This window comes from Megascapheus bottae, chromosome 9, assembly GCF_031878675.1.
Source record: "Megascapheus bottae isolate mThoBot1 chromosome 9, mThoBot2.hap1, whole genome shotgun sequence".
NCBI classification, from domain to species: Eukaryota; Metazoa; Chordata; class Mammalia; order Rodentia; family Geomyidae; genus Megascapheus; species Megascapheus bottae.
In genome coordinates, this window is record NC_143517.1 from 5,125,035 (window position 1) to 5,197,123 (window position 72,089).

The 72,089-nt window shown below is 41.3% G+C and overlaps 1 protein-coding gene across 1 annotated transcript; it reads right to left on the bottom strand.

Annotated features, from left to right (window-relative positions):
- Window positions 1-4,640: 4,640 nt before the first annotated feature.
- On the bottom strand, window positions 4,641-29,831 carry Alkal1 (ALK and LTK ligand 1). The gene is made up of 5 exons (XM_090338628.1): window positions 29,645-29,831; window positions 13,284-13,337; window positions 10,362-10,442; window positions 8,019-8,098; window positions 4,641-4,765 (listed from the first exon to the last, which is right to left on the bottom strand). The coding sequence occupies exons 1-4, from the start codon at window positions 29,829-29,831 to the stop codon at window positions 8,034-8,036; spliced, it is 387 nt and encodes a 128-aa protein (XP_090194754.1). The 3' UTR covers window positions 4,641-4,765; window positions 8,019-8,033.
- Window positions 29,832-72,089: the final 42,258 nt, after the last annotated feature.

Below are 72,089 nucleotides of genomic sequence, written 5' to 3' on the forward strand. Positions count from 1 at the left end.
TTGAAAGTGAGAGGTTGGAATAAAGTTTATCAAGCTAACGGTCCCCATAAACAGGCTGGAGTTGCCATCCTCATATCAGATAAAATAGACTTCAAACTAAAATTAGTGCGAAAAGACCAAGAAGGTTATTACATACTATTAAAAGGATCTCTACTCCAGGAGGACATAACCATCCTAAATATCTACACACCTAGTCCTGGAGCACCGAACTTCATCAATCAAACTTTACTTTCACTAAAATCACACGTAGATCGAAACACCGTGATTGTTGGTGACTTTAACACACCACTCTCACCTATGGACAGATCAATAAGGCATAAACTCAACAGAGAAACTTTAGAACTGAACAACTGTATAGACCGATTAGATCTAACAGATATTTGCAGATTATTTCACCCAGCAACATTGCAATATACTTTTTTTTCAGCAGCACGTGGAACATTTTCCAAAACAGACCACATTTTAGGGCATAAAGCAAACCTGTGCAGATTCAGAAATACTGAAATTATTCCCTGCATTCTCTCAGACCACAAGGGCATCAAATTGGAACTGAACACCAATCTCCACCAACGAAAACCCTGTAACTCATGGAGATTGAAAAACACGTTGTTGAATCACCAATGGATCATTGAGGAGATCAGAACAGAAATTTAACAGTTTATGACATTAAACAAGAAGGAGCACACAAAATACCAGCTCCTTTGGGACACAGGAAAGGCAGTACTCAGAGGAAAATTTATATCTCTGAGTGTCTACATTAACAAATTGGAAAAATTGCAAATGAACAATTTAATGTTGCACCTTAAGCACTTGGAAAAAGAGCAACAAACCAACCCTAATCCCAGTACAAGGAAGCAAATGATTAAAATCAATGCAGAATTTAAATGAATTGGAGTCCAAAAAACTATAGAAAGAATCAACAAAACAAGAAGTTGGTTCTTTGAAAAAATTAACAAAATTGACAGACCCTTAGCAAATCTTACCAAAAAAAGAAGGGGAGCATACCGATATAACAAAATCACAGACGAAAATGGTAATATCATGACATAAATTACCAAGGTCCAGAGCATCATGAGGGAATACTTTTCAAACCTTTATGCCAATAAGTTTGAGAATCTAGAAAAAATGGATGAATTTCTAGCCAATATTAACATATCCACATTGAACCAAGAAGACCTAATCCAACTAAACAGACCCATTTCAAGCACTGAAATAGAAATGGCAATAAGAGCCAAGAAAAGCTCAGGGCCAGATGGATTCACAGCTGAATTCTATATGGTCTTCAAAGCAGAGCTCACACCAGTGTTCCTCAAGCTCTTCAATGAAAGTGAAAACAAAGGCGCTTTGCCAAACCCCTTCTATGAAGCCACTATAACCCTCATCCCAAAACCAGACAGAGATTCATCAAAGAAAGAGAACTATAGGGCCGGGAGTTTGGCCTAGTGGTTAAAGTGCTTGCCTAGCATGCATGAAGACCCAGGTTCGATTCCTTGGTACCACATACATAGAAAAAAGCCGGAAGTGGTGCTGAGGCTCAAGTGGTGGAGCTCTAGCCTTGAGAAAGTCCAAGGACAGAGCTCAGGCCCTGAGCTCAAGCCCCAGGACTGGCAAAAAAAAAAAAAAAAAAAGAAAGAAAGAGAATGATAGACCCATTTCTTTGATGAATATTGCTGCAAAATTTCTCAACAAAATACTGGCCAACCGTCTGCAACAACTTATCAAAAAATTATACACTATGATCAAACAGGATTTATCACAGGAATGCAAAGCTGGTTCAACCATATGCAAATCAATTAATATAATTCAACACATCAACAGGAGCAAAGACAAAAATCACATGATTGTCTCAATAGATGCAGAAAAGGCATTTGACAAGATCCAACACCCCTTTATGTTAAAAGCTCTGGAGAAACTAGGATTCCATGGAATATTCCTCAGTATAATAAAGGCTGTGTATGACAAACTCACAGCTAGCATTGTACTTAATGGTGAAAAGCTAAAGCCATTCCCTCTAAAATCAGGAACGAGACAAGGATGCCCACTCTCTCCACTCCTCATTAACATAGTATTAGAATTACTAGCCAGAGCAATAAGGAAAGAAGTAAGCATAAAGGGGATCGAAACAGGGAAAGAGGAAGTGAAACTTACCCTCTTTGCAGATGAAATGATTCTGCATTTAAAGAACCCTATAGACTCCACTCCCACATTACTTGAGCTGATTCAAAACTTTGGAAGGGTAGCAGGATATAAATTTTACTCTCAAAAATCAACCACCTTCCTATATGCCAACAATGTGAGGAACGAGGCAACAATCAGGAAAGCAACTCCTTTTGCAATAGCCTCAACGAAAATAAAGCACCTAGGAATTAACTTAACTAAGAATGTAAAGGACCTTTTGGATGAAAACTTTAAAACCTTGAAAAAGGAAATTAAAGCAGAACTGAGGAAATGGAAAAACCTCCCATGCTCCTGGATTGGAAGAATTAGCATCGTGAAAATAGCAATCTTGCCAAGGGCTATCTACAAATTAAACTCAGTACCCATGAATATCCCAATGTCATTCTTTAAAGAAATAGAAGAGGCAATCCAAAATTTCATATGGAATAATAAAAGACCCCATATAGCAAAAACACTTCTTAGCAGGAAGAACAGCACAGCAGGAATTTCAATAGCAAATTTTAGACTCTATTATAGAGCTATAGTGACCATAACATCTTGGTACTGGTATAAGAACAGGCCTGAAGACCAATGGAATAGAACTGAGGACCCAGATATTAACCTACAGACCTATGGCCACCTAATCTTTGATAAGGGAGCCAAAAAAAAAATAGAATGGAAGAAAGATAGCCTCTTCAACAAGTGGTGCTGGCAGAACTGGTTAAGCACCTGCAAAAAACTAAAGTTGGATCCTTCTTTGTCACCCTGCACCAGGATTAACTGCAAATGGATCAAAGACATCAAGGTAAAAGCACATACACTGAAAACTTTACAAGAAAGAATAGGAGGTACACTAGGTTTACTTGGCAGAGGTTGAAACTTTCTTAATAAGGACCAAGAAACACAACAAATGAGAGAAAGTCTGGATAAGTGGACTGCGTTAAACTGCAGAGCTTCTGTATGGCAAAGGACATAGCTAGCAAATTAAATAGAAAGCCTACAGAGTGGGAGAAGATCTTCACTAACCATACAGCAGACAAAGACCTCATATCTAAAATATATCAACAGCTAAATAAAATGACTCACTCCAAAACTAATCTCCAAAGAAACAATCATCCCATTAAAAGATGGGCCAAAGACTTAAAGAGAGATTTCTCTGAAGAAGAAATAAGAATGGCTATAGACACATGAAGATATGCTCGACATCTCTGGTCATAAAAGAAATGCAAATCAAAACAACTCTGAGATTCTACCTCAGTCCATGATCAGAAATCCAACAATAGATGCTGGCAGGGATATGGCCAGGAGGGATCACTACTACACTGTTGGTGGGTGTGTAAACTCGTTCAACCACTATGGAAAGCAGTATGGCGGTTCCTCAGAAGACTAAACATAGAGCTCCCCTATGACCCAGCAATTCCACTACTTGGCATTTACCCAATCGTCCAGAAACAAGGACATTCTAAATCCACTAGCACCGTAGATATGGAACCAACCCAGATGCCTGTCAGTTGATGTGGTATATATACACAATGGAATTCTATGCTGCTGTCAGAAAGAATGACATCACCCCATTTGTAACGAAATGGAAAGACTTGGGAAAAATCATATTAAGTGAAGTAGCCCAGACTCAAAGGAATATAGGCTCAATGGTTTCCCTCACTTGTCATAATCAGTAGAAACCTTGGGCTCTCCTAACACAGGATTACAATAGAACAAATCCTAGGTACATAAGGCCATATAGCATGGGACTATGTGATAGGACCTCCAGAATATAGAAACAAAAGCCATATAATGAGGGATTATTGTTCTTAATGTACTATGTTATTTCTGATCTTTTTTGTTGTCCCTTGGTTATTCTCGTATTGTTACAGTATCTTACCTTGTTATCTGGTATATTGCATATTTGTTTATTTGTTTATTTGAAGTAGGATAAGGAAGGGGGGAAACAAGATGAGAGGAGGAGGTGGGGGAGGGAAATGGGGACAAAAACATGAGAAGGGGTATCAATGTTTGTGAAGTAATGCACCTTCTATCTGGTGAATATAATGTAACCCTTCTATTAATTATGATAAAAAATTTGAAAAAAAAGAAAAAACACATGTATCTCATATTTCACTTTTAATAAAATTCATATTTAAAATTAATGTAAGTAAAACCAAGTTCTTAATAAATGCATTTAAATATTATTAAATAAGACAAAAGTGGATACTGCACATGAATATTTACAAAATATTTTAGTAAAACACATACAAAAATTATTTTTTACTGGTCCTTAGACATAATTTACATTATTAAATATTTAGTATGGAATGTTAATTATAGAAGATAAATAATGTTCCTATTAAATATGAACTAGAATATCATAATTTTGAATATTCTATTTGCAATATGCAATTTAAAGTCTGTATTAAATCTATAAATTACTATATACACAAAGACAAACCAAGAAAGATGCATCCTAGGACACAGCTTCTCTGCTACTTCTGAAAAGTCTCTTAGTTTATTCACACTCACACTCAGAACTACAAAAGTCACCTTGCTTTACATCTAGTATAACTGCAGGCACTTGGGTTCTTCAAATTATATTCATATCCTTATGAAATATCTGTGGGAGAAATAAAAAGCAAAATATACTGAAAGCCTGGTTTTTATTTTATTTTAATTTATTTATTTTTATTTTTCATCAGTCGTGGGGCTTGAACTCTGGGCCTGAGCATTGTCTTTGAACTCTTTAGCTCAAGGCTAGCACTCTAGCACTTGAGCCACGACCGACTCTACTTCTGGTTTTCTAGTGGTTAATAGGAAATAAGAGTCTCATGGTCTTAGTGCCTGGGCAGGATTTGAACCGAGATCCTCAACTCTCAACCTCCTAGGTAGCTAGGATTACAGGCATGAGCCACTGCACCCAGCTAACCTGGTTTTTACTATGTAGAAAAATAACAATGTCGACAGGTGCAGGTTCAAAGCCAGGCCAGGTACTAAAGACCATGAGACTCTTATCTCCAATCAACCACCAGAAAACCAGAAGTGGCACTGTGGCTCCAGGGGTAGGGTGGAAGCCCTGTAGAGCTCAGGGACAGCGCCCAGGCCCAGAGTTCAAGTCCCACGATTGACTAAAAAAAAAATCCTAAAATGTATTACTTAATTTAGAATGAGGTGATTACAACATCTGGTTACCTAAATAATCAGAAGTAGATAATATCATAGAAAACTAAAAAAAAAAGTCAAATCTCTAAAGTCTACAATTTTATGATTCTATGCCAAGAGAATGCAAATTTTTGTACCAAATTTTATTGTTATTTATCTTTTTGGTGGTGTTGGGAATTGAATGCAGAGCCATATACATAGTAAATGTATGCTCTACACACTTAGCCTCACCCTATTTCCACACTTAAGATACAATTTGTGGATGAGTGTTTCTAGTTTCATGTAGATTGAAGTATTTTGTATAAATCTATTCATTTACATAAGATGTATTTCTCTAAAGAAAGGGATACATATGGCTTGATCTAGGTCATGTCAATCACCAAATGAGTATTCCTCATTCAATCATGCTTTACATTACACAGAATCTTTGCAACTGGAAATAATTGACTCAAGCATTTTGCCACAGAATATTGACACAATCTAGCTCATTTTCTTAATCTAACCCAAGGGAAAATTCAAATTTAGTTGCTGTAACTATTCATAATTAACTACCATTTGTTACAAATTTATAATGCTAGCCTTCACAATAAAAATAGCAAAAACCACAAAATCAGAGCCAACTAAATTACCATTTCATGATCATAATGTGGACATTTTAAATGGTAGCACTAAAGTATTATGTTTAGAATTACTATTTAACTTCATTAACTTAGGCATTCAGAAGAATGAATTCAATGAAGTCAGAACTCTCTCAGTAATCACAACAAACCTGTCAAGTGTGCTAAGGAAAACTATGCAATAGTCTGAGGTGACTGTATTACACTGGCTATCACTTGATGTTCATGGATCTTTCTGGAACAGAGGACTACATGGTTCTCCTCCCATCTTCACAACCTCAGGAGCCAGTTCCCTTAAAGAGACTTGTCCATGGTACTGAAATTCTAGAAAATTATTGACTTTGTACCAATCTGGAAAAGAACTGCTAATTTTGACAGATATTTATAAGAAATTAACATCTCCCTGTGTTTTATGTAGATTCTGTGTTTGTAAGAGCATTGTGGCCAGACACAATGGCTCACACCTGAAATCCTAGCTACTTAGGAGGCTGAGATCTGAAGATCGGAGCTCAAAGCAAGGCTGGAACTAAAGACCATGAGACTCTTATCTCCAATTAACTTCTAGAAAACTGGAAGTAGTTCTGTGGCTCAAGGAGTAGGGTGGTAGCCTTGAGCTGAAATGCTCAGGGCCAACACCCAGGCCCAGAGTTCAAGTCCCATGACCAAGAAAAAAAAGATCATTGTAGAGTTTTGTGCCTTTTGTTTATTAATTTTGGCTTTTTTTGTTTGTTTGGTTTTTAGTCTGGTTCTGTGGCTTGAACTCAGAATATAGGAACTATCCAAAGCTGTTTTGCTCAAAACCAGAACTCCATCAGAGCCACAGGTCCACTTTAGGCTTTTGGGTGATTAACTGGAGATAAGTGTCTCAACATACTTTCTCCCTGTGCTGGCTTTGAATCCTAGCCTCATGAGTAGCTAGGATTACAGGTGTGAGTCACTGGTGACTGATTGCTTTTTACTAATTTTTTACAATTAGGTAAGTATTTTATCCCCTCAGGCTTCTAGAATAATTGAGACAGTATAAAAAATCTATATTTGGGGCCCGGAGCTTGGCCTAGTGGTAGAGTGCTTGCCTAGCATGCACGAAGTCCCAGGTTCTATTCCTCGGTACCATGCACAGAAAAAAAGCTGGAAGTGGTAGAGCTCTAGCCTTGAGAAAGTGCAAGCAGTGTTCAGGCCCTGAGCTCAAGCCCAGGACTGGCAAAAAAAATTGTATTTTTTCTACATTTCTGGTATCTTCCATCTCTTTCTTATACTATGTAAGTCAAAATCTAGTTTTATTTTATTTTGTCATTTAACTCATTAAAGAAACATAGACCTGTAATTATATGCTTCGTTTTCATCTACTTTCTGTCTGCATAAATAAGACCAAAACTTGTTAAACATCTTTTTAAAATCATTTAGGGTTAGTAAGGCTACCCCCAAAGCTATTTTCTTTTTGCAGTCCTGGTAGAAGACATTTGAAATTAATTCAGTAAAGCAGTCAGTATATTCAGACTTGGTAGACTAAGCATAAAGTTGAAAATTCCATAAACTGAGTTCAATAGGCATTGCTGCTTCCTTAAGACATACTCTTGGGGCTGGGAGTTCGGCCTAATGGTAAGAGTGCTTGCCTAACATGCATAAAGACCTGGGATCAACTCCTTGGTGCCACCTACATAGAAGGAAACAAAAGCTGGAAGTGGTGCTGTGGCTTGAGTGGTAGAGTGCTAGCATTGAGAAAGCTCAGCAACAGCACTCAGGCCCTGACTTCAAGCTCCAGGACTGCCCCCCCCCCAAAAAAAAGACAGAGTCTTAGGTCTGGAGGTCAGTGGTGCAGCTCAGCACTTCCTCAGTTTATGGAGGCCCTGAGTCCCATCTCTAACACCAGCAAAATAGATAAAGAGGAGGAGGAGAAGGAGAATGAGGAGGAAGAGGAGGAGGAGGGGGGAGGAGTAGGAAGAGGAAGAAGGGAGAAAGGGGAGGAGGAGGAAGAGGAGGGGGAGGAGGAGAAAGAGGAGGGAGAGAAGGAGGAGAAAGAGGAGGAGGAGAAAGAGGAGGAGGAGGAAGACAAGCTATTAAACAGAATAACAAAAATAAATGATGTATACTCACAGGGTAGGTTTTCTTTTAGGTCTGTGAGCACAGTGGACTCAATGCTAACCTTGTTAGCAATCTAGCGCATCTCTTGTAATCTAGGAAAAACATTTAAATGTAAATTTCATAGTTATTATAAATGTGGAGGCAATAATGTTAATTACTGTCACTAATTCATATAATAATACCTATAAGTTAATAAGCACTTAACATATCCATTCCTTACTATGGGCTTTCTCCATAATTCCCCTTATAACATTGTCAAATGTGACTCTGTTGTCCTCACTTTAAGGATAAGAAAATAGCTTCAAAACGTTGCTTATTTCTAGTAAAGAATTTGGTCTTAACGACTGCATGCCTAAAATACAATATGCTTTATGTTCCCTAGCTGTTAAGTGCAAATTACTCTGTGTGTAGTAACAAGAATTGGAGAATGGGCTGGGAATGTGGCTTAGTGGTAGAGCGCTTGCCTAGCATGCATGAAACCTTAGGTTAAATTCCTTGGTACCACATAAATAGAAAAAGCCAGAAGTGGCACTGTGGTTCAAGCGATAGAGTGTTATCTTTGAGCAAAAGAAGGTCAGGGGCAGTGTTTCAACCCTAGGACTGACAAAAAGAAAAGAAAGAAGAAAAAGAATCAGGGTATTTTAAGTGATAATTCTTCAGTATTATACTGGGAATTCTTATTAACTTCAAAAACTTAAGGACCTAAAAATATGTATTATACTAATATGTGTATGTATATATCACCATTATTGAGGAATATCCTGTATTTATTTATTTATTTATTTATTTATTTATTTATTTATTTATTTATTGCCAGTCCTGGGCTTGAGCTCAGGGCCTGAGCACTGTCCTTGGACTTTCTCAAGGCCAGAGTTCTACCACTTGAGCCTCAGCACCACTTCCGGCTTTTTTCTATGTATGTGGTACCGAGGAATCGAACCCGGGTCTTCATGCATGCTAGGCAAGCACTTTAACCACTAGGCCAAACTCCCGGCCCCTATCCTGTATTTATTGTGAAAATAATATGATATACAAAATACTTACTTTAAAATATCTTAGGAGCCACGTGCTGTGGCTCTCGCCTGCAATCACAGCTACTCAGGAGGATAGAGGTTCAAAGCCAGCTTGGGCACTACAAAGTTGTGAGATTCTTATCTCTAATTAGCCACTAGAAAAGGCGAAGTGGAGCTGTGGCTTAAGTGTAGGGTGGTAGCCTTGAGCTGAAGAGCTCAGGGACAGCACCCAGGCCCAGAGTTCAGGCCCCATAACCGCCCCAAAAAAAATCATAGGAAGGTGAGGTGATTGCAATTATAGCAATCAATATAAATTTTATAATCTAGGAAAGCTGAGGGAGAGAGGTTTGGTTTGAAGGATGGGGGAGAATGTTGAAATGGGTGTCATTGTTTAATATATTTATAGTTAATGTTTAATGCTTTATGCATTGTACATATAACCTAATTTGTTGAATGACAGCTTTTTTGTACAACTAGCCACAGATAATAAAAATATAATTCAAAATGAAATAACTTAGCCAACTGCTGGAAGCTCACACCTCTAACCCTAGTTGCTCAGGAAGCTAAGTTCTGAGGATTGGGGTTTGAAGCCAAGCTGGACAGACAAATCTGTACTCTTATCTCCAATTAACCACCAAAAATCCAGAACTGAAGCTGTGAGTTCAAGTTTTAGAGAACTACCCTTGAGTAAAATAATAATAATAACAAAATACTTCAGGGGGCCAGGAGTTTGGCTAGCATGCACAAAGACCTGGATTTGATTCCTCGGTACCATACATAAAAGAAGCCAGAAATATTGCTGTGGTTCAAGTGATGAAGCTCTAGCCTTGAGAAACCCAAGGACAGTGCGACAGTGCTCAGGTCCTGAGTTCAAGCCCCAGGACTGGTGGAAAAAGAAACAAACACCTCAGAGGCAGGAACTAGGTCCTAAATTCAAGTCCTAAGATTGGCACACAAAAAATAAAAAATTAAACAAAATAATTTAAATGAAACAATTTGGGAGGAAACATTGACTTATATCCCATAGTCACCTTATTTTTTCCCACTTCTGTGAGAGTGCGTGTGCTCTATTTATGCCAAGGAATTTGAGTAATGATAAAAGGTTTCAATCCTGACAAACATTTTGATCTTTGAGGAAATCCAGCTATTTTAGGATTTGGAAATATTCCCATCCAAAGAATCTCATTCCTTATGACTTCAACAGTGCACACAGACCTTAAGTACTTGTCAGTGTTGTAAATAACATCTAATGAAGTGTTTAGTCTATTACATCTCACCCCAAGACAGTTGCAGTTTTATTGCTGGGTAAGGATTTTTTCTAAAAGCTGCCCAGCTGACTTACAGGCAGGTGTTGAGCAGTCCCTGGTGTTGTGGTAGAGACGATGGAAGTGTTTGCTACATTCAGCTGAAAATGTGACTGGCCCTAGGGAAAGGGAAAAAATGCTTATTATAAACATAGGCATGTTTTCCAAACAAATTACCAGCACTTTATGGATGGAGATAATATAACTGTAGTTTACATTCTTCTTGCCCTTAAAAGAACTTGCCTGTGACTTCTTCCCTCACCCTGACTCTGTGGGAGGTTCTGAGCTATGAAAAACAACCTAAATGCACTCCACATTCTCAACCTCTCACATCATGGAACCTTCATTTCCAGTAGAACTCTTTAGACTAACTGGCAGGGGCGTGTTCCAAAGGGGAGGGGAAAAAGACATAAAGAATAAAAAATAAAGATCACTGGGTTGTACTTTCTGTTCCTGGTTTTTAGTTAATGCTTATATACAAAGTAATGCTTCTATGCAAAACCATTCATTTCATTTTTAAAAATTAGAGTGATGTGTGATTCAAAGGTGTCAAGGATTCTGAGAAGGGGGCAAAACTTTTCTCCTTTGTCTAGAGTCCACTATATTTATTTTTGCCAGTCTTGGGGCTTTAACTCTGGGCCTGCAGCCTGCCTTAAGCTTTTGTGCTCATGGCTAATGCTCTACCACTTAAGCCACAGCTCCACTTCCAATTGTTCTGTGGTTTTGGGGGGGAGGTAAGAGTCTCATAGATTTTCCTCCCTGGGCTGGCTTTGACAATTGATCTTCAGATCCAAGCATCCTGAGTAGCTAGGATTGCAGGCATGAACCACCAGTACCTGCCTTGGATTATATTTTTATTTATTTATTTTTCTGCCCGTCCTGGGGCTTGAACTCAGGGCCTGGGCACTACCTTTGAACATTTTTTGCTCAAGGCTAGCATTCTGCCACTTGAGCCACAACACCATGTCTGGCTTTTTCTGAGTAATGGTACCAAGGAATCAAACTCAGGGCTTTGTACATGCTAAGTGAGCACTCTACCATTAGGCTATGCTCCCAGTCCCTGGAATATACTTTTTAAGGACATGGAATAGATAGGAAAGTCTTCAATCTGGCCACTAATGCCTAGCATTCATTCTCTTCCTTCTCTGTGCTGTAGATCTCAGTTAACAAACGTGGCCTCAGACTTGATTCATTAAAAAAAAATGAGAAACCACATCTTTCCCACAGTGTAGATCTGAAATGTGAAACAATAAAAGATAGTCGAGCCTAGAACTGGTGTTCATGCCTAGAATCCTAACTACCCAGGATGTTGCCATCTGAGGACTGTTGTCCAAAGCCAGCTAGGGCAGGAAAGTCCTGTGACTCTTAACTCCAAATTAACCACCAAAAAGGCAAAAGCAGAGTGGTAGCTCAAGTGGTAGAGCTCTAGCTTTGCACACAAAAGCTCAGGAACAGTGTCCAGGCACTAAGTTTTGTGCCCTAAGATCAGCACACACAAACATGCACACACACACACACACACACACACACACACACACACACAGAGCAGGCAAGGCAAGATTACTATGAACAGAGATATGAATAGGAGAGATAGAATGTTTGTAATGGTTTGGTAATTTGCTAGGAACTGAGGCACAAGATGACTTAAGTTGATCCACACCAGAAGCTGGTGGCTTGTGTCTCTAATCCTAGCTACTCAGGAGACTGAGTTCCTAGGATCAAGATTCAAAGCCAGCCCCGGTGAACAAATTTGAGAGACCCTTATCTCCAATTAACCAGTTAGGAAAATGAAGGGGAGATGTGGCTCAAATAGAAGAGTGCCAGCCTTGAGCAAAAAAAGCTTAGGAAGAAAGTGAGGCTCTGAATTCAAGTCCCAGTACTGACATTTTTAAAAAATTAAACGTTTTTATTTTATTTTATTGTTGGTTTTCATCAGGTAGTGGGTACATTTGTCAGGTAGTAGGTGCGTTACTTTTTGCACATTGATACCCTTCTCATGTTTTTGTCCCCATCTCCTTCCCCCCAAACATTTTATAAAGTGAACTAATTCAAGTTGATAAGAAGAGCAGTACCATGAGAGAGCATTTCATCAGTATGTTAGGCGTGGTCTAGGAACAAGATATCTCGTCCGTGTGTAGACAATTTCAGAGCCCCTCACTAGCTGGGAACACATTCTAAATTTCTCAGCATGCCAATTAAGACTATTCACAAATGATTGCCAACCTGCCTTTCTAGCCATTTATTTATTTATTTATTTATTTATTTATTCATTCATTCATTCATTCATTCATTTATTTGTCAATCCTGTGGCTTGAACTCTGGGCCTGGGTGCTGTTCCTAAGCTCTTCAGCTCAAGGCTACTGCCCTACTCCTTGTGCTACAGTGCCACTTCTGATTTTCTGGTGCTTAATTAGAGATAAAAGTCTTAGTGCCTTGGCTGGCTTTGAACCTTGATCCTCAGATCTCAGCCTCCTGGGTAGCTAGGATTACAGGCGTGAGCCACCATGGCCTGCTTCTTGCCTTTTCCTTTTATTTGCTCCATGGCCAAACATATCTCTCTCAAAACTCACAACTCATATACACCATCTATCTTTCCTCACACCATACCATGAGTCTTCATGCCTTGCTTGCTGGATTCTTCCTAACCAAAATGCCCTTCTCATCCAGAGAAACCTTATTCACACTTCAAGGTGAAATTGAATATCATATCAACTGCAGTTCTCTGGTAGTTCTTTACCGAATCACTCACTTTCTGTCTATCCCTAAACTTTTACTTACTCTTCTATTACTTATCAAGTTCTGGCGTATATTATGATTCATACAACTTAATGGCATTTGTCTAATTCCCCAGCTTGATAGTGAGCGTCACCTATATATTTATCCTCCCCTCCCCAATGTCTCCCTTCTTATTCTAAATTATTGTCTTCTTATTTAACTGCCTTGATATATCATATGCTTACCTGTGAAATGCTTTATGAACTTGTCTTTTAAGTTCATATCTCTTGGTAATATTTCTGAAAAGAAAATTTAAAAAAGATATTACATTTTTAAAAAAAATTTTGGCCAGTTTTGGGGCTTGAACTCAGGGCCTGAACGCTACCACTTGAGCCACAACACACCACTTTTGGCATTTTTTTCTATTTATATGGTACCAAGGAATTGGACCCAGGGTCTTCGTGCATGCTAGGCAAGCACTCTACGACTAGGCCAAACTCCCAGCCCAGATATTACATTTTTAGGATACATTTTCACTACTGAAATCTACCCTTCATATGTTATAATTAGAAGTATTAACCTAATGGCCCCATGGCAGTTTAGGTAGCTAGGTCAAATACCCGTCTCCAGCCGTGCTTATTCCTGGGATCCCTGAGCACCAAGAGAGTGCACTGCTTGCTCTACGTTTCTACGAGAGCATCTACAACTTGTCAGCAATGTACAACCACAAGTGAGTGTCTGGCCGAATGGCTTCCCCAGACCTCTCCTTGTTGCCCACCCATTATAAATAGCACCATAAATAGCCATAGTCACTCCGGCCCCTTCATTTAGGTCCCCAATCTTTTCCCAGCATTCTCTCCAACCTAGGGGTTCCCTTTGTATTATTTCATTTCCAAACATTTATCTCAGATCCTTGTACTATGTCACCTTCCACTAACCCAAGTTAGTTCAAGCCCTCATACTTCTGTGACTGTACTTTGGCAAGCCGCTCCTTACCAGTCTTCTCTGCCTTTTAATCCTTTTTCCTCAGCAGCAGCCAGAGCAAGTAAATTGAAATGTACTTCAGGTCACTAGACTCTCCCACTTAAAAGGCTTGGAGCTTAAAATAAAATAAAATTTAAAAAATCAAGCTCCCTTTTGGACTTTAACTGGTATTCTCTAAAAATATGCCATCCAAAAAAAAAGCAATCTATAAAATGTAATCAAGAGCAGATGCAACTCCTGTAGAAGAGAAAACTTAACCTTTAATAAAATACTTGACCTCCATTTACACCTATGAAGTTTGTTTTTTTAACTACAATTGACTCCTGTGGGAGTCAATATAAGCATACCAGGAAAGTGAACATTTATCATATTTCCATAAATGAGTTTGAGCCTCTGAATAGACAGAAATGAGTTTGTGGAGATCAAGTAGTAATGATTGGGCTCTGGCAGTTGAGGATGCATGTTTGGGTCCTCTCCTTGGAGAGGTAGCTCTCAGCTACTGGCAGCTGCAACTGAGCTCAGAACAGGACACTTACACACTGGATAATAAGATATGACACATGGGCAATAAAGAACATAGTGGATAATAAGATAACCCTTACTGAAAGTTCCCTATCTTCCAAATGTTTGCTACTTGAACTTTGCTCTACTGATCAACAGTTATCAGAGATTTTTAGGAACTTCTTAGATTTGAGACCCAGACCCAGGCCATGGGGGGTGGGCGGTGCACACGCACTCCCTCACACTTGGCTTTTTGGTGATTAATTGGAGATAAGACAGACTTTCTTCGTGATTACTTTTTAGCTACAGAGGCAGAGTGGAGTAGTTATAATCACTTGCTTGAACTTTATGTGTAAAATAAGCACAGATGTGTTTTATCTTAAGAAATGACAATATATAGTCAGCTCTCCATAGTTGGTTTCTGAACCTTGGAATTCAACCATCTGCTGATGGAATGCATTGTCTTTAAACATGTACAGACTTGTTTGTAGTCATCATTCCCTAAACAATATAACTATTTACATAGCACATACAAGGTAGTCGGTTTTTATAAATAATTCAGAGGATATTTAAAGTATATAGAAGGTTGTATGTAAGTTATATGCACACACTATGCAAGTTTACATGGAGGACTTGAGTGTCTGTTCATTTTAGTGTTTGTAGAGGGTTCTAGAATCAATCCCCCATGGATACCAAGGAAACATTGTTATGTTTCTCTCCTTGGGCTGCCATGACAAAATTCCACCAACAGGATGCCTTATATTAACAGAAAGGCATTGTCTCATCATTCTGGAGGCTGAAACATTCTGGACAGGGGGAAGTGAGCAGGGCATGTTGTGCGCGCAGCTCCCGGGAGGCGGTCCTCCTCTGTCATCTCAGCCTCTTTGGCATCATTCTAGGCTTAGCTTCTGCATCCTGTAGCAGTCTCCTGTACCTCTGATGTTCAAATGGCCGTCTTCTTCTAAGGATTCCATTCATATCCAACTGAGAGCCCTCACTATTACACTCTGCCCTCATTTTAGCCAATGGCATTCATCTGCAATAGCACTTCCTATTTCCTAATAAGGTCATTTCTAAGACGCTGAGGGTGGAACTTGAATATATCTTTATTAAATGAACACAACTCAGCTCACATATAAATCAATCTTCTAAAATTAATTGAATATTTTTATTTTGCCATATAAAAGTTATCACACTAATTTGTTCTGTTATTTTTTATTTTAACCAAGGTAATGGAAAATGACTCATTTGCAAATGTTTCTGAGTGGGAAATTTTTCCATAGATAAATATATTTTGTAATGTGAGGTTCTATCACAAGCTCTTGGGAGAGAAACCAGATAGTCAAGTTGACCAATATGGAGTCCACATTGACGAATATCGGATTCCCATTGGACAAAGAGCATCCCAATTGAAAAACTTACCAAAACAGAAGATATGTTAAAGCACCACTCACTCCAATCACTTCCATTGGGCCAAACTGTTTCAGTTAGAAGTGTTTCAGTTATTGTTTTTCTAGATAGGATTAGGAGGATTGTGATTCTGGGCCAAGTGGATCAGAAATGTTTGTGAGATTCCATTTCAGGGAAAAAAAATGAATTACCACTTAATTCTTTTTTCCTCACAAGTGGCTTTAAAACATAGATCTGCAAATACCACTATTGAAAAAAGAATGTTTTAACTGTCTCAATAGCATTTAAGGATGACACATTTGTAGGATTGAGGTCCTGGTTCAAGAGGTAGAGGCTATGCCTAGCTGCCCTGCAAGAATCCTCAGGAGAGAGAGGGACAGACAGACAGAGAGACAGAGAGACAGACAGAGAGAGACAGCGAGATGTATCACTATCCAATTTGTCTTACTATTAGTATTAGTATTACTTATCCTAAGGCTCCTTAGACTTCTTCTAGGTCTATAAGTTTTTTCAACTTTCCTCAATTTGATGGCCAAGTACTTGGTAGAATGCCTCTCATTTGAGATTTATCGAATATGTCGCACATGATTAGACCAAGGTTCTGAGCTTGTCAGATAAAGACCACTCAGGTAAAATGCCATTTTTATTACATCTTACAAGGATGCATACTGTCACATGATTTGACTGATGTCATTGACCCTGGCTGCCTACTTGACTTAGTGCTTGTCAGGCATCTGCATTGCTGAGATTCTTTCTGCCTCTCTTACTGGAATTTTCAAAGAGATCGCTGTGTTCTGCTGACCTTTGGAGAGTCTGTTCTTCCTTTCCTGGATGATATCAAACTACGTGATTTACAAGTCTTATGTGTGGAAGGCATGTCCGCCCTCCCTCAGATATTTACTTATTCAGTTATCTACTGTACTAATGTGGACTCCTGGCTGTTTGTTTTATACATTGTGTCATGATTCAACATTATTATTATTATTATCAGCATCATCATCATTTTGCTTAAGTAATTCAAGTTCTGCCTATCAGGAACTCTTTTAGCTGGTTCCTGTCTCCCTGTAATACTTTGTAGAGGTTCTATTATTGCTGTTTTGTATGTCTATTTCTTCTTTACTCTTTACTTTATATCACATACCCCAAGTCTACGGTATTATTTTCAGTCCTGGCAATAATGTCAAGGATTTCTCCAAGCGTCCCTGCTTTTTTACTTTTTAAAATTGAGAATAGGTGTGTTTCTTCCTACTGAAGTGTGGCTGCTTCTAGTCTCCCTCAGCTCACAGAGTGATGTGATGAAGCCTATGGCATTAGTGAAAGACTTAATACATAGTCAGTCCTGGGGCTTGAACTCTGAACCTGGGCGCTGTCCCTGAGCTCTTCAGCTCAAGGCAAGCACTCTACCACTTGAGCCACAGCACTACTTCTGGTTTTATGGTGGTTAATTGAAGATGAGTCTCACAGATGTTCATGTCCAGGGCTGGCTTTGAATTGAGATCATCAGATCTCAGCCTCCTGAGCAGCTAGGATTACAGGTGTGAGCCACAGGTGCCTGGCTTGTTTGTGTTCTTTTTAAATCTTCTCTGCGGTTGTAAAAATGTGTATGTGATCTACATACATATATATACATATATCACATATGCACATAATTTATTTGTTGGTAAAGGGGTTTAAACACAGGCTATCTGCTTCCTATGAAGTGTTATTTGAACTTTGCCTCAACCGGTTTTGCCTTCAGTTTCTTTTCAGATAGGCTTCACTTTTTACCAGTCTGGCCTCTTATAATCTTCGTACCTCCACCTCACAGAGTAGCTGTGATTACAGGATTTGATCCCACATTTGGCCTGGGCTGTAGAATATGTTTTCACAATGGACAGTATCTACAACATGTCAGGTATTAGAAAGACCACATTATTATTTTTTTTTTGCCAGTCCTGGGCTTGAGCTTAGGGCCTGAGCACTGTCCTTGGGCTTTTTCAAGGCTAGAGCTCTACCACTTGAGCCTCAGCACCACTTCTGGCTTTTTTCCTATATGTGGTACCGAGGAATCGAACCCGGGTTTTCATGCATGCTAGGCAAGAACTTTAACCACTAGGCCAAACTCCTGGCCCCAAGACCACATTATTTTTAAATGACCCAAGTTCAAATGCACAGACCTATTGATGCACCACTATACCTACCAGTGACACTTTTACCTAGGTGGGTAGTGTTCTGTGCTAAGAACTAACAGTTAAATTTGTTTTTTATTCTATCTGAATAAAATTCTCTATCCAGCCAAGCCAAACAACTTCAATGATTTGCCTTGAGTTCCTCCTAGAAACTGATGTAGACAGGAGCCAGGAACATGGCCTAATAGTAGAGTGTTTGCCTAGCATGCACAAAGCCCTGGGTTCAATTCCTCAGTACCACCTACACAGAAAAAGCCTGAAGTGGCTCAAGTGGCAGAGTGCTAGCCTTGAACAAAAAGTGTCCAAAGACAGTGCCCAGGCCCTGAGTTCAAGCCCCAGGACAGAAAGAAAGAAAGAAAGAAAGAAAGAAAGAAAGAAAGAAAGAAAGAAAGAAAGAAAGAAAGAAAGAAAGAAAGAGAAAGAAAGAAGGAGAGAGAGAGAGAGAGAGAGAGAGAGAGAGAGAGAGAGAGAGAGAGAGAGAGAGAGGAAGAGAAGAAAAAATCTGAGATGGACAATCTAATCACTCAAGTTTTTTTTCAAGTCCTATGTTATAAAATAGAAAATCCTAATAAACGCAACCACCAGAAGACCCTACAGAAGACCCTACAGGACTGTTGAATCAGTAGTAAATTAATAGTACCCAGCAGTGTCCAAAAATCATAAACCTGTCTTTATTAAAACCATAAATAAAAGACAAAGCAGGATTGAAGGCAAGAGCACAGGTTCATGTGGGGAAAGAGAATCTCATTCCCAGTGGTCATACTCTGCAAATAGTGCTTATGCGAATTTAAAACACAAGGAGGAGCCAGGCGCCAGGGGCTCGTTCCTGTAATCCTAGCTACTTGGGTGGCTGAGATTAGGATGCTCGAGATTCTGGGCCAACTGGGTCAGAAATATCTGTGAGATTTCATTCCAGAAAAAAAAAAATGTAGTCACCCCATTACCATGGGAAGCCTAGAATAGGAGAAGATTGGCCCAGGTACATATCTAGGCAGGAAGCATGACTCTACCTCAAAGTAACAAGTGCCAAAAAGGACTGGAGCAGTGGCTCACCAGTGGAGCCTCTGTTTCTAACAAAGAGTCCTGAGTTCAAGTACCAGGTCTGGAGAAAAACCAAAGTGGTAGAGGAGGAAAAGGTAAGAGATACAATTCAGGATCAGTTTCACAAAGGCGATAATTCACACATGAAAACCTCAAACTTGAAAAGTGTGAAACATTCACAGGGAAGACAGATGCCTGGTACCTCGGCAGAGGTGCGGAAGGACTGGTCCCAGGAGGCAAAGGCCTCACAAGAAGCAGACAAGTAAGATTCATCAGCCTCTGGGCTTCACGGAGGCCAAATAAGATAAAGGCTGTCCACTGCCACCACAATCAGGGAAGATCCAGGCTGTGCCATAGGCAGGAACAGATCCCGGGCTAGGGTCGGGGACAGGCCAAGTTGATGAAGGAGGTCAGATTTTTCTCTTATGGATTAATAGTCATGTTTATTTTTTTCTGTTTCCTGATGATTTGACATCTTGGAGCCTTACTGGTCAGTGCTCCTACTCACTTTGCCTTCCTTCCTTCTGCTTCCAGCCAGCCCTCAGGCCCCCTTTTGGCTCCTCATGTTGTCTCATGACAACCATTTCCTCACCTGCGTGTCTCATCATACTTCAATCCCAGGTGCTGGGAGAGTGGTAACTTAATCTTATTTGTTTTATAGTCTCTGTGAGAAATGCCAAAAGGGACAAGGAAGCTTTGACCCACCCTTATAATCTTGTGTAAAAGTATTAGGCTAGCTTACTTAATACCCTGTTTAGAAGGAGGAATAAATTGCTTCAATCAGTAAGTTTTTCAGTATGTTTTAATACTTTACAATGATCATTTTTGAACTGTGCAATTTAGTGACTCCAGGAGACAAAGAAGCATCCTGTCCTGGGTCCACAGCTCCACAAAAGGATGATCTACACTTCTTTCCTTTCCTCTCTCTCCCCTTCCCTACTCTTCTTTTCCCTTCCTCCCTTCCTATATTTTATTCTTTGGTTCTTTCATTCTGTTTTTTCATTATCCCTGCTTGCCTTCCCCCCTTCCTTCCTTCCTCCCTCCCTCCCTCCCTCCCTCCCTCCCTCCTTCCTTCCTTCTTTCCTTCCTTCCTTCCTTCCTTCTTTCCATTTTTCCATTTTGAGACAGGGGCTCACTCAATAGGCAGATCTTCCTGCCCCTGTGTTGAAGGCTAGAATTGCAGGTATACACTTGTGTGTCTGCAGAACACAGATTTTGTGTCTGCACAGAACTATAGTTGCAGTAATAATAGAAGCCAATTTGATACTACTGATAAGCTCTTTGCTAACCCCTCAGCTGAAAATAATCTTTTGAGTTTAAAATTTCAATTCTTTTTATTTTATTGTTTTATTATAAGTAATTACTACTTGGTAAAGTTGACAATTGCCTTTAAGTTGCTGACATTTTTTTCTTTTGTCCATAATATGTGAAATACGTATACACAGTCCTTAAAATAAACAAATTATGGATCCTATAAAATTCAACAAAGTTGAATGATCATATATTAAATTAAAAAAAAATAACAACCAGGCACCAATGACTCTTACCTGTAGTCTTAACTACTCAGGGGGCTGAGATCTGAGCATCATGGTTTAAAGCCAGCCCATGCAGCAAAGTCTGTGAGATTCTTATCTCCAATTAGCCATCAAAAAAACAAAAACAAAAATGCCAAAATTGAAGGTGTAACTCAAGTGGCAGAGTGCTAGCTTAAAGCACAAAAACTTGAAGATAGCAACCATGCCCTGAGTTCAAGCTCCAGAGCTAAAGTGTACTACACACATGCACTGCATACACACACACACACACACACACACACACACACACACACACACACACATTAACAGAAGCATAAAGTGTTCCAAATGGTACATCATTCAAAAAGAACATAGAAATTTTAAGTTAGTAGCTTAAAAAACTTTAAAGGTTACTTAGATGAGTAACCTTCCATTTTACTAAACTTATGCCTTGATGACTCTGTGTGGGGGGGGGGGGGTGTGGGTGTGGGGGTGTGTAGTGAGTGTGTGTTGCTAGAGATGGAGCAACCCAGAGCCTCAGCCTCATATATAGTAGGCAAATGCTCTGCCACTGAGTCACACCTCAGCCTTTCTCTGAATGATAGTGTCTTTTCTCTTGGTAGCCTGTGTGTCACCTGTCCTGATGGCCCCTTAGTAGTCAGCCTTCCCCACCCCCCTCTGTCTCCTCTTTCCACCTCTCCTTCATACTGGCTTCCAACCAGCCTTATCTTCTCCATGTTGTGTCCCCTTGGTGTGAAAGGAGGTTGGCCCACTTGCAGAGGCTGAAATTAGTCTTTCTGATGGGTCACTGGAAAAGCTAGTCCTATAGGGTTTGAAAAAATGGCAAATTATAGAAAAAGGGAAAAGCTCAGACACTCCTCCTTTCCATTGCCCCCTTTTCCTGCAGGGCTTCATAAGAAGGGACTTACTTGCCATATTTGTGAAGCTGGTAGGCAAGGGAGCTTCTGCATAGATTATCTTTCAAAATACACTGGACTGCATGGATACAGTGAGAGCAGGTTGTGCTCACAGCTGGGGAAGCAGACAATGTGCTACTGAGTTGGAATGATGGCCACAGATGGGGAAGGTTGTCTCTGCAAGAAAGCTTCCAGAAGATCCTGATATACTGTCTCTTCCTCGTGTTACCCAGTTACAAGCCTGAAGGTTTTAAAAGTTGAAAGTACATGAGAAATGCCAAAGTGCTTGCTGGGAAACAGATCCATGCACTGAACTCACAGAGCGGTTTCACCTAGAGTCAAGTCCAATTGTTACTTAAATTTGCATTTGTCCCAGAAGCCTCAGCTTAAGAACCACTCCCTGGGTGCTTGGTGACTCGCACCTGTAATCCTATCTACTCAGGAGACTGAGGATCAAGGTTCAAAGTCAGACTGGGAAGGAAAGCCCATAGAGACTCTTATCTCCAACTAACCAGCAAAAAGCCAGCAATGGAGCTGTAGCTCAAGTGGTAGGGCTCTGATCTTGAGCAAAAAAGCAAAGAGACAGTGTCTAGGTTCTGAGTTCAATAACCAATATCGGAAGAAGAAAAAAGAGAAGCAAGCTCAGGAAAGTATTAAGAGCTGCAAGTGCTGTACCATGGAAACAACTAAAGGTTAAGGATTTCCCTCATACTTCTTTCTATTTAAAATGCTTCAAACAAAATTATAAGGTGAGAGCTATGGTTTAGCCTTTGGGGACAAGTAAAAATTCAAGCCCTTTAACTTTCAAGATTAAAGTTTCTTAAATTATCTCAAAAGTTTCTTTGCAAAATACAGCTCATCACAGTAAGACCAAGGGAGGATACTGGCAGGGAGAGGAACATAAAGACCCCATCTCTATGCGCCTCTGATCACTAAAATACTATTTATCAAAATAAACTCCAGGAAAAGAAATAAGAAGTATTTTTCTTTGTTGATATTTTTGTTTCTTTTTATCTTGTTTATTCATTTTTCTGTCTTTGGCAGGATGAGGGGAGGGTCACAGAAATGCAGGGACAAAGAGTAAATGCAGCAATGATACTCGCTATTGAAAATGACTGATATAATTGGTGGGTGGGGGATGGGAGGAAAACTGGGAGAGAAAGAAGGACAGGGTGACATTGTTCAAAAAGAAATGTACTCATTACCTGGTTTGTATGACTATAAATGCTCTGTATATCACCTTTATGATAACAATTAAAAATAAAATTATAATATTCAACTCAGACAAACTTATTTCCATCAACTCCACAATAACAATAAATTAAAAAACGTATTTCCTAAATGTTGACTTTATGCAGTGCCTGGTAGGATATAGAATATTAAACCCTGACTCAGGCCCATACGTAAAGGTGCTTATATCTAAACATATATAATAATATAACAACAAACGGATAAGTTTCATTATGAGGATGCTGCAAAATAAAAATAGCCCCCATGCATTACTGGGATAATCTAATCAAAAGAATAACTCCAAATAAATAATATCTTAATAGATTTTATTTTAATATACAAAAGATTACACTTTCAAATAAGTGATACAAGCTTTGACTTTTCTGATTGCCCATATTGATAGACTTAGAGTTGTCACAAATCTCTAAACTCAGGACACACTAACCTCTCTCCCCAGCTCCTGGAGGGAAGCCTAGACCACATATGTAACTGAGTTCTATCTATGCTGAGTTTTCAAATCATACATACCCATGATAATGTTTAAGCTTTAAATTAGGTACCTAAGAGAGTAAAAATGATAATTAACAGCCACATACAGCAACTAGGACAATAGCAATGTCAGGTAATCTCTATTGATATACTATCCAGTCCTCTCATGGTTTCACATAAAGGAAAAATGTTACAGCTCTTCTTTGATGATGTACCAGTGTTGCCATTCTCATGACTTAGGTAATGATGAACGAAGTGAGAATTGCTTAAAGTCAAGCACTATACTACTGCAGCACACAACCTCTGGCCTGACATCTCACGATCCTGGCTGAGTAACTGGCCGGTAGGTAGCATATACAACATGGAAACTCTGACAAATGAATGACTGATACCCTGGAAAGGACAGCAGGAGGTTTATTCATGATGCTCATATAGACACATGATTTTAAAACTTGAGACTTGTTTATTTCTAGAACTTTCCATTTTGTATTTTCAGACCTCAGTTTATGGGAGGTACCTGAGACCTCTGAACATAACACAGAGAACCAAGAAAGGCCTACTAGACTTCCTACTGCTCTGTAGTTAGTCACATACACAGGAGAAAAACATCACCTGCATCCATTCCATTTGTCTATCCTCACATGTAGCAACAAAGATCTTCGAAAATTGACATTATAAAGACTTTTTGTTGTGTGTATGCCATAACTGGAGCTTGAACTCAGGACCTCAGGTTCTTGCTTAGCTTTTTTTTTTTTGGGGGGGGGTGGTAGTGGGACTTGAACTCTGGGCCTGGGCACTGTCCCTGAGCTCTTCAGCTCAAGGCTACCTCCCTACTCCTTGTGCCTCTGCTGGTTAATTGGAGATAAGAGTCTCAAGGACTTTAGTGCCTGGGTGGGCTTTGAACTCGATTCTCATATCTCAGCCTCCTGAGTAGCTAGGACACCTGGTTTTTCTTGCGTAGCTTTTTTTGACTCAAGGTATTTTACCGCTTGAGCCACATCACTACTTCTGGCTTTTTAGTGATTAATTGGAGATAATTTAGTGATAAACCATAGATAAGAAAGTCTTGCCTGGCCTGGCTTCAAACTGTTGTCCCCAGATCGCTGCCTCCTGAATAGCTAGGATAAGTGTGAGCAACTGGGTCAAGAGTTTGGCCTAGTGGTAGAGTGCTTGCCTAGGATGTACAAAGATCTGGGTTCGATTCCTTGGTACCACAGATATAGAAAAAGCTAGAAGTGGTGCTGTGACTCAAGTGGTAGGGTTCTAGCTTTGAGAAAAAACTCAAGGACAGTGCTCAGGCCATGGCACAAGCCTAGGACTGGCAATAATAATAATAACAACAACAATAATGTGAACAACTTATAACTGGTGTGCAACTTATCAAAGGAATTTTTTAATCTTAGTCTTCCTAGTATACCTAGTCGTAAGGGTATGCCGTTGAAGAATGGGAGCAGGTACACTGAGTACCACTGTCAACTTCCTGTATGGAGCTTCTCTACTTTGCAGTAAAACAATTACTACCAGAGTCCACAGGAATGGGCAGATGTTCATTCATGTAAGTGAGCCCTGGTTACTCTCAGTGGGTGATTTTGATTTATAGCACCAGCAGCCAAGCCCAAAGGATAGACAAGAAGAACCTACCAAATACATGGGGCCAAAACTCATATGTAACCTCTGGAGCTAGACCTCTTCCCATGCTAACAGTTGCATGTGGTGGTGTGAATTATTCATTCAAGCATCTTGAGCACATGCGCCAAGGGTTCCATTTACAGATTGAAATGGCAAGTGCTGAAAACTACTTCACTGGTGAGTTATTAGGACTGGTGAGGCAAAAATAAAGCTACCTTGGAAAAAGGGGACTGGCTGAGGCCAGAGTTTGGGTTGGGTAGAGGAGGCCATTGTCAAATCAGCAGAGGGATTAACAGTGTCTCCGGAAAGAATGGTTTGGCCTTGTCCAAAAGTCAGTTTGGGGGTGCGGGGAGGGGGGAGATTAATCCACAAATCCTGCCCCTGACCCTGTCAGAACTGGAGGTTCCGGCTGGAGACCCTGTCTCAAAAAACTCCAGGCAATTCTGAAACGAAATTATTAAAATTGAAGATGATAGATATGTTTATCTAACAGTAGTGATATTTAGTTTATATAGATGTATAGTGAAACACCAGATCTCAAATCTTAAATGATTTCAATAAAAAGATAAGATTTTACTAAAAGAATCCATGGGGCTGGAGATATGACTTAGTGCTAGTACACTTGCCCAGCATATATGAGGCTGTGGACTCAGTATAACACATATACACTTAAAGAGCCCACTTAATCAGGTATGGTGGGACCAGAAGCATGGCCTAGTGGTAGAATGCTCACCTAGCATGCATGAAGCCCTGGGATCAGTTCCTGGGGCCGGAAGTGATGCTGTGGCTCAAGATAGAGTGCTTGAGAAAACTCAAGGACAGTGCCCTGGCCCTAAATTCAAGACCCAGGACTGGCAAAAAAAAAAAGAAAGTCAGGTGTAGTATCACATATCTGTAATCCCAAATGTGGGAAGCTGAGGCAAGAGGATGTCAAGTTTGAGGTCAGACTGAAAGAGGGAACTACATAGCCCAAATCTATGCCTTCTTCCATATGATATGTCCAATATAGCAAAAATTATTTCCTTTATCTATATGAAAGAAATTGTTGCCAGGTATGACTACAGGTGCAGAGAGATTTATAACAAACAAATAATGAACACATTTGAAATGCACAAATAAAATTTCATCATTTTGCAAGTCCCAGTAGGATTCAAGTGTATCTGGAGCTTTTGAGACTTATGCCACATCTGTGGGGTATTTGCAAATAACCACAGAGACATCTCAAGAAAGAGGGCTGTAATACTGAGAAACTGGCTTTTGTTTTCTCTATGGATATCCTGACACACAGCTCCTAAAATCTTCCCCGTCTCCAAAATCCTCCTGTCTTTTGTCAGACTAGTGGGTTGATGGAGAGTTAGCTGCCCTTGGGAAGGTTCAGGGTGAGAATTAGTTACCAGAAACATCAAGGCAGGATTAAAGGGCTAGAACTTTCAGCCCTAAGGAGGAAGAAAATATCAGAGACTCAGTTCATCCCCAATGGAAAGTTGTTTAGTCAATCTTGTCTATGTATTAAAGCCTCCAGGAAAACCCAAAGCCTAGGATTCTGGAAGCTTCCTGAACTCAGTCCACATGGAGGATCAGGAGGAGCAGCTTGTGTCTGTGAGGGCTTAGAAGCTTCATGCCCCTTCCTTCACCCTTCTCTTCACCTATGCTTTTTGCAATATTCCTTATGAGAAGCAAACAAATAAGGGTGAGGTTCTGAGTTCAAACCACAGCATTACCAAAGTCAATCAATCAATAAAGTTAATGCTAAACAAATGAATGTTTGTCATAATCTGAAGAGTTCAGATTATGCTGGGAAATCAAGAGAAACCATGGCACATCTATCATTAGGGAGGGACCAGTTCCTCAAACTAATTAAGATTATTGGAGTACCAGTGACTCTTACTTGTAATTGTAGTTATTCACGAAGCTGAGATCTGAGGATTCCAGTATGAGGCCAGCCCAGGCAAGAAAATCTCACGGCAAAATCTCTGCCCAAACTGGATTTGAACCTCGATTCTCAAACCTCAGCCTCTTGAGTAGCTAGAATTGCATGCATGAGCCACTGGTGCCCAGCTAACCTGGCTTTTTATGGGCATTTGAATTGGGAGGGGAGATAGAACCTATGGGATCTTACACAGTCTTGCAATGAATCAGAACTGAACTGAATTATTGGATTTTACACAGCAGCCAAATGGAATTGAATTGAAGGTCACCCAGCCGGTGTCCACTACAGAAAGAATGGAGCAGGGAGATTCACTCTCACCTGATGTCAGAAGTAACTGGACTTGTGAGGGACTAATAGAAGAAACTGAGTCTGTATTTGGGTTTTCTAATGACATGAGCAGCAAGGGTGTCAAACTCCAAGTCCATCCCGAGGTCTGGGAGCATGGCCTAGTGGGAGAGTGCTTGTCTAGCACTGACTCCTCAGTACCACATACACAGGAAAAAGCAGGAAGTGGTCCTGTGGCTCAAGTGGTAGAAAGCCTGAGAAAGCCCGAGAACAGTGCCCAGGCCCTGAGTTTAAGCCCTAAGATTGGGAAAAAATGGTAAACAAAGCTCATCCTGAGATGACTGCAGAATTCTGGGAGCCATATTCCAAGCCCATCCTTGGCTTGAAGGACCAGGAAGATGTTTCCTTTTGATGGACTTATGGCACCTCTCACCCCCTTAGTGTTCCATGAGAACATCACAGATGGGTCTTCATCGTCTCCATGGTCATGTCCCCATTTGTCCCTCATCCATAGCAGATGTTCCATTCACAGAAGGCTTCAGCTGGAATGAGCTAACCTTCTCCCTCTTTGTGAACAAAGTATGGCTCTCAAGAGGACTTCACAATGCTAAAAGCAATTTTGAAAGTGACTCACAGCCAGGTCACCTTGTTTTCTAAACTTTGCATGTTGCAAACCACTTTTATGTTGGAAATGGTCTCTCTGGTGTAGTTCACTTCAGTTAAGTCTTTGCTGCAAAGATCTACTTTCCTTAAATGAAGCCGGAGGTGCGAAGTAACCGTGGGTCACCTTAAATGTTTGTGTAGTTCAACACTTTCTCCCTCTCCTTGGACAGTCTGAAGTGGCACTGCCTCCTCTGGCAGGAAGATTTGGGTTAACAATAATCTCACAGTTTGAGATCAGTGTGACACAGTCATAGAATCTCCCTGCTGCCTCTACCCCTTCCTGACAGCTCTTCTCTTAGGGATGGAATGGAAGGCTCCAGCCTGGTCTTCCATCCACCAAGCTTCCTGCCCAGCTGCCTCCCAAGCCTTCCCTACTGCCTTCCTCTATCTTCCCAGTGTTCTGGGGAAAGCAGACCCCTCACTACTGACTGCTTTGAGTGGCCTCAACCCTCCACACATCGACTAGCTTGTAAAGATGCTATCAATGGACGTTTGTGGAGTGAAGGAGAAAGAGAAATAGTAAAAAACAAATTCCTAGGCGTTCTTAAAAGTGAAATAGAAGCTGGGCACCAGTGGATCAAACCTATAATCCTCACTTCTCAGGAAGCTGAGATCTTAAGATCTCAGTTCAAAGCCAGGCCAGGTAAGAGTATGTGTGAGACTCTTACCACCAAGTAACCAGCAAAAGGCTGAAATGGTTCAAGTGAAAGAGCACCAGCCAAAGCAAGAGTATGGGGTTCTGAGTTCAAACCCCAAGTACCAGCACAAAATATAAACAAATGAAAGTGAAGGAGGCGCACAGAAGAAGCCCTAGTCTTTGGGGGTGCAGGTTATCCTGAGACACCCCTGGGCTCGGACCTCACACAGAGCTGGGTTGGGCCACCAAGGAGCCCTGAACATGGGCTCCCAGCCTCTCCCGAAGCTCCACCACACTCTATATTTGCCAGGCTTCCACAGACACTTTGAGCAGCTCTTTCCTCTTTCACCCAGGCCTAGCACCTCTGTACCCCCACAGACCCGCCTCCCCAGGAACCCCCATTTCTCTGGGATTTATCTCTTTCCTATTAATTCACAGGACTCTGCCTTTGGGTGTTTCATGGTCTTTTCACAGTGGCAACTTTTCCTCTGTCCTTCCTCTCACCTCGCAGGCATCTGAGTAGCAGTGCTTCTAATCCTGGAAAGGTATAGGCCATCTACCCCAGCAGCCTGCTGACACTGGTGTTTCAGTCACTCATTCCCCAGTCATTCCCTCAAAGAGGGGGAAAGAGGCCGTCCTACCTGCCTTCGGGTATGTGATGGCAATCAAGTTAGGAAACCTGTCCAGCTGGGCCGTGGTGTTTTATACCTGTAATCCTAGCTACTCTGAAGGCTAAAGTCTGAGGATTAGGGTTCGAAGACAGCCTGGACAGGAGAGACTGTGAGACTCCTATCTCCACTTAAGCAGCCAAAAGCTTGACAGGAGCTGTGTGTGGCTCAAGTGGTAGAGCACTAACTTTGAGCAGCAAAAGCTCAGGGATGGTGCCCTGGCCCTGAATTCAAGCACCAAAAACCAACCACAGAACAAATCAATACACCCCCTGGGAAGATACACCACTGCTGAGAGGTGCATAACTTCTCCACCACCCCTGGGGTAAGAGACTGAACCCCAAGTCTTTGCTTGACTCTGTGGATTTATTTCCAAAGGCTTCCTGCTCCTGACAGGGCAGAAGTTGGGTTCTGGCCTGCCGGATTTCCCTGTTTAATTCTCAATCTCGGTGCACTCATGAACTTCCTCCCTCCTCCCCAGGGGGACTGGCCGGAGTCTGGCCCAGCTCCCGGCGCGGGAGGGGGTCCAGGACCACGTACCTGCGCTGCGGGCCGCGCCTCCGGGGGCCAGGCGGGCCGCCGCCGCCGAGGGGAACAGCAGCGACCTGGGCTCGGCGCCCCGCGCGGCTCGGCGTCCCCGGGGCCGCCCCTGCGTCCCGTGCGGGGACAGAGCCAGCGCCAGCAGGAGGATCGCGGGCAGCGGGGCGCCGGGCTTAGCCGGCCGCATGTCCTCGTGCTCAGAGGAGAGAGCCAGGGGCGCCGAGTGCTGACAGGCTCCGGGGTCCGCGGCCCAGGACGGGGTCCTGAGCCGTCGCAGCCAGCCGCCCTCGTCCGCGTTCCGCCGGGGGACTTGGCGGCGCGCTCTCCTAAATCCAAGCGTCCCGGGGCGCGGGGCGGGGACGGGAGGCGGGGTGGCTCCTGGGAACCGCGGGGTCCCCACCCCCCCAGGATGAGGACGTGTCCCCGCGCACGTGACGCTTGGAAATGCCGGCCTCCCCCCCCCCAACTCCTGTTCAGGGTCACTGCCCTGGGGGCTTTGCTCCTGGGTGCCTGGATACGGGGCCCCCGGCCCGGGCGCACCGCACAGCCGAAGCCCCTCCAGCACAACCTGAAAGGATCCGGATCCACAGACCCGCAGCTTCCCAGGGGCTCAGGGAAGTCAGGGGCGAGAGGGTTCCCCCTGCCGCGGGCGGCTTGGAAGGCTGGGATTCCACCTTCTCCTGCCGGGACCGGCGCGCCCCGGGGCGGGGGATGGCTCTCCCACGCAAGGGTCTGAACACGGGACCACAGAGGCTCCCCCTCCCAGCCTCTGGGGTTCCTCTGGAATGGTCGGATTGGAGACTTGTGCGTTGTGGAATTCTTGTCCAACAGTTTTGCCATACAAGAAGAAAGGAGGAAAAGATTTGACTCTTATCGTGCTGATGGAAATAAAGTGAACCCTTCGGATGCAATTGTGTTAAGAAACGCTTTAAGTTTAGTAATCTCCATCCTGTTCATTGTTTTATGCAAAGTATACTGAGAAGACGGGGAGTTTGGCCTAGTGGTAGAGTGCTTGCCTAGCACACACGAAGACCCGGGTTTGATTTCCTCAGACATATCACAAACATAGAAAAAGCTGGAAGTGGTGCTGTGGCTCAAGTAGTAGAGCTCTAGCCTTGAGAAAGTCCAAGGACAGTGGCAGGAAAAAAAAAGTGTATACTGAGAAGTATTGAAATACTTGCCTAAAGATTGCTTACTAAATATCTCCTTCTGTGTTGTGTGTGTGTGTGTGTGTGTGTGTGTGTGTGTGTGTGTGTGTCTGTGTGTGTCTGTGTGTGTCTGTGTGTGTCTGTGTCTGTGTGTCTGTGTTTCAGGTCCTAGGGCTTGAATTCAAGACCTAGGTGAGGTCCCTGAGCTTTCTGGATAAAGGCTCCACTTCTGGCTTTTTGCTGGTTAATTGGAGATAAATCCCACAAACGTTTCTGCCCGGACTAGCTTCAAACTGTGATCCTCAAGTGTCAGCCTCCTGAGTATAAGTATGTAAGTATAGATATGAGTATATATATATGCGTATATGTATGAGTATAAGTGTGTAAGTATAGATATGAGCCACCAGAGCCTGGCCTGGCTGATTGCCTTTTCACATGCAATCGTGTACAAAGTGACAAAGAAAGGAGGAAAGAAGTGAGCAGGGTCATCACTAGGCACAGCTCAGGTTCCAATTCCTTAAGCAAATCCCTGTTGTCACCATAGAAAAATAATCTTAACTCATTTGAAGAGTTTATCTATACTGAACAAGTCATGAACATTGAGGCAACAAAGAAAATTTTCTAGGAGCCTTAAGACGTCATGTCTAACTGAAGCTCTCTCCAGAAATTCTTCATACCACGAAGACTGTCAGCTAAGGATCCTTTACTATTAATGAAGTGTAAAATTTTATTATTTCCTGAGCTAACATGGGAAAGACTGGAAAATGCCATCCTCTTAGGAGACATGGAAAGCCTCAAAGAATTTTAGATTGAGTATCTCAACCCTATAGTTTGGTGGAAGGAGCTTCTCACTGGTTTACTCATGTGAAACAAGAAAACATAATTCACAGATACTGACATGAATATCAAACATTTATTTGAGTTTGACATACAGTTGGGAACTACTCTGAAAACACAAAGGGAAAATGCAGAATGGAATCACATTAGAGAAGAGGTAATCCTGAAATGACAAAAATGAACTCCAAATCATTGTCAGGAAAAACAAGCCTGGAATTGTTGTCTGTTTTTTTTTTTCCTGTATTACAAGTAGAAAAAAGAATTTTTTTTTTTTGTCATGGGGCTTGAACTCTGGGCCTGCATACTGTCCCTGAGCTCTTTAGTTCAAGGCTAGCACTCAACCACAGTGCCACTTCCATTTTTCTCGTGAGTGATTGAACATAAGAGTCTCACTGACTTTTGTGCCTGGGCTGCTTTGAACCATGATCCTCAGATCTCAGCCTCCTGAGTAGCTAGGATTATAGGCATGAGCCACTGGCATCCAGCTAAGGTTATGTTTTTCCAAGGTGTTCACCAAATGAGATTGAACAAGCCATATAGCCTCAGTGTTCTCTCTCTTGCAAAGAGAAGAGACTGCACCTTTCCCCATAGCTCTTCAAAGAGGGGATATGAAGGATTTCAGAGCCTTGCATGGTGGCTCCCTCCTGTAGTTCTGCTGCCCTGGAAGCAGAGGCAGAGGATCCCCTGAGTCCCAGAGCTTTAGTGGGGTGAGGTGGGCAGCTGATTTCCACACTCTTAGAGATCTAGTTCCCTAAAAGAAGCCCAAGATTCTACATTTTAGGGAACTCTGGGTAGTTGTGAAGCAATTGATCTTTAAAAGAAAATCACTATTATTTATTTAGCCATAATTATTTAAAGGCAAATTTCAGGCCAGGCACAGTGTAACTGCCTCAGTGGGAAGACAGACAATGTCTTAGCCTTGGTGACACTCTTGCTTGAGGACTCTAGCTACCCACTGCTATGATTCTACCACAAACAAACAAGCTGCCCAAAGCTGAATAACAATTGGCTTTGAGGCTGTTTTTTTCTGGTTTTTGTATATCTTTCTGTTTTGCTACTCACTAAAAGTAACTTGCCTATGACTTGCTAGCTTTTGTGGGGTTGGAGGGACTGCCTGGTGTTTAATATGGATACAAACTCAGTAGTACTGAGTAGTACAGAAGGGTATCTGTGTAAAACAGATACTTAGTAGTAATTAATGCTTTAATCCAACTTTTTAAAAACCTTAACTCCAGGCATTTCACATTTTTCACTTATTTTTTTCTTCCTTTTTTGGGAGGAGAAGGAGGGAGGTGTTAGTTTTCTAGCTTTCTAGCCCAAGCTGGCCTAGAATTTATCATCCTCTTGTGTTATCCTTCTCAAGTGCTGGGATTCTCTAAATATTTAACATCAACACTCTTTGGACTCAGATCTAGTTTGTACAACATGGCAAACACACCAAGAAAACTCAGCCAACACATCAACTCTCATTGACCCTCTATGGTAGAGATGAGACAAAGGGGCAAAATTTGGGCTCTGCCACTGCGGTCCCTATATGAGCACCATGGTGGGGGCCAGGCACTTATGGCTCATGTCTGTAATTCTAGCTACTCAGGAGACTGAGACCTGAGGGTCACAATTCAAAGCCAGCCCTGGAAGGAAAGTCTATGAGACTTAAATCAACTCCTAGAAAAGCAAGAAATGAAGCCGTGGCTTTTAGTGGCAGAGCACAAGCCTTGAGCACAAAAGCTCAGGGACAATGCCCAGGCCCTGAATTCAAGCCCCATGACCAACAGAGAGGAGGAAGGAAGGAAGAAAGGAAGGAAGGAAAGAAAGAAAACCATGGCTGATTGTGCCAGAACTTATGACATTTCTTCACCTCTAGTCAACCCTGGATCCAAATCCAAATCCAAATCCCAAAGGAAAAGAGACCAGTAGAAGTTCTACCTGCTGAGATAGTGCTGGCCTATAATCTATGAGTTGATATTTACCAAATACATTTTTTCACTGTGATTTGAACTTATAGACAAGGACTTGTTAGGAAGACACTCTGCCACTTGAGCCACACCCCAACATGAGTTGATTTTGGTAACACAGGTGTGTGTGTGTGTGTGTGTGTGTGTGTGTGTGTGTGTGTGTGTGTGTGTGTGTGCGCGCGCACATGTTATAAAATCCTGTTGTAAAAGTTCATAGTTAGAAAACCTTTCACACTGCTGGCAGGGATGTGGCCAAACGGGAATGCTACTACACTGTTGGTGGGAGTACAAACTCATTCAACCACTCTGGAAAGAAGTATGGTGATTCCTCAAAAGACTAAACATAGAGCTCCCCTATAACCCAACAACCTTACTCCTTGGCATTTACCCAAATGTCCAGAAACAAGAGTATACTAAACTTACCAGCACACGATGTTCATTGCAGCATTATTCACCATAGCTAAATATGGAACCAACTCAGATGCCCCTCAGTAGATGAATGGATCAACAAGATGTGGTATTTGTACACAATGGAATTCTATGCTGCCATCAGAAAGAACAACATCGCCTCATTCATAAAGAAATGGAAAGACTTGAAAAAAATCAGATTAAGTGAAGTAATCCAGACCCAAAGGAGCATAGGCTCAATGGTTTCCCTCATTTATAATAATTAGTACACATCTAGGACTCTCCTAGCAGAGGATTACAAGAGCTCAAAACCTAGATACATATGGTCATATAGGATGAGATGAAATAAAATGAACTCTAGCATATGGATACAAGAAGTTTATATTTGTTATGGTTGTTTTTATTGTACTATGTGAAGTTATTTCTTTTTTCTTTTTTCCCCTTCTGGTTAATCTCATGTGCTTAATGTATCTGACTTTGTTATCTGCTATATTGTATATCCGTTTATTTGTTTATTTGAAATAGGGAAGGGGGGAAACAAGATGATTGAGAGAGGATGGGGGGAGGGAAAGTGGAACAAAAACATGAGAAGGGGTATCATGAGAAGGTGCGAGAAGTAATGCACCTACTATATGACAAATATAACTGTAACCCCTCTATACATTACCCTAACAATAACATGCAATTAACAAAAAAAGAAAATCTTTCTCATGACTGTCTCCTCTAGAACTTGGTGTATTACATTTCATTCTGATTCTCTCTGTGTCTCTGTCTCTGTCTCTGTCTCTGTCTCTCTGTCTCTCTCTCTGTCTCTCTGTCTGTCTCTGTCTCTGTCTCTGTCTCTGTCTCTCTCCCTCTCCCTCTGTCTCTCTGTCTCTCTCTGTCTCTCTGTCTCTCTGTCTCTCTCTCTCTCTCTCTCTCTCTCTCTCTCTCTCTCTCTCTCTCTCTCTCTCTCTCTCATTTTGTTTTTTCCTCTTCATTGCTGTTTTTGATTTATATACTTTTTGTCTTCTATGTAAGTTTATTTGTTCGGGGGAGGGTAAGATGGAGCAGGAAATGGCATGACAAAGGATGATCTAATGCAGCAGTGATACTCACTAGACACGATGTTGACAACGAACTAGACAGCTTGTGAGGGAGGGAGGTCGAGAGGGAAAACTGGGAGAAAACAAGGGAAGACATGTACTCATTGTCTGATTTATGTCACTGCAACCCCTCTGTGCATCACCTTTATAAGTAAAACAAAAGTAAAATAAATAAAATCCACTCATGATCCCCCCCCAGAAAAAATGAAAGAAAGAAAAGGAAAGGAAAGAAAGTCTGTTTTGGATGCTGCTGCCTGTAGACCAAGTGTGAAGTGCCCTCCAAAGGTCAATAAAGAAAAGCCTGGCTCCTACTGCAGCAGCCCTGGAAGCACTGCAGACATTCAAGGGGTGATACCCTTGATCATGGGGTGAATCGCAGGACCCTATGACTCCCACATGCTCCACGGTTTCCCTCCCTTCTTTCTTTCTTTTCTTTCTTTCTTTCTTTCTTTCTTTCTTTCTTTCTTCTTCCTTCCTTCCTTCCTTCCTTCCTTCCTTTCTTCCTTCCTTTCTTTCTTTCTTTTTCTTCCTTCCTTCCTTTTCTCTCTGTCTCTCTCTAAATGTCTATGTCTCTCAATCTTTCTCCCAGTCTCTCTCAATCTCTGTCTGTCTGTCTGTCTGTCTGTCTGTCTGTGTCTTTCTCTCTCGACTATCACGTGCGACCATATTCTAACACTTGCTCCCACCATGCAGCTCCACCTTCACTCCAGACTCAGATGGGTCCACATGATTGTAGGCTCGGTCATCCAGAACTATAAGCCAAAAATAAAGCTTTGCTCATCTCATTAGTAGCCTGTCGTAGACATTTTCTGGGCCAGAGAAAGCTAGCCGATAGAATTCCATTCACTCAGAAATGTTACACTAAACAAAGTGGCCACTCTGAATGTAAGAGGGAGTTTCAAAGGTATTTCTAAATTATGTCAAAATTATTAAAAGCTTCATTTAGCAATGTCCACGTACTTCCCCTCTTACATTCTTCTGCTTAGCTATTACAGCATTATTATGACTGTGAATTCCCTAAGGAGCATGCTCAGAAGAAGTGAGAGGAAAAGGATAATATTTATAACTCCAACAGCAAGTATATCATAGCTCATTCTATCCATATTTTGAAGCTGAGATACTCAGGAAACAAAGACTAAAAAAAAACACAAATAGTTACAGTCTTAGGTAAATGTTTAATCATCATAAACTTTCGGAGGTTTTTCCTATGCTGAGAACATATAAACTTTCCAAGTGATTGAGAATAACTCAAAAAAAAAACTTAAAGACTGGAATTTAATTTAAAGTATTTTATAAACAAAGTACAATGGCCCATGCCCATAACACTAGCTACTCAGTAAGTAGAAATCAGAAGGGTCGTAGCTGGAGGCAAAACTTCCATTTTAATGAAAAAAGCTGCATGTGTGCTGTGTGCTATGTGCCTGTCATCCTAACTCCAAGAGGAAGCCTGAGCCAGGATCCTGGTCCAGGCTTGTGGCCAGGTATAAATGAGACCCTTTCTCAAAATAACCAATACAACAATGACCTATCTCAGAAATAACCAATCCCCCAAAGAGCTAGTAGGGTTGTTCAAGTAGCACAGAGCCTGCCTAACAAGTAAAAGTCCCCAGTGCCACTAACAAAAAAAGTTAAAAAAATAAAAGAAGTCTTCTAACTGAAGGCAACATAATATGACCGAAAACAATGAACCTTACTTTACCTTGTAGGCATCGTGTCATCTCACGTCATCACAAAAAGAAGGATGAATACACACTCACAGTAGAACATGTTCACATAACTTTATTACATCAAACTCAGAGTGAGCCATGCATCTGTGGTTTATGCCTGTAATCATAGCTACTCTGGAGGCTGAGATCTGAGGATTGCAGCTCGAAGCCAGCCCAGGCAGAAAAGTCCCCGAGAGACTCTTATCTGCAAGTAACTACTCAAAAACCAGAAGTGAAGTCATAGATTAAGGTGGTAGAGTGCTAGCCTTGAGCAAAAGAACTCAGAGACAGCACCCAGGCTCTGAGTTCATCACACACACACACACAAAATCAGATTGTTATCATTGTTCTATTATCCTCTCAGTAATTATTGTTTTCTAAAATGCCTAAAGTAAGTTTTATCATAGGTGTATGTGCTTAGGGGGGAAAATCCAGCACATGGGAGTTCAGTATAATCTGTGGTTTTAGGCATCTGGGAGGATCTTGGAATATGTCCTACACAGACTGCTGTACTATGCATTTCCTGCTCCTTTTGCAGTGTTGGAGACTTACCAGTGGGTGGAAGTGGTGAGTTAATTTCGAGATGGAGTTTTGTAACAGAAAAGCCATTGTTAAGAATAGCTCATTTCGGGGCCAGGAGTTTGGCCTAGTGGTAGAGGTCTTGCCTAGCATGCACAAAGACCCGGGTTCGATTCCTCGGTACCCCACATACATAGCAAAAAGCCGGAAGTGGTGCTAAGGCTCAAGAGCTGAGGCTCAAGAGCTCTAGCCTTGAGAAAACCCAAGGACAGTGCTCAGGCCCTGAGCTCAAGCCCAGGACTGGCAAAAAAAAAAAAAAAAAAAAAAAAAAAAAAAAAAAAAAAAAAAAAAAAAAAAAGAATAGCTCATTTCATTTCACTTTGCAATCCCATGAAACATTTGCTTCCGACCTCCAGTACCCTTGCCATCCCTCATAGTTCAGAGCTCTGGCCTTTCTACCAAATCACACCTCTAAGAGCTGATGGGATGGTGTCAGGCCCTTGCTCAAAGCCCAGAGGGGTTCCTTTGCCAATGATGTTAAGTCCAACCAAACAAATTAGGCTTCAACGATGTCACTCTGTGGAACCTCATAGTTTATACTCTTAATTTTCTTCTTTGACAGCACTGATCTTCTCAATGGGTTTTTTCTGAGCGAAAGGATCTCAATGTTCTGCATCTGATGTTTACTAGAATATATAATATTCACATCCATAGAAATGAATATATGTGCATATATGTACAGCCAGCCTTCCATATCTGCATGCTCTACAGACATAGATACAGTCGACTTCAGATGGAAAATGTTTTGAAATTGGAGGCTGAAGCAAGAGGAACTGGAAATTCTAGGTTAGCCAGGACTACATAGCAAGACACTGTCTCAAAAACACTTTTAAAATTTTATATACTATATTTATTATATATGGCATTGACTGACTTATTGATTGATTGATTGTGTTGGTTCTGCAGCTTGAACTCAGAACCTGAATACTGTCCCCTGAGCTTTTGTTCTTAAAGTTAATGCTCTACCACTTTGAGCCACAGCACCATTTCCAACTTTTTAAATGATTAATTGGAGAGAGTCTCTGGGTCTTTCCTGCCCAAGCTGGCTTGGAACTCCAGTCCTCAGATCTCAGTTTCCTGAGTAGCTAAGATTACAGGCATGAGCCACAGACTCACAGCTAATTTATGTTTTTATTTAAGCATATTTGAATATTATATATTACATAAGTTTATATAATTTGTAAAGTATAATATATTATATACTATACAAATTAAATAATATATACATGAATATACATTATATAAGTTGTATCATATATACATTATGTACTTTACATATTATATAATGTGTATATCATTTATATCATACACAATGTATATAATTTATATAATGTATATTTATATATGTATACTATAATTTTAGCACATGAATCTATTTTAATAATTATTTATTAGATGTTATATGGATTTAGATATCTAAAAATATCTAAGCACCAAGTCTGGAAGTGTCATGGTGCCCCTGAAGGGATTAAATCCATTCAAAAGCCATTCTGACAGAGAATGGAATATTACTAAGCCAAAAAAGGAAATGACGGCCGGGAGTTTGGACTAGTGGTTAAAGTGCTTGCCTAGCATGCATGAAGACCCGGGTTCAATTCCTCGGTACCACATATAGAAAAAAGCCGGAAGTGGTGCTGAGGCTCAAGTGGTAGAGCTCTAGCCTTGAGAAAGTCCAAAGACAGTGCTCAGGCCCTGAGCTCAAGCCCAGGACTGGTAAAAAAAAAAAAAAAAGGAAATGAGCTGTTGAGCCACAAAAAGAACTGGATAAATCTGAAATGCACACAGCTAAGTGAAAGAGGCCAATCTAAGAAGACTACATGCTATGTGATTTCAATGATATGAAGTCATATTGGTAATTATAATGATAGGAAACTGTGGACAAAGGTGTTGAATTAGATGATACGAGGCTTAATAAAGAGTAACTTTTCAGTTCAGGGACAGTTCATCATCTTAGGAAGCTGTGAGCTGTGCCTTCCTTGGTCATGGGCTTTATTTTGTGCATGCATCTGCTCTCATGCTCTGCCCGATGAGTCACAGCCCCATTCACTACCCAGCAGCCAGAATGGAAGCAGCGTGGTAAATTGCTACAAAAGAATACTTCTGCTTTCTAAAGAGAAATGGCCCTGACTGCCTCTTCATTTTTAGAAGGCAGATGGTCAGGGTCTTTTTCATTCTTTGACACATATTGCTTTCCTGATTCAATATTAGTTGAAATGCTTGTGGATGGCGGGGGGGAGGGGTGGTATGTGTATGTGCACGCCAGTCCAGGAGCTTGAACTCAGGGCTTGGGCAGTGTCCCTGAGGTTTTTTTTGTTCTAGACTAGTGCTCTATCACTTGAGGCACAGCTCCACTTCTAGATTTTGGGTGCTTAATTAGAGATAAGAGTCTCATGAATTTTCCTCCCCAGGCTGGCTTCGAACCACAAGCCTCAGATCTCAGCCTCTTGAGTAGCTAGGATTACAGGGATAAACCACCAGTGCCTGCTGTAAAGTGCTTTTCCAAAGAGGGAAAAATGATTGTACTGATAGTAGCTAATAATTCTAACATTTTATCCATCAATTACCAGATATCAGGTTTTTCTGTTATGCATGTATTAATAGGTCTTCCTACTCATTATGTAAATTAGCATTCTTACTTTTACTACTGCTTGACAAAGAAGCTGATGTCCAGGAAAAAAAGTGCTTAAGAAAGAGTATGCTCCAACTTCCAAGTCTCTTAAAAGCTTGTGATCCAAGAACAGAACACAGATCTAACAAAACAATCAATCAAGAGAAATTAGAAATGTAGGACACACTTTACTGATGGATTAGGGAATAGGTGCCAACCAGGTAATCTGCAAATGACTGACACTTGTGAGCTTCAGAGCAATAGAAACTGTGAGCCGACTGACACTGCTGCTTCTTGAAAGGCCATGGGTGGAGAATTTGATGCCACTGTATGCACAGAGTGGACTCAAGTGATTAAGCTCCTGGCTGGTGATGGTGAGAAAGCATATACACTAATGATAAAGGTCTGTCAAGGAGATAGACTAGAATAAACTGACGAGAAGAGTTCCCAATGGTCAAAGTTGAACCAGGTAAGTACTTTTTTGAAGTGCAACTAGATATTGACCCAAAGTTTTATACCAGAAAAATCTATAAATGAATAATGAATAACTAATGGAGATAGTCAATCAGTCAATGGGAGGGAGGAGATGAGCCTCAGGAGTGTGACAAGTCACACTGTGTGCCTCTGTGCTGGGAGGTGATGGAAACAGTCCTTTACCTCCATAAACTTCCTCTTCAAACCCGTAGCCCTACTGTAACCATGGGAAGAACAGCAGCTATATGTCAGTTGAGGGTCATTTTCACAATATCCAAGAAGTGCTGTCAAAAGTCATCAAAACCAAGGAAGGTCTGTTCTCAACCTTGGGGAGAATAAGGAACTATGAGGAGTGCTCTGAAATTGTGGGTGGGATCAAGGATGAATTGGGCTTGGTCAGGGATAGTACATAACTTTTACTTTGAGTACAGCTTCTAGGAACTGCCTGGATCAACTCTGTGAGAAGGAATGTCTCATCTCAGGTGGAAGTTCTGTGATTGACAGTAATGTCTGCCTTGGATCTAAGAATGAGACATGACACAGGACAGCTATGAAGTTTCTTTACATTAACTTGAGAACTGTAATAAGTTCTGGCTAGAGTCTGTTGCCCCTGAGTTGCAGAAATGACAACTGAGTCATGCAAATTCCTCTTTTTCTTTTGCGTATGCTGTTAATTGTATTTTAAGAAAACTTCTGAAGTCACACCACAGCTTCCCACTTTTCAACTTTCCTGTTAACAGGAAAAGGCAAATAGCTGACTTCACAATAAATAGATTGCATTTGCTGCCTATTTTAGAAAAGAAGTTCCTGGTTGATTTCATTATGTGATTTACTTAGGGTTCACCATATACCACCTTTTATTTTAAAGCTTATTTTAAGCCAGATGCCCCAGTGCCTTTTGCCCAAAATCCTAGCTACTCAGGAAGTTGAGATTCAAGGATTGAGATTCAAAGCCAGCCAGGATAGGAAAGTCTGTAAAACTCCTATGTCCGATTAATTGCCAAAATGTTGCAGTGGAGCTATAGCTCAAGTGCTAGAATGTCAACTTGGCACATAAATGCTCAAGGGCAGTTCCTAGGCCCTGAGTTCAAGACCCAGGACCGGTACTGAAACTAAAACAAAAAATTAACTTATTTTATAAGTGAAATCTTGACTCTGGAGTATGTCTAGCAGAATTCCAGGAAGAGGATGGATAGACCACAGCTATGTGTATTCAACATCGACCCGGTAAACACAGACTTCAGAGGAAAATGAAAATAATTTAGGGAGAATTGTAATTTTTCCAGCCCTGCGATCTTCTACCCTCCAACTGCTACCCATTTCAGATATAATCCAGGGTCCCATGTTGCAGTCTGGAGTCTTGTTTCCTTGGTCCCCTTGAATCTGAAAGGGTTCTTCAGTATGTCACCTTTTGTGACTCTGCTATTTTGCAAAACCACTGACCAGGCATTACGCAAACTCTTCCTCAGTTTGGAGCTGCTGCTCTCTCCCTGAGTTCCTAGTTTGGTCATGAGATTTCACAAGAAAATCCATGAAATGAAAGACTGTCCATCTCAGGGCCTCTTACAGGAAACTTCCCGACACCACCATGTATCCTTACTGCTGTCAGAGCTGAGCACTTGGTTCAAGTGGCAGCTCTGAAATAGCTCCACAGTTCATTTGTTACTTTTTTCTTCATAATTCTTAGGCATTTTGCAAGGAGACCTCTTGGCCAAAAGTCTTACTTCTCACTATATTTTTTTAGGGTCCTCATGTGTTTAGTAAATGGCAATTTTCCATTGTTAACAATTCTTGTATATTTATTGATTGGAATTCCGCCACAAAGCATAACCATCTCATCTCCTTCGTTTATTTAATTATTCATGTTTATTCAATTTCTTGTTTATATGAGAACTCTGTTCTGCTGTGTATTCAACCAGAACCATTTTTTATTTTTTTTTTGGTTGGTCATGGGGTTTGAACTCTGGGTCTGGGAGCTATTCCTGAGCTCTTCAGCTCAAGGCTACCACTCTTCCACTTGAGCCCCAGTGCTACCGTCAACCAATACCTTTTTTTTAATTTTTTTCTGCCAGTCCTGGGACTTGAACACAGGACCTACACACTGCCCTTGTACACTTTTGGCTCAAGGCTAGTGCTCTGTCACTTGAGCCACAGCTCCACTTGCGGCTTTTTCTGTGTGTGTGGTGCCAAGAAATTGAACCCAGGGCTTCTTCATGCATGCTCGGTGAGCACTCTACCACCAGGCTAAGCTCCCGGCCCCAAGCAGTGCGTTTTGTGTTTCTTAAAAAAATTTTTTTTCTAGTCCTGGGGCTTGAGCAGAGGGTCTGGGTACTGCCTCCTGCACTTCTTTCTCAAGGCTGGCACTCTACCACTTGAGCCACAGCACCACTTCCAGATTTTTCTAAACACAGGGCTTCATACATGCTAGGCAAGCTCTCTACCACTAAGCCACATACCAAGTCCACCTTTTGAGTTTCTAAGATCAACTACAATCTGCAGCTGAGTAAGTATTTTGAGGACCTTCTGGCTTATTCATAGCATTGGAGATAAGTGTCTCAAAGCCAGACTGGCTTTGAGCCCTGATCTTCAGATCTCAGCCTCCTAAGTAGCTAGGATTACAGGTGTGAGCCACTGGTATCCAGATGACTATCTCTCTCTCTAGTCAAGAATCTATTTTTGAGCCAGGTATGGCAGCCAGCTATGTAATTCCAGCTCCAGAGACTGATGCAGGATGAACTCAAGTTCAGGACCAGCCTCAGCTTCTTGGTGGGACCTTCTAAAAAGCAAAAAGAAAGAAATCTTGATTTGCTTGCAAGCTTGCAAGTCCATTACAGTTAGATTGATTTCTGCTGAATTGGGGGGTGCCATTCTAGTCTCTGCCCTTCAGTCAGTAGCTACCAGGGGCCTGCACTTCTAACAGTTGAACACCAGAGGGCAGAAGAATACTGAGGTAACTCAAAGCTTCAATTCAAAATTGGAATCATTACCTCCAACCACATTTAATTGGCTAACTAATCACATGTTCCTCCACCACCACCCCACTGAACGCAGTGGGTGATGAAAACACACTTCAGCCATTCTACAGGAAGGCACCACCATGCCACGTGACCAACTGTATCGAAGTATAATTCTAGGAAAGTGAGGATGTGAGTGATACGGTGACTCACTTTACCATAAGATGCCTTCTTTCCATTCTAGATGAATTTCTCTCTTCTTCATGTTCTAAACCAGCCTTTTCTCTTGTAAGCTAACCACTCAGTTTAAAGCAAGAGTTTCCTCCTGGGTAGTAAACGTACTGACTCATCACTTAGAGAAAACAATTTAATTTAAGGGTTGGAGACATGGTTCAGGTGGGAGAGCATTAACCAATGAGTAAAAGCATCAAGTACCAAGTTTGAGTTCTGGTCTTGGATGTTGAAAAAAGAAAGAGAAAAACAATCCCGGAATAACATCTAGGAACAGTTACACAGGGACAAAGAAATAAATAAGAAAGAAAAACAATAATAGTTCAACAGCCAAGAGTATGTCCAACCACCTTTCTACAAAACTTAAACTCTTAGTAAAGTTTCCCTTCAGTGAAAGAAGACTTCTACCATCAGTTTATTCATTTTAAAATAATGTATTGAAGGGGCCGTGAGCATAGCTTCGTGGTAGAGTACTCATTAGCATGCACAAAGCCTTGCGTTTGATTCCTCTGTATCACATACACAGATACAGCCACCTACACAGAAAAAGCCAGAAGTGGTGCTGTGGCTCAAGTGGCAGTGAACAACATGTGTCCAAGGACAGTGCCCAAGCCCTGAGTTCCAGCCCCAGGATCAGCAAAATAATAAACAAAAATAAAAATATATTGAGGTCCTCATAAAAGGAGCTCATAAGTCAGATCTTCCAATAATTGTCTGGCACAGGCGGCTAGTATATGTATATACTATATCCACAGTGTCTTTGACCTGTCTGTAAGCTAGCAAATCTGAGCTCCACCTTCTCTGAGTGAGAACTATGGAAGTAAAATTGAGTGTGATGGCTCAAGTTGGAAATCCTAGCTATCTGGAATGCTAAGATTAGGGAAATGAAAATTCAAGTCCACTCTGGGTGGGTGTGGTTGTGTCTCCGTCATCCCATGCTATATGAGAAACCCAGTGGCTAGGCATAATTAGGCACATCTGCTATCCCAGACAACATGGGCAAGCACAAATAGGAGGATAACAGTCCAAGCTTGCCTGAGTGTGAAACAGGAGACTATCTGTGAAATAACTAGTGCAAGAAGGGTGGGGGGTGTGGCTCAGGTGGTAGAATACCTGCTTAGCAAGTTCAAGGTCTTGAGTTCAATCTGCAATGCTACAAAAAAAAAGCCTCTCATTTGAAAAGACATGCTTAGAATATTCAAATATTCAAAATATTAATTATAGGTTTGCAAGAGAATAACTTCTCTACCACATTAGAGTTTCTTCCTCCTGCAGTTTCAGAGGCTGCCTTTGTCTGCCATAATGTGCGTTGGTTTCTATCAGTCCAACCAACACCAAACTGGTCTATGATAATGACTGGATGCCTTCAGTCACATACACTAACATGCAAATCAGGAGTAAACCCTGACTGAATTGCCCACAGAACTCAGCAGTTGAACCTTCCATGGGGTTGCAGACAACAAGGATGCAGCAAGTCCTGGGCTTCCAGAGATTTACACAGAGACCAGTGGTGTCTAAAGTCCATAAATGTACTCTGCAGTCTGACTAGAGCTACGGACAACCACACAGTTGACGCTGAAACTGGAGCCTAGCATTAAGGGCCATTGCTTAGCAAGGAGAATGGGAGCTGGCACATAGCCAAGAAAAAGTTTGAAGCCTGTCACTGGTGGCTCACACATGTAATCCTACCTACTCACGAGGCTCAAATCTGAGGATTAAGATTTGAAGCCAACCCAGGCAGGAAAGTCTGTGAGACTAGTATCTCCAGCTAAATAGTAAAATGCCAGAAGTAGAGGTGTGGCTCAAGTGGCAGAGTGCCATCCTTGAGCAGAAAAACTCAGGGACAGTTCCCAGGACCTGAGTTCAGGCCTCAGTACTGGCACACACATGTGTATCTTCCCCCACCTCCAAAAGTTGGAGAAGTATACAAGTCTATCTTTAAAACCCAAGAAGGACTTTGCCAAATTTCCTTGTTTTTATTTAGAAAGCATAAGCAGGAAATGGGAAGTATCTGCCTGTTTTCTGTGCCCAATATAGAACTGTCGTGTGTGTGTGTGTGTGTGTGTGTGTGTGTGTGTGTGTGTGTGTGTGACATTGAACTCGATGCCTCATACTCTCTCTTGCTTTTCGGCACTCAACTCCTTGAACCATATTGCCACTTCTTGCTTTTTGATGATTAATTATTGGAAAGAGTCTCAAGGACTATTGCCTCAAACCACAATCGTCAGATTGCTTCCTGAGTAGCTAGGGTTACAGGCATGAACCCTGTGACTGGCTAGAACTGACTTTGATGACTCATGGAAGGCAGGTATCACAAACCATTGTCTTCCTCTTGAAGGTTGTCAGAGGAATTAGAGCAATTTCATCACTGGCTCCCAAGAAAAGGAATGTTGGAAGTTGCTGCATCTGCTAAAGAGCAGGTTGAAAGGCCATCTCCCAGGTCAAAGATGTTCCAGGACACTGTTAAGTTTAATTAGGTAGCAGAAGAAAGAGAACACCAGTCATATTCTGGTAGGAAAGGGAAGTTTATTTCTGAACTGCTGGCCTCAGCCCAAGTTGGAGATCATTGATGGCCTCAGTCCTGCCCAGGTTTATCTAGGGAAAGGGTGAAAAGGTGTGGCCAGGTGGGAGAAGGTGTGACCAGGCCTGATGTGTAACACAGGTTTTGGGTGGAGACTTAGGAGGGAGGGGAAGGCATCTGTAGGTGGATTTTACAGACACCAGAGAATGGGGAGAGTTCATGCTTGTCATACTTATAAGGACAAGATACAGTATTATGTGCATGCGCAAATTTAGAAGAGGGGTTTTTCTTCTCTAGTTCTATTTGAACTATTTTTTTATTTGGAATCATAATCTTTGCCCTGGACATGAATTTCTCGAATCCTTGGTTTAAAATATGCATAAATAAAGATAATATATAAATATACAAAAATATAATATAAATATATTATATATATATATATATATATATATATATATTTGGAGCCAGGCACCAGTGGCTCACACATGTAATCCAGCTACTCAGGAGGCTGAGATCTAAGGATCACACAGTTCAAAGCCAGCCTGCGCACTACCAAAGTCCAAGAGACTCCTATCTCTAATTAACCACCAGAAAACGAAGTGGTGCTGTGGCTCAAGGGTGTGGCTGAAGAGCTCAGGGACATCAGTCAGGCCGAGTTCAAGCCCCATGATGCACAAAAAAAAATAATAATAATTAAAGAATTATGGGGCTGGGAGCTTGGCCTAGCATGTACAAAGACCTGGGTTTGATTCCTCAGTACCACATACGTAGAATAAGCCTAACGTGGTGCTGTGGCTCAAGTTGTAGAGCTCTAGCCTTGAGAAAGCTCAAGGACAGTGCTTAGGCCCTGAGTTCAAGCCCCATGATGTACCAAAAAAAAAAACAACAAATAAAAATAAAGAATTGTGAAAACTACTCCATAAATCAGCATACGAATATATCAGAAAATAGCATAATGAGTATGCCAGTATGGAAGTAATTTGTAAAATAACATCACTATTAATACAATATGCTAAGGGAAAACTATCATTTATCTTCTTATGTGAAGAATTTCTTCTTTGTAATAAATATCACCTGGGCCCCTTCTCTGGCAACCAATGGACTCTTAAAGGTCCCTAGAGTTTGGGCTATGTCCCAGCACCCTCTACTTTGTCTGGCCTACAGTTACTCCTTCCCACCTCCCATTAAGACACAAACTGAGAGGATGCTGCCCAGCTGACATGTCCCACAGTACATGCAGAGGACAGGAGCCCACTTTTCTAGGTGGAGGCTGCCAGCCCTTTCGATATCAATTATCACAAACAACATTTGTATCAGCATTGTAGAAGATAGGGAGGCAGGGCTCTTTGCCCAACCCTTGGTGGGGCTGGCTCCTATGGCACAATCTACCCAGCCTCTCCATAAACAGGCTTCTGGTTGTCTTCAAGTTGCACACCTTCCAAAGCTTGCCGCTCCCCCATAACTTCCATTTTTGTGGGGGCCAGAAAGGTCTGAGGTGGCCTCAGCAGCAGGAATCTGGGTGGTCCAGCATCTTAACCAGGCATTCTGTGCCCTCATCTGCAAGGAGCAAAGCAGCTCCTTCCGCTCCCTCCTCCCCTGGGACAGCCAGCTGCGATCTCTTCTTCTGATACAGCTCATCCAGGACTTCCACTTGTTCTTTTTGGACAACTATGGCCTCTTCAATGGCTGTCAAGTAACAGCCAGCTGTTCCTTGACTCTAGTAACCCACCTTGTCAGGCAGGTAATCAGTGAGGCAGACTTGTAGCTTCTTCTTGGGCACCTGTGTGTCCTGTGGCCTTTACCTTAATAGGCCATGGAGAAGAGGCCTGGTGTTCCAGCTTTCCCTGGCACTGGGCTGCTCGGCTATGCAGGGACCTGCAACAGCCAGCTGAGCTTCACCTTCTTTGATTCTTTGGATAGCACCTCAAGGTAAAAAAAAAAAAATCCCACGTGGTTTCTGGGTTGTTTATATCCTCTGGAATAATCATGTCAGGGGGAGTTGCCTTCTTATTCCTTTCTTCTTCATTGCTCAGGCTTTCACCTGTGCATTCTCATGTTTTGTTGATTCCAGGAACTTTTCACTTTGGGAGCTTTGTATAAGGGCTTTAATGAGCTCTAGGTTGTTCTTATCTATCTCCCTTTGTTGGTGGGGACTGCAGACAATGTTATCTCTAGCTCCTCTACACACTGCTGTGACTCAGCAGATGCTGGAAAAACCCTCAAGCTCCTGTTTCTTTATTGGCCACCTGTTGCATGTGAGCCAGGGCCGATTGTAAACCAATATTTCCTGAAACCAACATCTGTATTGATAGCTTATGGAGCTCCAGCTCTGTTTTCAGTGCTTCCTGAACACAGGCCATCTTCTTCTCTTTACCCTGCAGGATCACACAGACCTCACTACAGAGCTGCTCGTTTTGTATTCCATGGCGAGTCCAGGGCAAACACCAGGTGGAGGCAGCAACTTTCCAGGTCCTCAGTGTTATTGGGACCTGTGACACTCTTGCCCCTGGCAGCTCTGTGTCTAGAGGTGAGGAAGGCTCAGGGTCAATGTGGTTTGGGCCACACCCTCAGTTGTATCTCCAACAGTGTTTGTCTTGGGGTTCCATCCCTTTTTAGCTTTCTTAATTTTTTTTGGATACTGCACGTCTGTCAGGACAATTCTTCTGCTGGTATTCTTGCACTAGTTTCTTTCCTGCAGCTAAGTTAGGACAAGTGAAGAGGGCAGCGGGCCATCCTCAGGCTCTCTGAAATCAGCTCTATTCTCCCAATCACCATGGACTACATCTACTTTCTACTATACCTCCAAATCACCTCAATTCTCTCTGTTACCCCTCAGCACCTCTCTTTCCCTCAACTGCTAGTAGTGGTGTGAGCCAACAGAAGAACTTCCAGCGCTACTAGGCCACATAGAATGTGGGCGTGGCCCCAATTCTTATATTCCATTGGTCGGAGAGAAGCATTCAAGTGTAGGGGGAGTGGCCAGAACTTTATGCTCCAGGCAGAGTGGATGGAGTCACATGAGATCTGCTCTTGCAGCCTCTCCCCCAGGTAAACCTGTCCAGTTTCTGGGAACCAACTTGCTGGATAGGGGCACAAATTCACAAGTCATCTTTCTGCCACACTTACACAACTGTGGTCATTTGGACGACCTAAGTGGGTTCTTCCGGGCTGCTGCCCGAGACCTTCCTGTGTTGCATCACAGCCAGTCAATCCTGATGCTAGGGCTCAGAAAGTAGATGAATAGCCAGCATTTCCACCAGATTTCCAACTGCCCTTTCAGAAAGCGGAACCAAGAAACGCAGCTAGCAGCCCACAACCAATGTCTTCAGGTCTTCACTCCATGCAGAAATAGCTCCATTGTTCTAATCATACTTGGTGACATTTGTATTCTGGTCAGAGAGCCCCTGGAGTTCATAATGGCCTTGATCTAACCTACTCTTCCAGTCTCTCCAGGACTGGAGGGTCCAGGGCTCCTCTCCATGAATATTGGTCACACTGCATGAAGCACATTTTCAACACATTTTGGCTGATGATCCCAGAGGATTCAGAAACACAATTATGGGAGGAATGCTGCTCTAGAATAAAGTTCCAGAATGTGATGTTATTTCTACTTCTTCCTATTACACATCCTCTACCACAATCCTGGCCTCCAGGAGACTGAAATCAACCCCTCTCTTGGAGTTCTTACTGAACCTTTTTTCAAACAATTGCATCCACACGTGTGTAGTGTCAACAGGAGAATAGCTGGAAAGCTGATGATTTATCCAAAGCATGGGTGTTTGAATAATTGAAGAGGCTTAGTGTTCTACCAGTTGAGTCCATAACTCCATGAGCTTTTTTGCTGGTTAATTGGAAATGAGAGTTTCATGTACTTTTCTGTCCAGGCTGGCTCAGATCTCAGCCTCCTGAGTAGCTTAAATAGTCTTTATTATGATGATCCATAAATGAATTTGGTCACCATTCTTAGGAACAAGGTGAACTAAACTTCATTGCTTATGGTTCTCTGAAGAAAAGATTTCATTTTGTTTATATTGTACAGATGTTGAAAGATGATTTAAATGATGGCAGAAAGGGATGTTCTCATGTCATCGGGCTACTAATTTACTTGTTTCTTGTTTTACTTATATGTATTCAACAACAAAAATGTATATTTACAACCAACAGCGTGAAAGGCAATTTGATCTATAGATAAACAGATAAACATTGCTTATAATTTAAATAAATCACTCATGTGATGGTTATTTCTTTTTTTATTGTAATTAGTAAAAGGGTTACATGATAATTGCCAGATAGAAGGTGCATTAATTCACATACATGGATACCCTTTCACATGTCTTGGTACCCATTACCCTCCCCCCACACCCCCCAGATGGTTATTTTTTATGAACGGACTCTGGCACAAGTTAAATTATTGCATTTTTTCTGAATGAAATCATTGGAATAGCTGAGGAAACGTCAGGAGAGAGGTCCCAGCCCTCCTACAGTGCAAGCCATGTTAAGCCTACCATAAAATTTGTTGAAACTTCTCTCTTCTATCTTCTTAAACAGACTTAAATATAAAACCAATTCACACCCTGTAAGGCAAAAAAAAAATCTTACCTTAGATATCTGCTAATCGCCTTATAAATCTCCCAAGGGTGATTAATGTGACTGCTTAAATCCAACTGGCCAAAGGGGATTTCTGACAGTTTTATGAGAGGATTAGCTATTTTCTATTTTATGGCTGATCTTTTTTCCTCTCAGCTGTTGAGTGCTGTTCTGGAGCTTCTCTTGAATTGTCCTGGGCAGACCCAGTCCAGTCGCTGGGGATGGGGATGGGGCAGCACCACTCCTGCAGAACTTTCCTCTGGGTCACACTTCCTCATGGACACTGGAACGTCAGGACCATTTGACAGACAGCTCCCTGGAGAAGACTGGCTTCGTGCTCCTCCCTGGCCATAGTTTCTCTTGGAGTAAATCAACAGCACAGAAGGTGAGGTGGACATGGTAGGACACACCTTAAATCCTAGTACTTGGAAGGCTGGATCCGGAAGACCTGAAGGCCAGACTGTGTGACACCCTCTTTCTTAAAAAGACAAGACAAAACAAAATGAACAATAACTGCAGTGATTAAGAGACTATTTTCTGTCTTTGGATAATAGTTGCTAAATACGGGGCCGGGAGTTTGGCCTAGTGGTTAAAGTGCTTGCCTAGCATCCACGTAGACCCGGGTTCGATTCGTCGGTACCACATACATAGAAAAAAGCCAGAAGTGGTGCTGAGGCTCAAGTGGTAGAGCTCTAGACTTGAGAAAGTCCAAGGACAGTGCTCAGGCCCTGAGCTCAAGCCCAGGACTGGCAAAAAAAAAAAAAAAGACTGAAATAGTTGCTAAATACATTTCCCTGGTCACCTACTGAGCAGATGGTAGGTGCTGTCTGCTTCCTCTCAGATCACCTCTGTAAGAGTTGGATGTTAGTCTGAGACCTATGGTTCTCTGCATATTATTTTATCATCAAGATTTATACTATGCTCTGCTCTTACCCTCCCCCTCATCTTTTCAGCTTTATTCTTTTTTTTTTCCAGTCCTGGGCTTGGGCTCACGGTCTGAGCACTGTCCCTGGATTTTCTCAAGGCTAGGGCTCTACCACTCGAGCCACAGCCCCACTTCTGGTTTTTTGCTATGTATATGGTACCGAGGAATCAAACCCGGGTCTTTGTGCATGCTAGGCAAGCACTCTACCACTAGGCAAAACTCCCAGCCCCCAGATTCATTCTTTTTGTATTCAATCATAATGTATTTAATTGTCTCTAAGTTATCAACAGCTTTTCTTTAAAAGAGCCAGGGGACCCAGGCACAGTGATTCGTACCTGTAATTTTACTTACTCTGGCAAATTTGAAGCCAGACTAGGTAGAAGAATCTACTGGACTCTGATTTCCAAAACAGTCATCAAAAAGTCATACTGGGGGCTGGGAGTTTGGCCTAGTGGTAGAGTGCTTGCCTAGCATGCACGAAGACCCAGGTTCGATTCCTCAGTACCACATACATAGAAAAAACCCAGAAATGGTGCTGAGGCTCAAGTGGTAGAGCTCTAATCTTGAGAAGTCCAAGGACAGTGCTCAGGCCCTGAGTTCAAGCCCATGACTGGCAAAAAAAAAAAGTCAGACTGAGTGCTGGGCTCATACCTATAATCCTAATTACTCAGGAGGCTGAGATCTGAAAGTCACAGTTCAAAGCCAGCCAGAGTAGGAAAGCCTGTGAAATTCTTATGTCCAACTAAATTCCAGAAAATCAGAAATGGAGCTGTGGCTCAAAGTAGTAGAGTGCTTAGCCTTGAGCAAAAAGCCCAGGGACAGTGCCAGGCCCTGTATTCAAGCCACATCACCAATCCCCCTCCCCCACAAAATAAGTCAGTCTTGAAGCCCATACTAATTGTGAGCAAGCAAAGCTGGGCAAGCTCAAGGTCTAAAGACCAAATTCTGGTGCAAGAGAAACCATCAGAGAAGGTAACTAGAGCAGTGGTACTGTGATTTTCCAAGCCTCCCCCTAAGACTCTTAAAAATGACAAAGAGTAGGGCTGGAGGTGTGGCTTAGTTGGCACAGCCCTAGCCCTGGTCTCACACATAAAAAATACACAAATAAATAAAAACAAAGGAAATGTTGAAGAAGTAGCCCAAACCACTCATCCAGTACATCCAATATTATCCAATTGTTCAGTACAATCCTAGATATAACTTCACATAGCTGTAATATGCTGCGAATAGCAGAGAACTGATAGATGCAAGGTGTGTACATAATTTCATTATACTTTTTGTTTCTGCACTGGGCTTTGTACTATACTGGGATTTGTGGAGACATATTTGCATTGGTTATTTTGTCACAGGGTCTTACTTTTCTGCCTAGGCTGGCACATGGACCATGACCAAGGTTCATGCTTCCTGCAATACCCCAGGGTGACTGAAATACATAAATATACCCAGCTACTATCTTATGATGACTTTCTCCTCAGACCGGCCTGGCACTGTGATTCTCCCAGTCTCGGCCTCAGGAGCCACCTCACCGGCTTAGCTGTCTGGCATATTATCACGGGTAGAAGCTCATGGAACACCACACAATCAAAGGACAGAGCTTGGGGCAGTGCAAGGGTCCTACTCAAGTGACCTGCTTATTGTCACACACAACCTCTCCCACCTCAATCTTAACTTCTAAAAACCACTGACTTGATATCCATGTCTATAGTGTTTATAATTTCAGAAAATTACATAAATGGAATCATGTGATCCTCAGATCCTTTTTTCTATAATCAGTGTAAAGCCCTTTGAGTCCCTTGGGTTATATGCATCAATCATTTGTTCTTTGTACTTGTTGCGTAGCAATCCTATGTCCATGGAATGGATGTGGCTGTCTTTCTAGCCACTGTCTTATTAAGAACATGGCTAAAGTAGATGAATCTAGAGTGAATCATGTTGAGTGAGACAAGTCAAGACCAAAGGAACAAAAAGCGCATGGTATCCTTAATATGTGGTTATTAAATCCAAACAGTACAAGAGTGAGGACTGAATATTTGTGTACCCAAAGCTATGGACATGGTATTGGAAATATAAACACAACTACATAGACATAAAAATTTATGACTCGATAGACATAATGTTTTATTACATAGATTAATATGTATCTATGACATACAAACCCTCAGCCTAATTTTAATTATGTTCTAAAATTTAAGTGCCAGTGATTATACATAGATTCCCTTCTTGAATACTTGTTTATTAAACACATCATTTGAAATATGATGTAGGAGTCAATGTTAATAAATTCTTTAATAAAAAAAAAAAAAACATGGCTAGCCAGGCACCAGTAGCTCACGCCTGTAATCCTAGCTATGCAGGAGACTGAGATCTGAGAATTGTGGTTCAAAGCCAGACTGGGCTGGCTTTGCCTAACATGTACAAAGATCCAGGTTCAATTCCTTGATACCACATACATAGAAAAGCTGTAAGTGGTGCTGTGGCTCAATGGGGTACTGTGGTAGCCTTGAGCTGAAGAGCTCAGGGACTGCACCCAGGCCAAGAGTTCAAGTCCACAACCGACAAAAAAAAATGCATGGCTGTGTCTAGTTGTGAGTTATCTCAAGTAAAGCTTCTATGCAATTCAGGAGGCTGAAATCTAAAGAGTTCAAGCCCCAGAACCAGCAACAACAAAAGAAGTTTTGCCAGTCTCGGGGCTTGAACTCAGGGGCTTGGCACTGTCCCTGAGCTTCTTTTGCTCAAGGCTGGCACTCTATCACTTGAGCTACAGTGCCACATCTGGCTTTTTCTGTTATTGTGGTACTGAGGAATTGAACCAAGGGCTTCATGCATGCTGGGTAAACACTCTATGTATGTGGTATCAAGGAATTGAACCCGGATCTTCATACATGCTAGGCAAGCAAGCACTCTACCACTAGGCCAAACTCCCTGACCCCCAGAAATCATTTTTTAATTGAACTTTAAGGTTTTAAGAATGCTAATATGCATTTTCTTAGTTTTAAGTCAGTCTAAGAATATTAAATTTTTCAGAACTTAATTTTTTTTTTGCTAAAGTACTGGTGAAGCTTTAAAGCCTTAGTTACCAGCCATATTTGAAAGCTTTCTCTAGAAAATTGATTAGAATTGTTCTATGTGCCTTCAAAAAGATCAGTCAATTGGAGTTAACAGGGGAAATATTTTTTTTAAATCAGAGATTATTTAAAAGTGAATTGTTCTGGTCAGTTAACTCTTTCAAATTCTAAAGTACATACTGGATATCACTAGGTAATTCTGACATATTGCATACAGGAGCTAAGAATCACTTAGATTATTAGCTATTGTGGCCCTGTGATCTCTGATATTTTATGAGTTTATGCAGTTCAGTGGATGACTTATGCAGTTCAGGTTTGATTTTAGAATTCTAGGACTCAAGCAAATGTTGGCCTTATGCTTTATATCAGAGTGACAACTGAAAAGATCATACCATTCAACAAAATCACTGGAAATTTGAGGTTTTCTGATAAATTACTAGTTAATGAGAATAGATTTCAGGTTTCTAATTGAAAGAAAAATATATGAAATATTTAATGGATGAATGAAATCTGAATAGTTGGAAATAATTACAATGGAGAGTGAGATTAGGGATTGAACCAGAGCTTTACAAATAGTCAATGAACTCTCTACCACTAAACTACACCCCTCCCCCTTCAAATTAGATTTTCTATCCATTATTCCTTAGCTCAAAAAGGAGTTTCAGATAGTTGTATGATAAACGTAGCTTGCTTTACTGAATGAGTTAATATCCAATTTCAAGAACATACTTCATATGTTCTTTTGGTGTCCTGATTATTAAAACCATTGTGGCTTTTATAACTAGCATTCATGGATGTCAGACTAAAGAGAGAAAATCAGATATAATGAAGTTGATTACCAATAATCAACACACACCACACTCACTTTAGAAAGATGTTATTGTTGTCTTCAGTGGGACCATATGCACGCGATGTGAGGCTCTGCCTGGACTCACCTTCTGCCACTAGGAAACAGTTCCAGGCACATCTGAGATGAGCAGATGGGCAATAATGATGCTGTGTCAACCGTGGGTCACCCAGAAACGAAATGTGCTCTCACTTGCATGTCTCCTCATTGCCCTGCGAGAGGAAGTTCCATGACTTAGCTTTTGAGGTTTATACAGAGCCTCTGCTGTTTGCCATGATAAAATCCCAACTTTTTTTTTTCTGCCCCTGGCAGCAAATAGTACTGAGGTCTTGGTGACATTTTTCTACCAGTTTCCTTAGTATTCATATGTATGTATGTACGTACATATTTATATACCCAAAGAGAGGGAGGGAGGGAGGGAGGGGGAGGGAGGGAGAGGGAGAGGGAGAGGGAGAGAGAGAGGGAGAGGGAAAGGGAGAGGGAGAGTTGAGTTAAGCCTCCCCACCCTTTTATTTGGCTGGTTCTAGGGCTTGAACTCAGGGCCTGGGCTTCTTTTGCTCAAAGCTAGCACATCTACAGCACCACTCTGACTTTTTCTGAGTAGTTTATTGGAGATAAAAAAATCTCACCGACTTTCCTGCCTGGGCTTGTTTGAACTGTAATCCTCAGATCTCAATCTCCTCAGTAGCTGGGACTGGTTGAGACACTGGAGTGGATTGTTCAGGCCCTTTTAAAAGTGGTCTCTTAGATTGTCATTAATGAATTCAGATAAAAGATAAATAGACAGATAGATAGATATCCTCAGATCTCAGATCCTCAGATAGCAGCCTCTTCAGTAAGTAGGATTATAGCCACCAGCACCTAGCTTAGGATGAAAATTTTTCAGTACAACTAAATATTATCTTAATATGTGAAAGGAGCTTTTATCTTTATAAAGTGAAGCGAGGAGGTCAGGTATGGCCAGCGCCATCTTAGCCACATGTCACATGGTGGCGTCTACCATCTTGTCTTCATGCTGGAAGAAGGTGCAGCCACTGCCTCCCAGGTGAGGGGTGTGCCTGACTCCTTGGAGACAGGGGTGGGCACTTGGTTGATTGGTTACTAGACCCTTCAGTCCAGTGCCTGGGACTAGAGGATTTCCTGTGACCCTGCCCCCTGACCTGAGCCTATTTAGGTGACACCAGCTCAGGCACCATTATGCCATGCTATATGTCTCTGTGTTTGGACCCTGTGTCTTCTCTCCTGGCTTTTCTCTGGTCACCACAGCATCCCAATTCAGCTTTCCATTGGAGCTGAATTCATTTGTTGGTACTGTTTTTGTTCTTTCTTTCCTCTCTGGCCTGTTTCCTATTTGTGATAAGTGTATTTGCTGGCTGCTGGTCTTTGAGATAGGACTCCACCATGCAGTCACTGGCCTTTAAGACTCCAAGATTTGACCTCTCAAATGTGGCTTCCCTGTATTCTCACTTTATAAAAAAGATGCTATTTTGTCTTTATTCCTGATTTTTAAAAATCATAAAGATGGCTGGTGCCAAAGGCTCACACCTGTAATCTTAGCTACTCATGAGGCTGAGATCTGAGGATCACAGTTCAAAGCCAGCCTGGGTATAAAAGGTCCTTGAGACTTATCTCCAATTAACCACCAGAAAACTGGAAGTGGTGCTGTGGTTCAAGTGGTAGAGTAATAGCTTTGAGCTGAAGAACTCAGAGACAGTGCTCAGGACCAGAGTTCAAGTCCCACAACTGACAAAAAAATGAAAAGAAAAAAGTTATAAAATATATCTCCAAACACTTGCTTAAGAATCACTGGTTTATGGACTGATTTTGAACATCAAGACCATGAACTATATAATTTCAAGAAGTAGATACTGTTTGGATCATTTTAAGATAAGTTGTTTTTAATAATAAATTTAATAAAAGAAGATTGAGAATATCTAACCTTTTTTTTTTTTTTGCCCATCCTGGGGCTTGAACATAAGAGTTGGGTGCTGTTTCTGAGTCTCTCTGTCCTCAAGGCTAGCACTTGAGACACAGCACCACTTCCACTTCCAGCATTTATTGGAGGTAAGAGACCCATGACTTTCCTGCCTGGGCTGGCTTTGAACTGTGATCCTCAGATCTCAGCCTCCTGAGTAGCTAGGATTACAGGTGTGAGCCACCGTGCCCAGCTGAGACTCTTATCTCCAATTAACCATCAGAAAACCAGAAGTGGCGCTGTGGTGGCTCCAATGGTAGAGCTCTAGCCTTGAGTTGAAGAGCTTAGAGATAGCACCCAGGTCTAGAGTTCAGGACCCATGACTGACAATAAAAAATAAATAATCACTTGTTTGTTAAACTTGTCATTTAAAATATGATGTAAAAATCGTTAATAAATTCTTTAATAAAATAAATAAATAAGTAATAAAATATCTGTCTATGCTTCCATGAAGGAGGGACACAGAGGCTCAGCCCAACAATAGCTCACCAGCTAAAAAGGGCCATGCCAAAGTCATTCACACATGTTAGCCCCTCCCTGCCTTGCAGCAGCCCAGGGAGCTGTGCATATTTGGTTATTGCTATTTTACTTTACACATAAGCAAACTACATCATGGAGCATTGATTCAAAGTCAGAGCTCGTAAGTGGCTGAGACAGGATTTTGATTTGGCAATCTACTCTAGATTACATTAGACAGCCTATTTATTCCTCATTCTTCATTTATTTATTCTCTGAATATAATCACCCAAACTAAATCCCATTGCACCAGCTCTTTCTATCAGGTGGCCTTTTTAAATTTTTTTCCCCTGACCTGTGGTAGGATAGTACTTAGATTTTTCTATTCACTTGGCTTTCTTTGTCTACAGATAGCACATTTGCATCTCTATAAAATTAGCAATTAGCAACTTGGCTTTGCTATGAGCATTTTCATATAACTGCTAAGATAATAAACAACTCTTACTTTTTAGCAGTTATCTGCTAAGAGATAGCAGCCACAAAAGTTCCAACATTGCAAATGACCAGTGACCATCTAAAACTCGGCAGTACTCTGCTAACATTCCTACAATATTTATGTACCACTCTTGTCATCATGCCCTCTCCCCCATGACACCAGGGAACATCAAATTCCCTCTAATTAGTCCAGCACTGGTGGCTCATGGCTTGAGACAAAAAGCCAAATGAGAAAGAATACAAGCCCCTGAGTTGAAGCCCCAGTACCAACACACACATGCCCATATGTGCATGCACATGCTATGTCTTAATCATGCTGACTTTATAATTGTTCTTAAAATATAGAAGATACACATAAGGTGGACATTCCATCACTATTTTCAACAGTGGCCAGGTCACATGAAATGACACAGAAGCTATTATCCTTGGCTTGCAGGGTCCTGCACCTGAAGATGGGATCTGGGACTGCATGAAGTCTCTTCTAATGGTCATACAAGCTGGAGTCCACAGTGATGGATGGAAGAAACTTTTGGTCTCCCAGATTTTTCTTTCTCAAAGAAGGCAGTGAGTTAAGGATGTGGATTCAGTAAGACAAGCAGGAGGAAGGGTTGAAGATAAAACTTGCATAGGTAGGTAAAGGAGCAAGAAAAAGTTAATTCTAAAACAGCTAGAAGGACAGAAGTAACAAAAATAAAATCAGAAATATCAGAGATTGAAATAAGATCTACTATACACTAAATTAATAAATCAAAAAGTTGGTTCTTTGAAAGAGTCAACAAAATTGACAGACCCCTGGCAAGATTAATCAAAGAGAGAGAGAGAGAGAGAGAGAGAGAGAGAGAGAGAGAGAGAGAGAGAGAGGAGAGACTCAAATAAATAAGATTGGAGACCCCATGGGAACAATCACAACCGATATCCAAGAAATTAAGTCCATTATGAATAAGTACTACCAGGGCCTATATTCAAAGAAACAAGAAAATCTAGTAGAAATGGACGATTTCTTAAATAAATATAGGCTACCCATATTGAACAATGAAGAGGTAAACAAATTAAACAAGCCAATTTCATACAATGAAATTATGGAAGCAATCAGGGAAATGCCAACCAAAATGAGCCCAGGTCCAGATGGTTTCACTGTGGAATTCCACAAAACGTTTAAAGATGAAGTAACACCTATACTCTTCAAACTCTTCCGAGAAATAGAAACAGAAGGAGCAATACCAAACTCATTTTATGAAGCTAATATTACTCTCATCCCCAAACCAGGGAAAGACCCAACAAAAAAAGAAAACTACAGACCTATCTCTTTAATGAACACAGACGCAAAACTCCTCAATAAAATATTAGCCAAAAGTAGCCAGAAACAAATTTAAAAAATTATACACTATGATCAAGTAGACTTCATCCCACAGATGCAAGGCTGGTTTAACATTCGCAAATCAATCAATGTAATACATCACATCAATAGAGCTAAGGATGAGAATCATATGATAATTTCTCTGGACGCAGAGAAGGCATTTAACAAAATACAACATCCATTCGTGTTGAAAGCACTAGAAAAAAATAGGAATAATAGGTACATCCCTTAAAATAATTAAAGCCATTTATGACAAAGCTACAGCCAGTATTATACTAAATAGTGAAAGACTGGAACTATTTACCTTAAAATCAGGAACTAGACAGGGATGCCCACTCTCTTCAGTTCTCTTCAATATAGTGCGGGAACCCTTAGCCAGAGCAATAAGGCAAGAAAAGGACATCAAAGGAATCCACATAGGGAAAGAAGAAATTAAACTATCCCTATTCGCAGATGACATGATCCTCTACTTGAGTGACCCAATAAGCTCCACTCCCAAATTTCTAGAATTCATAAACTACTTTAGCAAAGTGGCAGGATACAAAATTAACCTTCAGAAGTCAGTAGCCTTCTTGTACACCAACAATACACAAACAGAAGACCAAATCAAGAAAATGATCCCATTCGCAATAGCCCCCAAGAGAATAAAATACTTAGGAATATACTTAACCAAAGATGTAAAGGAATTATTCAATGAAAACTATAAAAGCCTAACGAAAGAAATTAAAGAGGACACTAGGAAATGGAAAGACATCCCATGCTCATGGCTAGGGAGAACCAATATAGTGAAAATGGCTATACTGCCAAAATTGATATACAAATTCAATGCAATCCCCATCAAAATCCCAAAGACATTCTTCACTGAAATATAAGATACAACCCAAACGTTCATATGGAACAAGAAAAGACCTAGAATAGCCAAAACAATTCTAGGCAAAAAGAGCAATGCAGGTGCTATTACAATACCAGACTTCAAACTCTACTATAGAGCCATAATAACGAAAACCACATGGTATTGGCACAAAAACAGACCAGAAAATCAGTGGAACAAAATAGAAGACCCAGAAATAGAACCATATACCTATAGTCAACTTGTATTTGACAAAGGAGCCAAAGATATACAGTGGAACAAACAGTCTATTCAATTATTGGTGTTGGCAAAACTGGGCAGCCACATGCAGAAAACTAAAAATTGACCCTAGCCTTTCACCATGCACAAGCATTAACTCAAAGTGGATCAAAGACCTCAATGTCAGACCAGAAACAGTGAAACTGCTACATGATAGAATAGGAGAGACACTGGAACTCATAGGCACAGGCAAAAGATTCCTGAACAGAATCCCAGAGTCACAACAGATTGGAGAGAGACTCGATAAGTGGGACTACCTAAAAATAAAAAGTTTCTGCACAAATAAAAGCATAGCCACAAAAGTAGAAAGACAGCCAACCAACTGGGAAAAGATATTTACCAATATTACATCTGACAAATGCTTAATATCCAGTATCTACAGGGAACCCAAGAAACTAATCCCCACCAAAGCCAACAAACCATTCACTAAATGGGCAAGGAAACTAAAGAGAGACTTATCAGAAGAAGAGATTAAAATGGCAGAAAAGCATATGAGAAAATGTTCATCATCTATGGTCATTAAGGAAATGCAAATCAAAACAACCCTAAGATACCACCTTACCCCAATAAGAATGGCCAAGAGTTTGAACTCAGACAATGACAGATGCTGGTGGGGTTGTGGAGAAAAGGGAACCCTACTGCACTGCTGGTGGGAATGTAGACTAGTTCAGCCACTCTGGAAAGCAGTGTGGAGGTTTCTTAAAGAACTGAAAATTTACCTTTCCTATGATCCTGCCATACCACTTCTAGGCATCTACCCTGAACATCATAACCCAAGATATAATAAGGACACCTGCTCAGCTATGTTTATCTCTGCACTATTCACAATAGCCAGGCAATAGAAACAATCCAGATGCCCTACTGCAGATAAGTGGATACAGAAAATGTGGTATGTATATACAATGGAATTTTACATAGCCAACAGACAAGATAAAATAATGGCATCTGCAGAAAAGTGGATGAATCAAGAACAAATCATGTTGAGTGAGACAAGTCAAGACCTAAGGAACAAAAGGCACATGGTATCCTTAATATGTGGCTATTAAATCCAAACAGTACAAGGAGCGAGGACTCCATATTTGCATACCCAATGCTATGGACATGGTACAGGAAATATAAACACAACTACATAGACATAAAAATGTATGACTCGATAGACATAATGTTTTATTACATAGATTAATATGTATCTATGATATACAAACCATTACCGTAATTTTGATTATGCTCTAAAAACTAAGTGCCAGTGATTGTATATAGAGATTCCCTTCTTGAATACTTGTTTTTTAAACATGTCATTTGAAATATGATGCAAAAATCAATGTTAATAAATTCTTTAATAAAAAAAATTGCATAGGTAGAAAGGAAGGAGGCAGGCTGGAGGGAGAATGCCACCCTGGCACCAAAGACACAGCTTGAATGTTGCTCTGGCACCAAGGACACTGGTGGGCATGCATGTAAGTCACCAGACTGAGGGAGAGGCCCCTATGTTCAGGGACTTGGAAAGTTTGAAAGACTTGCTGCTTGTTAAAGAGACAGACTCCAATGTGCGTGTAGACCGTGAGTGCACAATTTGGATGGCACAGACTAATCCAAGTCCAAAGAGTGCCGGTGATAATCTGCTAAATTAAAGTTTGGGAGCTGAGATTTCCCACAAGCAGCACTCCATGACACCACAGTAGTATCTATTTATCAGGTAGATCAAAAGTACTGCAAAGCACAAAGCTGTTATGCAGAGAGATCCGAAGGGGAATATAACAAAGAAACTAAGGACTGGTAAAGGCAGGATCGAATCTGCCTATAGTAAATATCCATGACTGAAATCACATACAGGAACATGGGCAAGCACTCAGGGTTTCAGTGCTACCCGAGAGTTTTAGTTTGCTGAGCATCATGGTACACACCTGTAATCTCAATACTCAGGGACGACAAGGTAGGAACATCAAAAGTTTCGACTCAGCTGGACTATACAGTCAGTACCAGGCCAGTTAAGGTTATAAGACCCTGTGGTCTGGGATTCTGGTACCATAGGTTGTTAAGATAATTTATGAAGGAAAGTAAGGGGAGGTAGCAGAGATGTCAAAAAGGGCTACATGGAATAAACTCCTGTCCTGCCCATGCTCTCCTTCTAAAAACAGAACAGTAAGTAAAACAAAACGGGTAATTAAGACAAAGAGAAATAAAGCAGTGACACACCCTTCAGAGGGGAAGGAGAGGGAAGAGTAAAAGAGGAGCACTGGGAAGCTGGGCCCTGAGGGCTCCACTCCTGCAATCCTAGCTACACAGGAGGCTGAGATCTGGGGGTTGTGGTTTGAAGTAAGCCAATACAGGACAGTCTGTGAGACTCTTATCTCCAGTTCACCACCAGAAAACCAGAAGTGATGCTGTGGTGCAGGTGGTAGAACGGTAGTCTTGAACTGAAGCACACCGGGACAGCACCCAGACCTAGAGTTCAAACCCCATTTCTGGGAATAAAAAAAAAAAAAGAAGAGCACTGTGCTTGAGATCCCAGGACCCCAAACTTATATTAATGTCTACAGAGGGGAGGGGGGTCAGTCCTGTAATACTTTGACGTGTCATTCTCAGAGATTGGGCCATGAGACATCAACTCCTCCACAAGATGTGGTGGGGCTCACAAAAGAAATTTGGGGTGCTGATTCCCTTCCATCCTCCCTCCCTCCTTCCCTCCCTCCCTCCCTTCCTTCCTTCTTTCCTTCTCCTTCCTTCTCTTTCTTGATGCTGGGATAGCTTGGCTACATGGGTCTCTTTCCTGTGGAAGTTTAAGAAGAACTCAGTGGCTTCAGGCTCAAGTGCTGTCCCTCAGAGTAGAGACAGTACTGTTGGTTCAGTGGTCAAGCTACTGGAAGATGCTAGTATTGGAGTTAGTCACTCCATGTGGTGATTGATGTGTTTGGGGGAAATAATAAAGAAGCTGATTTTAATATTACAAAAGAAACCACCTTCTTACCATACTTTTATGGACTCCTTTATGAACTCCTTCTAGGATACAAGCTACATTTAATTGATTTACTTTGGATCTTTTAAAAAAGAAATTCATGGGCCAGGAGCATGGCCTAGTGGTAGAGTGCTTGTCTAGCATGCACAAAACCCTGGGCTGGATTCCTCAGTACCACATACACAAAAAAAGCCAGAAGTAGTACTATGGCTTAAATAGCACAGCTCTAGCCTGGAGCAAAAAATGTCCAAGGATTGTGCACAGGCCCTGAGATCAAGCCCCAGGACTGGCAAAAAAAGAAAAAAAAATAGTTCATGGGCCAGGAATGTGACTTAGTGGTAGAGTGCTTGCTTAGCATATGAAGCCCTGGGTTTGATTTCTCAGTACCACGTGAGCAAAAAAAAGCCAGTACTGGAAGGGGCTCAACTGGTGTGATTGATTATTGATTGATTGATTGATTGATTGATTTAGGTGATACTGGGGTTTGAACTCAGGTTTCTTATTTGCTAGGCAGGCTCTCTATCACTTGAAGCACATGCTTAGGCCTTTTTGCGTTAGTTATATTTTAAATAGAATCTCACATTTTTTTTTGCCTGGGTTGGCCTAAATTGTGATTCTATTTATGCTTTCTGAATAGCTACATTGAAAGACATGTGCCACTGTGGCACATTTATAGGTTGAGACAGAAGTCTAGATAACATTTTTAAACCCCAGGATGGCTTAGCGTTGTGCTCCTCTTAATCTGACTCTCAAGTAGTTGGGATACAGACATGAATCACTATGCAAGGAATATTTTACAGTGTTGTCATTAGACATCATAGTAATGCACACACCTTGAAAGGTGTCCAATTTTCAGTCTTTGAATTCCCATTTCCAGTTGTATTCTGTGAGCAGACATAGACAAAGTATTCTTTTGTCTGCAGCTAAATATGAAGAATTTCTTCAGAATAAAAATAAATTTCATTTGAGTATCTTTGCCAGCCATTATTCTTTCTTTTCTGGAAATCCAATCCTAAGGGGACAGGAAGACAGGATGATGAATGCAAGATAACATGTAAACGTGAATTACAAATTCAACAGCGCTTGTTGAACAGCTTCAAGCACTGGTCCAATTGGATTGTTAAAGTGTTTGACTCATGGAGACTACAGAGAAGTGGTGGCCCCATTGGAATGAGCAGAGCCATGCTTCCAACAACACAGCCTTCACCCGTGCTCAGAATGGCTGACGAATGAGACACAGAAAATAGAAAGTAGAAAGTAGGAAGCTCAGGACAGGAGGAGGGTTGAAGGCATTATATTTTTTTCCCAATCCTGGGGCTTGAACTCAGGGTCTGAGCACTATCCTTGGGTTTTCTCAAGGCTAGAGCTCTACCACTTGAGCCACAGCATCACTTTTGGCTTTTCTATGTTTGTGACACCAAACCTAGGTATTCGTGCATGCTAGGCAAGCAGTCTACCTCTAGGCCAAACTCCTGGCCCCATGAAGGCATTCTTTTTGTTTGTTTTTTATAGTTTAATTGCTGTGAAATGAACAGAATTCTTGGTCCTGACCCTTGGCTTATCCATTGACCCCTTTAGTTTTCAGTATCCTTACATGGAAAAACACAGAAAGGGGTTTTATGTCCACATGGGAAAAGATGACAAACCTGGCTCTTGGCTGAGCTAGGTTGACATGTTGGAAAAGTAGTGGGTGGTCAAAATAATTTAGAAATAAAACTCTGGAAAACACTATTGTGAACAATGTACAAAGAAACTAAAAAAAACATAAGCATGTTGGGACTACTGAATGGGAAGTATTGACAGAGATAAAACTAAAGATATGGGAAAATAATTCATATAAATGAATCTCAATAAACAAGAGATATTATCAGAAAAATGTTTAACTCTATAAGTTTTACATAAATAGAAATTTTAAGTAAAGCAAAATAAAATTCTGTTGATATTAGGTAGAAAAATTATATAAAAATAACAATATTTGAAAAGTATTTCAATATTTAAAACAATATTTTAAAAAGCATCCATATCCAGGTACTGGTGGCTCATGCTTATAAGCCTAGCTACTCAGAAGGTTGAGACTTAAGGATTGTAGTTTTAAGCCTGTCTTGGCAGGAAAATCCATGAGGTTCTTAGCTCTAAATAAGTACAAACAAACAAAAACAGCTGGAAGCAGAACTGTGACTCAAGTGGTAGAGTACCAATCATGAGTAGAAAAGCTAAGGGACAGTTTCCAGGCCCTGAGTTCAAGTCCCAGTACTGGCATACATACATACATACATACATACATACATACATACATACATACATACATACATCAATAAATACATTTTCTACAAGACATAGTTTTCCTTTTTTCTTTCTTTCTTTTTTCTTTCTTTTTTTTTTTTTTTTGCCTGACCTAGGGCTTGAACTTAGGGCCTGGGCACTGTCCTTGGACACTTTTTGCTCAAGGCTATCACTCTGCCACTTGACCCACAGCACCACTTCCAGATTTTACTGTATGTGATTCTGGGGAATCAAGCACACTACCACTAGGCCATGCTCCCAGCCTGCTTCTTTCTTTCTTCTTTTTCTTGCCAGTCCTGGGGCTTGAACTCAGGGCCTGAGCACTGCCCTTGGGCTTTGTCAAGGCTAGAGCTCTACCACTTGAGCCACAGCACCACTTCTGGTTTTTTCTATGTATGTGTTACCAAGGAATGGAAGCCTGTCTTTGTGCATGCCAGGCAGGCACTCTACCATCAGGCCAAACTCCTGGCCCCTACAAGATATAGTTTCTATAAGAGAAACAAGAATGAAGATGAAAAGAGGAACTAAAATAGCAGATCTAAACAGAAAAAAAAACAGGGTATTAATTGAATACAAAACAACTTTTGTTGTTGGCCATGGAGCTTGAATTTGGGTCCTGGGTTCTATCCCTAAACTCTTTTGCTTAAGGCTAGCACTATACCATTTTGAGCCACAGAACCACTTTCAGTTTTTGTTTTTGTTTTTCTGGTGGTTAATTGAAAATAAGAGTCTCATGGACTTTCCTGACTGGGTTAGCTTTGGACAGTATTCTTCATATCTCAGCCTCCTGAGTAGCTAGGATTACAGGCATGAGCTACCAGTGACTAGCCCAAAGCAAAAAATTTCCAATTAAAAGTATCACACAAAATCAAATGAAATTATGTGTAGAAGTAGTAAATATCACAAAGACAAAACAATTATGGATCTAGATTCATCAACTAATGAAGTCTAAAACACAGAAAGCACAACTGTTGAGGTGAAATATATAAGATATTTTTGTGAAATCCAGTGTATCAGTCTTTTATATTAATTGAATTTTATTGTCCAACAAGGAATTTTTACCTTTTTTAAAGAAAAGGTGCCATCTTCTAGGTCTTTTCCCCAAAGTTTTACCTCCCTTTTAGTTGCATGATCCGTTTCATACACATCTATATGTATTTCAGCTAAACTTTGTGGATAAATGTGCATTTATTTCCTATTTAATACATTTTGCTAAAATGCTCAACCTTTCCCTGCTGGATTATAACACTGTCTTCTTGGTAAATCAGATGACCATATATATGTGAGGCTATTTCTGGCCTTTGCTTTCCATCTTCTTTGTGAGCGCAAACTAGGATTGGATTTGAATGGCCAGAAATGGTAATTGCCCAAGGAGCTATTTTTAGGTCGCTTCATGAAATGTTTTGTCTTGATAGAGTTCTTTTGATTCTTCTCTCTGACTTACTTTCCATCCCTTTATAAGGACAAAGAGGGCCATGAGCTCTAGGACGCACCCTAGCCTGGGGAATGATTATACACGAATGCTCCTCCTTTCTTCTGATGTGAGAAAAATGTCCTCATATCAATGGTGGTGGTGGCTGCATAGCTCCGTAAATACTCAGAATCACTGGCTGGTCCATTTTAAATGGGAAATTTTGTGGTATATAATTAATATCTCAATAAAGCTGATTTAAAAAAAAATCTCTGTTACTGTTGAATTTGACAAAAATCTGTCCGGTGCTTGTTTCCAAAAGAAAACAGAAGCTCCACACTCTTTGCTGTGCTTTCTTATGAACTAACAATGGATGTGTCACTTCAGTACTAAAGCACAATTCTCATGATGTCTCCAGAAGAACCAGCATGCATCAACGAATCCTCTAGAAGCATGGGCTTCTGAAATAGCAGAAGTCCATCTCAAAGACAAAGACAAAGATGTTACTCAATGTGTGCATCTTCACTCTGAAACTTAGGGGTTTCTTTTCTCCCTAGGTTTACTTTTGCATCCTCAAAGAACATGGTTTAGTGGTAGAGTGTTTGCCTAACATGCATGAAGCCCTGGGTTTGACTCCTTGGTATCACATACACAAAAAATGCTGGAAGTGATGCTGTGCCTCAAGTGTTAGAGTGTTGTTCTTGAACACAGAGAGGCTCAGGGACAGTGCCCAGGCCCTGAGTTCAAGCCCCAGAACTGGCTGGAAAAAAAAAAAGTAAGCTTAGAACAATTGAACATTGAACATTGTTTAACAACAGAAGCCAGTTGGAGATAATTGTTACTGAAGAAATTCTCAGTTTGGAGTCGGGAGTTTGGCCTAGTGGTAGAATGCTTACCTAACATGCACGAAGACCCGGGTTCAATTCCTCAGTCTTGGTACCACGTACATAGAAAAAAACTGAAAATGGTGCTGAGGCTCAAGTGGTAGAGCTCTAGCCTTGAGAAAGTCTGAGGACAGTGCTCAGGCCCTGAGCTCAAGCCCAGAACTGACTGGCAAAAAAAAAAAAATTCTCAGTTCACCTTCACAACAAATGGAACAAAGATCAAAAAAAAAAAAAAAGAATATCCAGTTTCCAATTGAGATCTTTAAAAAGATAATGTGGAATATAAATGATCTATTTCTTACTTTAATTGTTTTTTTTTCTTTTGTGATTTCTTTTTTCCATATATTTTTATTGTAATTAATAGAAGGGTTACAGTATATTCACCAGATAGAAGGTGCATTACTTCACATACATTGATACCCTTTCTCATGTCTTTTTACTTTGTTTTTTGATACATGGGAACCACGCTAAGAAATAGTTAAGAGACATTTTGTAGTTGCCTTAAAAGGACTCATTTTAATTTCAGGAGAGTTAATAAGTTTCTTTTTATTGTAAAGAAAAAAATAAGTCTGCATTTATACCGTAATCTGCTGTGTAATGATTACTTCTTTAAAATCTTTCATTCCTAACCATATAGGAGGCTGAAATATGAGGATCTCAGTTCAAAGCCAGCCTAGTAATGAAAGTCCATGAGACTCATATCTCCAATTAACCACCAGAAAACTGAAGTGGTGCGTGGCTTAAAGTGATAGAGTGCTAGCCGTGAGCTGAAGAGCTCAGGGACAGCACCCAGGCCCCAGAGTTCGAGCCCCATGATCACCACCAACAAAAAAAGTATTGGTATAATATCAATCTTGAGCAAACACACACCGCGCGCGCGCACACACACACACACACACACACACACACACACACACACACACACACAGATCCAGAAAGAATTCTGAGGCAAAACCTTCCATTTATTAAGATAGCTGTTGATAGCCACAGAGTGGCTAGAATGGTGGGAGGGATTTCTGCCCTTAACAGCATCATGTACTGAAGAAGAAAGAAGATGACAGCATTTCAACAGGGCATAAATATTGCATAGAAACCCATCGATGGATTCTCATAGGATGCAGGTGTACTATTATTTCTTAATTAGAAGAGAAACTGAAAGAATAAGCTTGCCTTTTTCCCTGAGGTTGTTAGTCTTTCTGACTAGCATTAGACTTCATATTACTATAAAGCTATATTTAAGGTAAGAATTAAAGTAACAGGTAAAGCTTCCAATAGAGAGTATTCAAGTCTGAGACACCTAAGAAATATGTAAACCAAATAGCTCACAGCTGACTGTTTAGTCTCATTACCACTATGTTAAGAATTGTTTGAAAGAATGACTGTCTTACCCATTAGGACTATAAATTACACAAAGTATTTTTTAAAATAGGCCCAAAACAGCTAGTATTATATCCTAAGAATATTATTAGTGTACAGACTACCTACTACTAGAAATTAATGACAGTCATAACTCTTTCTAAATGATCACTAGTAACTATGAAGTAAGATAGGTACATTTAGTAAATTAGATTTAAAGTAAATGTTATCAAGTTTGGAATGTTGGCCATTGAATCTAGCACTTCCTACTCATTCAGCTAGTTTAAAAAATAATCATTAAAGATTGAGATTTAAAGCCAGCCCAGGTAGAAAACGCTGTCACTCTTATCTCCAATTAACCAGCAAAAAAGATAGAAATAGAGAAGTAGCTCAAGTGCTCAAGTGCCAACCTTCAAGAAAAAAGCCCTGGATTCAGTACCAGCACACATACATATGCACAAAATCTCCATAATGAAATTTCTATAGAGATCTATTTAGCATTATTTAGAAAGCTTTATTTAAATCTTAAAACGTAACAATTTTAGAACTACATTAAGAAAAAGAAGCGGGGCCCGGGAGTTTGGCCTAGCGGTTAAAGTGCTTGACTAACATGCACAAAGACCCGGGTTCGATTCCTCGGTATCCCACATACACAACCAAGCCGCAAGTGGCAGAGACGAGACACAACCAAACCGGAAAAGTGGCAGAGACAAGACTGCGACGGCGACAGAGAGCGAAAGAAGCGAGCTGAGCTGAAGTGAACAGAGCCCAACCAAGTGGTGGCCGGAGCGAGCGGGGGCCCGAGCGAGCAGGACCGGAGCGTGCGGGAGCGAGCCGAGCCAGAGCCAGCAAGAGCTGGGGCCAGAGCGAGAAGGGGCCGGAGCGAGCAGAGCCAGGAGCAAGCGAGAGCTGGCCGGGCCAGAGCGAGCGGGCCAGGAGCAGGGCCGGGCCGGAGCGAGCGGGGCCAAGAGCAAGCTGGAGCGAGCCAGGCGGAAGCAAGCTGGGCCAGAGCGAGCGGGGCCTGAGCTAGAAAGGGGGCCTAGCCAGGCCGGAGCGAGCAGGGCCGGAGCGAGCGGGGCCAGAAAGAGAAAGGGGCCAAAAAAAAAAAAAAAAAAGAAAAAGAAGTGGTTTTCTAAAGAATTGCTTTTTTTTTTTTTTCAGCTACTCCAACAGAGAGAACCTAGATTAAAGTATTGCTCAATTTAAATAGTGTCATTTCAAGACTCTGACATCCAATGACAATCTGTTTTGGAATGTTTCTGTCTCAATACAAGAAATACTAGTACCATAGGGGTTTAAAAAGGAATCACTAAGCTGCAATCCTACCTACTCAGGAGCCTGATATCTGAGGATCATGTTTTGAGTCCAGCTTGGGCAGAAATGTTTATGAGACTCTTATCTCCAATAAACTACACAGAAAAAACAGAAGTGGCTCTGTGATTCAAGTGATAGACCTCTAGCCTTGAGTACAAACAGCTTCAGGGCCAGCACCCAGGCCCTACGTTCAAATCCCAAGACCACCAAGGAACAAAAATCACTATCCCAATCCAAACCTGTGACATCGTGATGGAAGGACATTATGACACGACTGAGGGGACCATGGATAGAGGGTATCACGATACCAATGAGGGCATTATGGTCTCAGAGACGGCACCGTGACATCAGTGAAAGAATTGCCATTGACTTCTGGTGAGGGCCACTGATTTATGGCATCAGGTGAGTGTATTATGACATCAGTGAGAATATTATAAAAATACTGCTATTATAAGCTCCATAAGGACACGATAGCAGAAGTGAGGACCTTAATAACGTGGAGGGTAAAAATGACATATGAGATGATGTCACTATGACACAAGTGAGAGCACTAGGAAATGAGTGAGAGAATGATTATTTGAGCTTGGGAACTATGATCTGAATAAGGGAAGTATTACATGTGTGTGGCAACCATGACTTCCAGGAAGGCGCTACCATGTCAAGGAGGGCACTGGGACATCAGGACAGGTGCTATCACATGAGCCAGGGGTTACAATATATCTGAAGACTAGTAACTAGTGAGGTTACTAGGACATGTGTTAGATCCATATGACATAGGTAAGAGTATTATGACAGGAGTCATGCTAAGCCAGGAGTGTGGCTTAGTGGTAGAGTGTTTGCCTAGCATGCATGAAGTCCTAGGTTCAATTCCTTGGTACCACATACACAGAAAAAGTCAG

Bases quoted from the DNA above. Each gene is read 5' to 3' on its own strand.
- Alkal1 (XM_090338628.1), bottom strand. From the start codon at position 29,831: ATGCGGCCGGCTAAGCCCGGCGCCCCGCTGCCCGCGATCCTCCTGCTG. The intron at 13,338-29,644 runs GTACGTGGTCCT...TTTTCTTTTCAG, and splicing joins AGGCGCGGCCCGCAGCGCAG to AAATATTACCAAGAGATATG. The intron at 8,099-10,361 runs GTAAGTCAGCTG...TGTTTTTCCTAG, and splicing joins GGACTGCTCAACACCTGCCT to ATTACAAGAGATGCGCTAGA.